Source organism: Lotus japonicus, chromosome 4, assembly GCF_012489685.1.
Source record: "Lotus japonicus ecotype B-129 chromosome 4, LjGifu_v1.2".
NCBI lineage: Eukaryota > Viridiplantae > Streptophyta > Magnoliopsida > Fabales > Fabaceae > Lotus > Lotus japonicus.
Window position 1 is genome coordinate 45,955 of NC_080044.1, and position 71,423 is coordinate 117,377.

The 71,423-nt window shown below is 36.6% G+C and overlaps 3 protein-coding genes, 4 long non-coding RNA genes and 1 pseudogene across 20 annotated transcripts in view; 4 read left to right on the forward strand and 4 right to left on the reverse strand.

Moving 5' to 3' along the window:
* Positions 1-14,599: 14,599 nt before the first annotated feature.
* On the reverse strand, positions 14,600-21,690 carry LOC130716012 (protein FAR1-RELATED SEQUENCE 9). Of its 4 annotated transcripts, none has more exons than XM_057566188.1 (4): positions 21,540-21,690; positions 18,838-19,006; positions 17,225-18,705; positions 14,600-15,031 (listed from the first exon to the last, which is right to left on the reverse strand). In XM_057566188.1, exons 3-4 carry the CDS (start codon positions 18,698-18,700, stop codon positions 14,864-14,866), a joined length of 1,644 nt encoding a protein of 547 aa, XP_057422171.1. In that variant the 5' UTR covers positions 18,701-18,705; positions 18,838-19,006; positions 21,540-21,690; the 3' UTR covers positions 14,600-14,863. The 4 variants fall into 4 exon arrangements, with proteins under 4 accessions (XP_057422171.1, XP_057422168.1, XP_057422170.1 ...); XM_057566185.1 differs by having other exon boundaries at positions 17,225-18,713; XM_057566187.1 differs by having other exon boundaries at positions 17,225-18,713; positions 18,838-19,001; positions 21,540-21,688.
* A 10,283-nt stretch (positions 21,691-31,973) lies between these two features.
* On the forward strand, positions 31,974-34,813 carry LOC130715734 (protein NRT1/ PTR FAMILY 5.10-like; annotated as a pseudogene).
* Positions 34,814-36,086: 1,273 nt separating this feature from the next.
* On the reverse strand, positions 36,087-39,779 carry LOC130715733 (ankyrin repeat protein SKIP35-like). Of its 2 annotated transcripts, none has more exons than XM_057565849.1 (4): positions 39,653-39,779; positions 38,292-39,000; positions 37,560-37,992; positions 36,087-37,104 (listed from the first exon to the last, which is right to left on the reverse strand). In XM_057565849.1, the coding sequence occupies exons 2-4, from the start codon at positions 38,882-38,884 to the stop codon at positions 36,298-36,300; spliced, it is 1,833 nt and encodes a 610-aa protein (XP_057421832.1). In that variant the 5' UTR covers positions 38,885-39,000; positions 39,653-39,779; the 3' UTR covers positions 36,087-36,297. The 2 variants fall into 2 exon arrangements, with proteins under 2 accessions (XP_057421832.1, XP_057421831.1); XM_057565848.1 differs by having other exon boundaries at positions 38,292-39,204; positions 39,653-39,775.
* Positions 39,780-43,001: 3,222 nt separating this feature from the next.
* On the forward strand, positions 43,002-55,801 carry LOC130710042 (uncharacterized). 4 transcript variants are annotated; one of them, XR_009010269.1, is made up of 4 exons: positions 43,002-43,994; positions 49,102-49,178; positions 49,305-50,204; positions 55,530-55,801. It is a non-coding gene; the product is annotated as an uncharacterized LOC130710042 (long non-coding RNA). The 4 variants fall into 4 exon arrangements; XR_009010270.1 differs by having other exon boundaries at positions 43,002-43,795; positions 43,917-43,994; positions 49,102-50,204; XR_009010271.1 differs by having other exon boundaries at positions 43,002-43,579; positions 43,737-43,994; positions 49,102-50,204.
* LOC130710041 (uncharacterized) lies at positions 45,244-47,685 on the reverse strand. Of its 2 annotated transcripts, none has more exons than XR_009010266.1 (5): positions 47,387-47,685; positions 46,762-46,896; positions 46,642-46,671; positions 46,249-46,470; positions 45,244-45,659 (listed from the first exon to the last, which is right to left on the reverse strand). It is a non-coding gene; the product is annotated as an uncharacterized LOC130710041 (long non-coding RNA). The 2 variants fall into 2 exon arrangements; XR_009010267.1 differs by having other exon boundaries at positions 46,249-46,466; positions 47,387-47,684.
* On the reverse strand, positions 51,002-54,854 carry LOC130710040 (uncharacterized). 2 transcript variants are annotated; one of them, XR_009010265.1, is made up of 7 exons: positions 54,793-54,853; positions 54,575-54,672; positions 53,910-53,995; positions 53,526-53,610; positions 52,646-52,838; positions 51,756-52,525; positions 51,002-51,636 (listed from the first exon to the last, which is right to left on the reverse strand). It is a non-coding gene; the product is annotated as an uncharacterized LOC130710040 (long non-coding RNA). The 2 variants fall into 2 exon arrangements; XR_009010264.1 differs by having other exon boundaries at positions 51,002-52,525; positions 54,793-54,854.
* A 249-nt stretch (positions 55,802-56,050) lies between the features above and the next one.
* LOC130710039 (PKS-NRPS hybrid synthetase cheA-like) lies at positions 56,051-58,710 on the forward strand. Its single transcript, XM_057559195.1, has 4 exons — positions 56,051-56,968; positions 57,055-57,362; positions 57,435-58,303; positions 58,398-58,710. Exons 1-4 carry the CDS (start codon positions 56,055-56,057, stop codon positions 58,572-58,574), a joined length of 2,268 nt encoding a protein of 755 aa, XP_057415178.1. The 5' UTR covers positions 56,051-56,054; the 3' UTR covers positions 58,575-58,710.
* Positions 58,711-70,600: 11,890 nt separating this feature from the next.
* LOC130712149 (uncharacterized) overlaps positions 70,601-71,423 on the forward strand; it is a 3,826-nt gene continuing 3,003 nt past the window's right edge. For 2 of the 5 annotated variants that reach the window (XR_009010862.1, XR_009010860.1), the window contains exon 1: positions 70,601-71,235. This is a non-coding gene — a long non-coding RNA (uncharacterized LOC130712149). The remainder of the gene's footprint in view (positions 71,236-71,423) is intronic. The other 3 variants (XR_009010863.1, XR_009010859.1, XR_009010861.1) reach the window with 3 other exon arrangements.

The window sequence follows — 71,423 nt, forward strand, 5'->3', positions numbered from 1 at the left end:
CATTTCAAAGCAAGTAATCCATAAATGACTACCCTGGTTATGCTCCTTTGGAGGATCATCGAAGAAATAATTTCAAGCATTCCCACCAAATTTCACGAGATATGAACGCATAAATCATGAAATTTGCTTGCAAAATACCCCCGAAACTCGGTTTCATGGCAAAAAATGGACCCCATTTCAAAGCAAGTATTCCATAAATGACTACCCCAGTTATGAGCCTTTGGAGGAACATCAAAGACATTATTTCAAGCATTCCCACCAAATTTCACGAGATATGAACCTAGAATTCTTGAAATTTTCTTCCAAAAGAGCCCGAAACTCTATTTCATGGCAAAAATGGGCACCATATCAAAGCAAGTATTCCATAAATGACTACCCCGGTTATGGGCCTTTGGAGGAACATCAAAGACATTATTTCAAGCATTCCCACCAAATTTCACGAGATATGAACCTAGAATTCTTGAAATTTTCTTCCAAAAGAGCCCCGAAACTCTATTTAATGGCAAAAATGGGCACCATATCAAAGCAAGTATTCCATAAATGACTAACTCGGTTATGCGCCTTTGGAGGAACATCAAAGACATTATTTCAAACATTCCCACTAAATTTCACGAGATATGAACGCAGAAATCTTGAAATTTGATTGCAAAACAGCCTCGAAACTCGGATTCTTGCAAAAAATGGGCACCATTTCAAAGCATGTAATCTATAAATGACTACCCCGGTTATGCGCCTTGGAAGAAACATCGAAGACATTATTTCAAGCATTCCCACCAAATTTCATGGGGATATAAACGCATAAATCTAGAAATTAGCTTGCAAAACACCCCCGAAACTCGATTTCATGGCAAAAATGGGCACCATTTCAAAGCAAGTAATCCATAAATGACTACCCCGATTATGGGCCATTGTAGGAACATCAAGGACATTATCTCAAGCATTTCCACCAAATTTCACGAGATATGAACGCAGAAATCTTGAAATTTGTTTGCAAAACACCCTCGAAACTCGGTTTAATGGCAAAAATGGTCACCATTTCAAAGCAAGCATTCCATAAATGACTAGCCCGGTTATGTGCCTTTGGAGGAACATCAAAGACATTATTTCAAGCATTCCCACCAATTTTCACGAGATATGAACGGCGAAATCTTGAAATTTGCTTGCAAAACACCCTCCGAAACTCGGTTTAATAGCAAAAATGGGCACCATTTCAAAGCAAGTATTCCACAAATGACTACCCCGGTTATGCGGCTTTGGAGGAACCTCAAAGACATTATTTCAAGCATTACCACCTAATTTCACGAGACATGAACGCAGAAAACTTGAAATTTGCTTGCAAAACACCCCCGAAACTCGGGTTTATTGCAAAAATGGGCACCATTTCAAAGCAAGTATTCCATAAATGACTACCCTGATTATGCGCCTTTGGAGGAACATCAAAGACATTATTTCAAGCATTCCCAACAAATTTCACGAGATATTAACACAGAAATCTTGAAATTTGCTTTGAAAACACCCCCGAAACTCGGTTTCATGGCAAAAATGGGCACCATTTCAAAGCAAGTAATTCATAATTGACTACCATGAATATGCGCCTTTGGAGAAACATCGAAAACATTATTTCGAGCATACCCACCAAATTTCACGAGATATGAACGCAGAAATCTTGAAATTTACTTGCAAAACAACGCCGAAACTCGGTTTCATGGCAAAAATGGGGATCATTTCAAAGCAAGTAATTTACAAATGACTACCCTGATTATGCGTCTTTGGAGGAACATCAAAAACATTATTTTAAGTATTCCCACCAAATTTCACGAGATATGAACACAAAAATTTTGAAATTAGCTTTTAAAACACCCCCAAAACTCGGTTTCATGGCAAAAATGGGCCCCATTTCAAAGCAAGTAATCCATAAATGACTACCCCAGTTATGAGCCTTTGGAGGAACATCAAAGACATTATTTCAAGCATTTCCACCAAATTTCACGAGATATGAACGCAGAAATCTTGAAATTTGCTTGCAAAACACCCCAGAAACTCGGTTTCATGGCAAAAATGGGCACCATTTCAAAGCAAGTAATCCATAAATTACTACCCCGGTTATGAGCCTTTGGAGGAACATCAAAGACATTATTTCAAGCATTTCCATCAAATTTCACGAGATATGAACGCAGAAATCTTGAAATTTGCTTGCAAAACACCCCAGAAACTCGGTTTCATGGCAAAAATGGGCACCATTTCAAAGCAAGTAATCCATAAATTACTACCCCGGTTATGAGCCTTTGGAGGAAGATCAAAGACATTTTTTCAAGCATTCCCACCAAATTTCACGAGATATGAACGGCGAAATCTTGAAATTTGCTTACAAAACACCCCCGAAACTCGGTTTAATGGCAAAAATGGGCACCATTTCAAAACAATTATTCCACAAATGACTACCCCGGTTATGCGCCTTTTGAGGAACATCAAAGACATTATTTCAAGCATTACCACCAAATTTCACGAGATATGAACGTAGAAATCTTGAAATTTGCTTGCAAAACACCCCCGAAACTCGGTTTCATGGCAAAAATGGACACCATTTCAAAGCAAGTATTCCATAAATGACTACCCCGGTTATAGGCCTTTGGAGGAACGTCGAAGACATTATTTCAAGCATTCCCACCAAATTTCATGAGACATGAACGCAGAAATCTTTAAATTTGCTTTCAAAACAGCCCCGAAACTCGGTTTCATTGCAAAAATGGGCCCCATTTCAAAGCAAGTAATTCATAAATGACTACCTGATAGAGTTACCTTATGAACTAGACAACTTTTGATAGAGAAGCATCGTAGCCAGAGGTTCTGATCCATCTTCATGCTTGACAAAAGTCCATATTCAGATTTTTCAAAATGAAATTAAATCTATCATCTGCTAAGGGTTTTGTAAAGATATCTGCCCATTGATATGCAGAAGTTCCAACGGCCTTTAGGTGGAAACAACATTCTTTGCCTTGAACGAGACTTTTGTAAATTGCCTTTCTGACATGCTTCACAAAGAGCATCTGAAGAGAACTTCAGAGCGGGTAAGCCCCTGACAAGGTTGAGCTTACTCAGCTGGGAGATCTTTCTCATACTGGCATGCCCTAACTGTATATGTCATACTCATTGCTCCTCATTAACAGAAAGAAGGTACTTCACATTCTGAGATTCCAACTCAGATAATCTGATCTTATAAATGTTGATCCTCCTCTTGCTGTTAAACAGAACAGAGTCATCGATCTGACTTACAGTCCTGCAAGACTTTTGATTGAAAATAACATCATAACCCTTGTCAGCTAATTGACTTATAGACAATAAGTTGTGAGTTAAGCCGTCTACCAATAAAACATTATCAATGCATGGACTATTATCAACACAAATAGTACCAGAACCAACGATTTTACCCTTCTCGTTGCCAACAAAGCCAACTTCGCCTCTAGGCTTAAGTTTTAGCTCTTGGAACATACGCCTTTCTCCCGTCATGTGACGCGATTTCATGATTGGTGTTTCAGTGGAACGATCAAGGATATCTGCAACATAGATAATCTTATCCTTAGGTACCCACTTTCTGGGTCCTCTCTTGTTAGTTACCTCAGAGGTTCTGATCACCTTGGGTTTCTCAACATGATAGTGTAAAGAAATTTTAGTATGATATTTAGACATGGAGAAGGTTCCCTTTTTTAGAGGGGGGTCAGCAACTTTAACAGGTAATGGTTCAGGCAATATAGTATCCGAGGGTACAAAATGTTCATACAAGGATTTAGCCTTAGGCATATGCGGCTCATTTCTACTGGGTCTAGAATAGCCAATGTCATACATTCCATTTCTGCTTACGCCATAGATCATTGAAGCCATCAATCTTCTGTCTACGCTTTTAGCTAGGAATCTTTGAAAGGATTTGTCATATTTAGATTCATTCTTACTATCAGAGGCATCACAAGCAACCACTTCTTCTAACTTAGCAATCTGGTTCTTAAGCACAGAGTTGGAGTTTACTAAAGCATGATTATTATCTTTCATTTCAGAAATAGTTTTCTCATGTTCAGCAGAAATCTTAGAAGTAGCAGAGAAATCATTTTTCAACTTTTTATACTTAGTCAATAAGGAGTTATACTTATCCATAATATCAGACAAAGCATGTTTTAGTTCAGATGGTGAGAAAGAAGCGAATACCTCATTTTCATCATCTGATTTAGGATCTTCCTCTGATCCTGAATCAGAGTTAGTTGCATCTTTTGACTCTACTTCTTTGTCTTTGACAATAACCATGAGTCATTGAACTTCACCATCAGAGTCAACATCCTCTGACTCTGATTCATCAAAAGTCATCATCAGACTTTTCTTAGTTTTGAAGTGCTTATTTGGCTTCTTGTCATTTTTCAGCTTTAGACAATCACTCTTGTAGTGTCCTGATTCTTTGCATTCAAAACATGTGACTTCCTTGACAGAGGACTTCTTCTGGCCAGATGAGGATTCAAACTTTCCTTTGGCCTTTCCAGAGCCTCTGTACTTGCTCTGCCTGTGCTTCCAGATGCGGTTTAGCCTTTTGGAGATCAGAGTTAGCTCATCTTCATCAGAATCTTCTGATGTTTCTTCAGATTCTTCTGCTTCAGCTTGGAGAGCTTTAGACTTCTCAGATTTAGACTTCTCAGATTTGGATTTCAAAGCTATAGACTTCTTCCTCAGATCCTGCATTTCTGAGCGCTTCAATTAATGACATTTCAATATGCTGATGAGTTCTTCTAAACTCATACGCTCAACATCTCTTGTGAGCTCTATTGAAGTCACTAAAGGCATCCAGCTTTCAGGAAGACTTCTAATAACCCTTATGACATGATCTTTTGTAGTGTAGCTTTTGTTGAGAGGTCTTATTCCAGCTACAAGCAACTGGAATCTGGAAAACATATCCTCAATGGACTCGTTAGGTTCCATGATGAAGGATTCATACTTCTGGATCAACGACAACGCCTTTGATTCTTTCACCTTCTTGTTTCCTTCATGGGACATTTTCAAGGATTCAAAGATACCCTTGGCAAACTCACGATCTGTAATCTTCTAGTACTCTTCATAGGAAATAGCACTAAGAAGAATAGCTCTAGCTTTGTGGTGCTGTGAGTAAAGCTTCTTTTGTTCAGCAATCATCTCTAATCTGGAGATCTTCTTGCCATCAGTATCAACTGGACGTTCGTAGCCATCCACAATGATATCCCAGAGATCTGCGTCAAAGCCCAGAAAGAAACTTTCGATTCTGTCTTTCCAGTATTCGAACCTTTGACCATCGAACATAGGAGGCTTTGTATTGTAACCATCTTTTTGCGTTTCACTGGTGGTAGTCATTAGTTTTTCACACCGGCCCGGATCACGGAACACTGTTAGGTGTGATAATCAAAACTTGCGCTCTGATACCAATTGAAGGTATGAAAAACGATTGAAAGGGGGGGGGTTTTAATAGCGTTTTCAGAATAAAACTTCCCACTTAAGATTTTAACAAATCTCTCGAAACAAAAGTAAAGTGCTTAAGATAAGAGATGAGAAAAGCACACAAGGATTTTATCCTGATTCACTTGATGAATCACTCAAGCTAGTCCTGTCCACCCGTGAAGGTGATTTCTTCCTTCTTAGAATGAAGGCAATTCACTAATCAGAGATTTGTTACAACTGCACTTGAAACCTACAAGTGACTAACAATACACTGACTTAGCTCACACTAAGATTCACTCTCTTAGTCTTCTCTAGGATCCGATCAACCTTGATCTCCTAAAGGTAAAACAAACAATCAGTTTGAGAATATTTGGTTTACAAATGAATGCTTCTTGAAAAGCTAATGGTAAACATACTTAATTCTATTTGAAGAAAGATTGCTAAGAAGATTTGAATATTACTTGCGCGTGTAAGTTTCTTAGGCGGCATCTTTCAGTCTTCAGCCTCTATATATACTCCAAGGATTAGGGTTTGAACATTGCATGGGAATGCTACCGTTGGAAGGCAGATCTGGGATTTCCAGCTTCTGCTGTTGCTGAAAATGTTAGGTTAGGTCGTCAGGATAGTACACTGCTTTTGTACTTTGGATAGTGACGTGACCTTTAACCTTGTTGACTTCTGATCAGAGGAATGTTTCGTGTTGGAACTTGTGAAGCTTGTTGATCAGAGTCAGAGGGAAGCATGGATCCTCTGACCGTTGTAGCTTCTGATTCTGAGCTTAGAGGAGAAGTACTTGGTCTTCAGAGCCAGCTAGCTTCTGGACTTCAGAGTCTTCACTTTTCAGCTTCTGGATCTTCAGAGCCTCTAAACCATCAGAGCTTCTGATCCTTCAGAGTGTCTGGGTTTTCAGAACGTCTGGATCTTCAGAACTTCAAGTGAGCTGAGTCCACATCAGAGCTTGACTATCTTCAGATCTTCTGAAGCTTTTCTACTGTTCAGTTTGAACATAGAGATTACGAAAGCGTTGCTAGGGTCACTCTTTAAGCAAAGACTTCTGATTTGTGTGAGATTATATCAAGGTCAGTCATGAACACACTCAAAAAACACGTTAGAGTACCATAATTGTTCATACTTAAACGTTAACTTGTAATCATCAAAACATAGAGTTGTACTACACGATCAAAACTTGATCTTACATTTGATGTTATTGAGCAGACTGGAATTTCGCGACTTGTAGCCAGGGCTGTGATCATTTCATTCCAGACTGTGACGAGAATTTGATGTTTTTGAGCAGCAGCATGTCACAACTTCCGGCAATCGCGGGACCTCCTAGAAGTCGAATCTCCATTTAGGTTCTTTTTCAAAGTTGTAGCTCGTTAAATTAGCTCCGCGTGACCTCAATCAGACTGAAATTTCGCGACTTGTATCCTGGGCTGTGATCCTTTCATTCCAGACTGTGTCGAGAATTTGATGTTTTTGAGCAGTAGCATCTCACAGCTTCCGGCAATCGCGGGACCCTCCTAAAAGTCAAATCTCCATTTATGTTCTTTTTCAAAGTTGTAGCTCGTTAAGTTAGCTCTGTGTGGCCTCAATCAGACTGAAATTTCGTGACTTGTAGCCAGGGTTGTGATCCTTTCATTCCGGACTGTGTCGAGAATTTGATGTTTTTGAGGAGCAGCATGTCACAGCTTCCGGCTATCGGGGAACCCTCCTAATGTCGAATCTTGTAAGACCCAGGATTTTAGAATTAAATAAATAAATAAATTCCAGCTCACGCAAAGGATTCGGTGTAAGCGTGAGAGGAACTCGACTTATGTTTAATGTTTGGATTAGCGTTATGAAGAAGAAAGTTCAGAAAATGGTTAAGAATAGTTATATAGTCGCTATAGGTTATAGCACGAGTTTCATTCAATTCTGCCTTTGGGCGAAAACGTTAGTAAACGACTAATTTGCACTTAAAGACACGATGGAAACTAATTCCAAAAATCTTCAGATAAATGTTAGAACTTCTCTTAATCCTTCCATGATAAGAGTTTCGATACGAAACCCTGGAATGTACGAACGTTCGATTCTAATTCTCGGAGGTTTGCCGAAACCAAAACCCTGATAGCTCAAGATACCTAGAATAAACGGTTGATGAAGACTTTTTCTATTTGGAGCTTCAAACGAAGATTCCACACGCGTACACCTATTTCTCTCGATGTTTCTAATCTTTCTTCAGAACGAAGTTTTCTCATCCGACATCAATTGCAAAAAGTAGTTTTTCGGGTAAAATCGATTTACACCGACTTTGGATCGTTTGATTTAATTCCAAGAAACCTGTTTTGAGTTTTGGAATTCTGTCGTCAGAACCTATCTTAGAATTCATGGAGGAATGCGCAGGAAAAATCGGAATCGCGAAATTTTCATTTTTCCGCATTTTCCAAAACCTATAAATAGCAAGAAAATGAGAAAAAAAATATAAAAAAAAACATCACCACACACACACACACGGCCGTGGGGTTGCAAGGAGGAAGGAGGAGATTTGCTTTTCGCCGATTCTTGTTTGATCGTCGCACAGTTCGTTGCTACGCGTAGGCCTCGAGGTACTGATGCTTTTCCTTACCTCTGATCGTAAATTCTGTCGCTTTTCTCTATGTTTTTCTGTGCTCAAAGTTTTGAGCTTTTTGTAAAACTGTCCAAATAACTTGATTTCTCTGTCTAAACTTATTCCCTGCGTGCCCCTGAGCATGTTTAGCGAATTACATTTCGTCGAATCTCGCTGAAATGCCGCCGAACTTCAATTCTGCTCATAATACCCATTTTTAGTTAAAGTTTCGTCCTTTGGGCTTAAAACTCTCGACTGAACTTAGCGTTAGTAAGATTAGTCGTCATAATCGTCGTTGGTGTCGACCCCATCTAATTTGTTTTTCGAAATTCTGATTTTGAGTTTCCGAGCTAAAAATATTAACCAAAATACCCCTGCGACAGTTTTCGACCCGATAATTTTTCTGAGAGTTTCCCTGGCCTAGATATCGCCTAAGAATACCTAAAAATTGATTTAGATCGAAGAAAAAGTTCGAAAATCCTATTTTTGAGAGTGGCTGAAACCTATATGTTAGGGTACCGTGTCCAAAAATAATTTTTGGGTCTCTATGACCTGAGCTATAGTGTAGCTCTTTCCGTTGTCGAAATTTTGGCTCCGATTTCGTGTCATTCCGAGTTCTGTAGCTCGAGTTATGCTCGTTTTAGCGAACGAAGTCTCCGTTGTCAATTTGGGCTTAAATAGGAACTCTGAAGCTTTAAAAGCTTTCTTTACGATTTCGATTAGTATTATTAGATAGTGTTGTTTCTAGTGAGGCTTGTGTTGATGATTGTGTTTCCTTGTTCTAGGTTCACAACTTCCATGCACAACTTCTACTCACGAAGGTAAGGGTAACTCGGTTTTAGAGTGTCTTTAAGTCTTGCATGCTTTTATCGCACTGCATGCGTTTGAGATGAAGATGTTTATGTTGATTGGCATTGGATTATGATTATTGTGCTGAACTGGAAAAATGTTTTCTGGAGGCTTCGACCGAGTGAACTTATTGAGACGTGTGTCATTGAACTGAGTTGGTATGCAATTGAATTGAGTTATATTCGTTGATAATAGGAATAACATGTGGTTACTCCGAATAAATCATTGGTTTGGGCATTGTTGTTGATTGACTTGGCATATAGGGCTTGGTCTTTAAGTGGCGATGAGGTGGGGTGTGGTCCCGCGTGATTGTCTCGTCTTTCGAGACGTTATACAGTGGCGATGAGGTGGGGTGTGGTCCCGCGTGATTGTCCCATCTTGCGATATGTTCTAAAGTGGCGATGAGGTGGGGTGTGGTCCCGCGTGATTGTCCCGTCTTGCGAGACGTTATTGATCGATCCATTTTGGTAGCAGCATATAGTTGCATTATAGGGAACTAACACCTGACCCTATGTTGTTGGATTTTAGTTATTGGTTTATTGATATCTGACTTGATGTTATATTGTTGAGGTTATTATTGTCTGAGTTAATCTATGTTAAGTTGTTGATATATGAGTTTAGTTATATTGCTGATTTTGTTGATATCTGGATTAAATTAAGTTGCTAACTCAGTTACCATGCTAGGTAATTAAATTTGAATAGCATGATTTTTTCTTTTATACATGGTAATTGCATAGAGTTAACCCTTTCTATTTGCTACTTGTTATTTGGGCGCTTAACGTTATTAGGCGATGGAGAGCCTTCCGCTGAAGCTTAGCCATTTGAGTTGAAGATCGTGACCGTGGGCGGTCGAGTAAAGGTGGATAAAGCAGTTGCTTCTCTTTTCTTTTTGGAGGACTATGTCTGAGTTTCTTTCTCCATCTGAAAACTCTGTTGTTTAAACCTTATATTCGTCACTTGTCTAAGTGAGCGTACTTAATTTGGAAACTTGCTTATGATATTGTAAGACCCTATTATTATATGTCGGGAACGGGTTGTTTAATTAAGACTATGTTATATATTAAACTGTGTTTAATTGTTTTGAAAAGGAAAAAAAATATATCGTGTTTTCTTAAGATTACGAAATAGTCCTTAGACTTTGTTAGGTTACTAATGTGACTCCTCAGTTGAGAAATTGGGGCGTTACAAATCTCCATGTAGGTTCTTTTTCAAACTTGTAGCTCGTTAAGTTAGCTTCGTCTAGCCTCAATCAGACTGAAATTTCGCGACTTGTAGCCAGGGCGGTGATCCTTTCATTCCAGACTGTGTCGAGAATTTGATGTTTTTGAGCAGCAGCATGTCACAGCTTCCGGCAATCGCGAGACCCTCTAAAAGTCGAATCTCCATTTAGGTTCTTTTTCAAAGTTGTAGCTCGTTAAGTTAGCTCCGCGTGGCCTCAATCAGACTGAAATTTCGCGACTTGTAGCCAGGGCTGTGATCCTTTCATTCCAGACTATGTCGAGAATTTGATGTTTTTGAGCAGCAGCATGTCACAGCTTCCGGCAATCGCGGGACCCTCCTAAAAGTCGAATCTCCATTTAGGTTCTTTTTCAAAGTTGTAGCTCGTTAAGTTAGCTCCGCGTGGCCTCAATCAGACTGAAATTTCGCGACTTGTAGCCAGGGCTGTGATCCTTTCATTCCAGATTGTGTCGAGAATTTGATGTTTTTGAGCAGCAGCATGTCACAGCTTCCTGCAATCGCGGGACCCTCCTAAAAGTCGAATCTCCATTTAGGTTCTTTTTCAAAGTTGTAGCTCGTTAAGTTAGCTCCGCGTGGCCTCAATCAGACTGAAATTTCGCGACTTGTAGTCAGGGCTGTGATCCTTTCATTCCAGACTGTGTCGAGAAATTGATGTTTTTGAGCAGCAACATCTCACAGCTTCCGGCAATCGCGAGTCCCTCCTAAAAGTCGAATCTCCATTTAGGTTCTTTTTTAAAGTTGTAGCTCGTTCAGTTAGGTCTGTGTGGCCTCAATCAAACTGAAATTTCGCGACTTGTAGCCAGGGATGTGATCATTTCATTCCAGACTGTGTCGAGAATTTGATGTTTTTGAGCAGCAGCATCTCACAGCTTCCCGCAATCGCGGGACCCTCCTAAAAGTCAAATCTCCATTTAGGTTCTTTTTCAAACTTGTAGCTCGTTAAGTTAGCTCCGTCTGGCCTCAATCAGACTGAAATTCGCGACTTGTAGCCAGGGCTGTGATCCTTTCATTCCAGACTGTGTCGAGAATTTGATGTTTTTGAGCAGCAGCATGTCTCAGCTTCCGGCAATCGCGGGACCCTCCTAAAAGTCGAATCTCCATTTAGGTTCTTTTTCAAAGTTATAGCTCGTTAAGTTAGCTCCGTGTGGCCTCAATCAGACTGAAATTTCGCGACTTGTAGCCAGGGCTTTGATCCTTTCATTCCAGACTGTGTCGAGAATTTGATGTTTTTGAGCAGCAGCATGTCACAGCTTCCTGCAATCGCGGGACCCTCCTAAAAGTCGAATCTCCATTTAGGTTCTTTTTCAAAGTTATAGCTCGTTAAGTTAGCTCCGTGTGGCCTCAATCAGACTGAAATTTCACGACTTGTAGCCAGGGCTTTGATCCTTTCATTCCAGACTGTGTCGAGAATTTGATGTTTTTGAGCAGCAGCATGTCACAGCTTCCTGCAATCGCGGGACCCTCCTAAAAGTCGAATCTCCATTTAGGTGTTTTTTCAAAGTTGTAGCTCGTTAAGTTAGCTCCGCGTGGCCTCAATCAGACTGAAATTTCGCGACTTGTAGCCAGGGCTGTGATCCTTTCATTCCAGACTGTGACGAGAATTTGATATTTTTGAGCAGCAGCATGTCACAGCTTCCGGCCATCGCGGGACTCTCCTAAAAGTCGAATCTCCACTTAGGTTCTTTTTTAAAGTTGTAGCTCGTTCAGTTAGGTCTGTGTGGCCTCAATCAGACTGAAATTTCGCGACTTGTAGCCAGGGATGTGATCATTTCATTCCAGACTGTGTCGAGAATTTGATGTTTTTTAGCAGCAGCATCTCACAGCTTCCTGCAATCGCGGGACCCTCCTAAAAGTCAAATCTCCATTTAGGTTCTTTTTCAAACTTGTAGCTCGTTAAGTTAGCTCCGTCTGGCCTCAATCAGACTGAAATTTCGCGACTTGTAGGCAGGGCTGTGATCCTTTCATTCCAGACTGTGTCGAGAATTTGATGTTTTTGAGCAGCAGCATGTCACAGCTTCCTGCAATCGCGGGACCCTCCTAAAAGTCGAATCTCCATTTAGGTTTTTTTTCAAAGTTGTAGCTCGTTAAGTTAGCTCCGCGTGGCCTCAATCAGACTGAAATTTCGCGACTTGTAGCCAGGGCTGTGATCCTTTCATTCCAGACTGTGACGAGAATTTGATATTTTTGAGCAGCAGCATGTCACAGCTTCCGGCCATCGCGGGACTCTCCTAAAAGTCGAATCTCCACTTAGGTTCTTTTTTAAAGTTGTAGCTCGTTCAGTTAGGTCTGTGTGGCCTCAATCATACTGAAATTTCGCGACTTGTAGCCAGGGATGTGATCATTTCATTCCAGACTGTGTCGAGAATTTGATGTTTTTTAGCAGCAGCATCTCACAGCTTCCCGCAATCGCGGGACCCTCCTAAAAGTCAAATCTCCATTTAGGTTCTTTTTCAAACTTGTAGCTCGTTAAGTTAGCTCCGTCTGGCCTCAATCAGACTGAAATTTCGCGACTTGTAGGCAGGGCTGTGATCATTTCATTCCAGACTGTGTCGAGAATTTGATGTTTTTTAGCAGCAGCATCTCACAGCTTCCCGCAATCGCGGGACCCTCCTAAAAGTCGAATCTCCATTTAGGTTCTTTTTCAAAGTTGTAGCTCGTTAAGTTAGCTCCGTGTGGCCTCAATCAGACTGAAATTTCGCGACTTGTAGCCAGGGCTGTGATCCTTTCATTCCAGACTGTGTCGAGAATTTGATGTTTTTGAGCAGCAGCATGTCACAGCTTCCTGCAATCGCGGGACCCTCCTAAAAGTCGAATCTCCATTTAGGTTCTTTTTTAAAGTCGTAGCTCGTTAAGTTAGCTCCGCGTGGCCTCAATCAGACTGAAATTTCGCGACTTGTAGTCAGGGCTGTGATCTTTTCATTCCAGACTGTGTCGAGAATTTGATGTTTTTGACCAGCAACATCTCACAGCTTCCGGCAATCGCGAGACCCTCCTAAAAGTCGAATCTCCATTTAGGTTCTTTTTTAAAGTCGTAGCTCGTTAAGTTAGCTCCGCGTGGCCTCAATCAGACTGAAATTTCGCGACTTGTAGTCAGGGCTGTGATCCTTTCATTCCAGACTGTGTCGAGAATTTGATGTTTTTGACCAGCAACATCTCACAGCTTCCGGCAATCGCGAGACCCTCCTAAAAGTCGAATCTCCATTTAGGTTCTTTTTCAAAGTTGTAGCTCGTTAAGTTAGCTCCGCGTGGCCTCAATCAGACTGAAATTTCGCGACTTGTAGTCAGGGCTGTGATCCTTTCATTCCAGACTGTGTCGAGAATTTGATGTTTTTTAGCAACAGCATCTCACAGCTTCCGGCAATCGCGGGACCCTCCTAAAAGTCGAATCTCCATTTAGGTTCTTTTTCAAAGTTGTAGCTCGTTAAGTTAGCTCCGTGTGGCCTCAATCAGACTGAAATTTCGCGACTTGTTGCCAGGCTGTGATCCTTTCATTCCAGACTGTGTCGAGAATTTGATGTTTTTGAGCAGCAGCATGTCACAGCTTCTGGCAATCGCGGGACCCTCCTAAAAGTCAAATCTCCAAGATAGTACATTTTTCCAGAAAAAAAAATCCCTACAAAAAAATTTCATAAAGAAACGATTTTATTTTAAAAAAAATTAAAAACCGGCAAACCCCACCATTGGAAGTCAAAAGGGGGTGGTGTACAGTAGCCGGACCCCATTTGGTGGCATACATGTCACAGTTAAATGCAGGTTTGTCAAACTCGATTTTCTAACTATCAGTCTGACAGAAAGAACAGGTAGCACATGAGAACTGCAGATGCACACCGTAATAAATATTTTTGATATGAAGAATTTCCTATATCAGAAACCGAGTCAATTTTAGTAACTGAAAATGTATAGACAGTACAGAAAGAAAAAGCGGTCAGCTTCCCGGCTGTAGTCTGTAGAGGATCTCTCCTAGCCCAAGCACTAAAGCTTCAAAAAAACAAAACCTAGTGAGTCTCCCATGTAAACCCCCTTCTCTTTTTACATCAGAATTTCCCTCTTCTCTTGTGTCAAAAATCAAATCCTCAAATGAGAATTAGAAAAACTGAATCAAGAAGAGAGGTTGGAGAATAGTTAGGGAGAGATATTTCACCTTTGATCAAGAGAGAAGGGCAGAAGGTCTGATGGAGAAAAAGCCCCAGAGAGAAGAGATCAAGAAATCAGAGAGAGAGAGAGAGAGAGAGAGAGAGAGAACACGTGTTAGAGAAAAGACCTAGAAAAAAATCAACCAGCCGTATACATGGTAATGATGGTGAATGTTATAACTTACTAACAATGCATTACTTCACTAAACAAAATAGCAGTATATAGTATATACACATCCTAAATCAATAAAGATCATGTAAAACCCATACAAAAGGATACAATAAAATATTTGTAACTTACTATGAAAAAGAGAAGAAAATTAACACATTTAAAAGCATGTAAGGATTGTAGCATATAAAGATCCTTAAATTTTACTTCCATTCGCTGTTAGCATGCCAAACAAATCAATTATACAATTTCTTATAGATAATAACTTATCACGAAGACAAGAAACTGAAATATTCAGTCAGATTATAGCTTCAGAAAAGAGATAATCACGATTATTAAATATAAACTCTAACCATGACAGGAAACGCAAAGGTTATTAATATAAGCTAATTGGAACCAAAATGGACAGTCAGCACACCTTAAACGGAACAATCAAAGCAGTCACTCTTTCAAACTAAGTCTTGCATTTTGGACCTTCACTGATAGCTTTAACTTCTGTTCTTCCATATCCCTCAGCACAGCCAGCAAGTTTGCCCTATAGACTTCACATCGCTGATTTGTAATCTCTAACTCCCCAGTCAACTCTTGGATTTTCTTTTGCTTATCTGCCTGTGAAAAGGATCCAAAGGGAAACTTTTGACTTATAATGTGTATATTGTGTATTATCAAACATAAAGCCACATACAAAATGAGGTTCTTAGTTCTTACAGTACCGTGCACAAAGGGACATACACGTAATTTTGGTTCCACAATTCTATTAAATTATTGGTAAAAGTGAAACTATATATTTATAGCACAAGCATAATGTGAAAAGGCTCAACAACATAAGCACAAATATGAGGTCACATTAACTAGGATGTCTTTTATTTAAGTATGATATATTTTATTAATTGTAAATAGGTAGCATAATCATTGTAAATAGGGTAGCAATGATATTGTACATTTATTGCTCCTATTATATATAATGAACTCCGTTGTGTAGTTGAAACACACAAATTCACCAAATATCTATTGTCTCTTCTCATTTAACATGGTATCAGAGTCTAACCTGGATCCGTTAGGGGAGACCCCCCGTATATGTGGTACCCTTAGATATTCATTCCTTTGCATATCCCACGCTCCAGATGTCCGGCCTTAGGCGTGAGAGGGTGTGTTGAGTAGTCTTGTATTGACTAGAGATGGCCATGATAGCCCTTATATATGGGAAGGCAATCCTCAACTCTTGAGCTAGTCTTTTGGTACAGTTGGGTCTCCCAAAAAGTTTGCACCAATAGACAGTGGGTCTATCAGGAAAGCACGGATTATGATTACGGTTTCCTCTTATTAGACTCTTGATACAGAGTGAGGCTGATCACTCAATTTTTTATAGAAACTCAGGTGCTGCGTGTATTTACTTGATTGTGTATGTGGATGACATTATCATTACAAACATTGATCATCATGGAATCACACAAGTAAAACAACACCTTTGTCATCACTTCTAGATAAAAGACATTGGTAGACTTCATTATTTCTTGCGCATAAAGGAGGCACAATCCAAACAAGGGATTGTGATTTCACAGAGAAAGCATGCTAAGGATATTTTGGAAGAGACAGGATTGTTAAAAGCCAACCTAGTTGACACTCCTATGGATCCCAATGCCAAACTTGTGCCAGCTCAAGGGAAGCTGCTCTCAGATCCAGAGAAATATAAGAGATTAGTTGGAAAATTGAATTACCTCACTGTTACTCGCCCAGATATTTCATTCTCTGTTAGTGTGGTGAGTCAATTTCTTAATTCTCCTATTAACTGTTTAACTTGATTAACTGACAGCACAATTGATATGTACCAGCAAGTGAATGAGAAAAAAAATATATTATAATTCAAGAATAGAAATTGTTAGGATCCGAAAATCCTAACGTGGTGAAACGGAAGAGAAAAATATGATAAAGGATAATATTTTTGTATTTTCTGAATAAGAGTCTAATATTATTGAAATAATAAGGATAAATAAAAGACACAACAGGCTGGCTCCTCCAAAAGGGTTGGTTCCCTTACAAAATCAAATACTTAATCCATGTTTCTAACCTAAGGAGGGTACTCTTATTTATAATAAACTAATCCTAATAAGATAACTTAACCTCTAAGAAATAAAGAATATATCTTAAGTCTTAACCAAAATAAAAGATAACATCCTAAAATACAATATTAGTTCCTAAAACAAAAGATAGAATCCTAAATTAAAATAAATTAAATCCTAATATAATTAATCCTAACAGAAATGAACTAAAGTTACTGGTTATTCGAGAGAACCAGACACCAGTACTCCCCCTAGAATTCCCTGATTACAATCTAGATACCCTCCTATTCCCCACTCCCTATTTTTCTTAGTCTCTCATATCTAACTAACTCCCTAACTAATTAACTCTGAAACAATCATTAACAGCTACCTATCACCAATGATCATTCTATCCTATTAATTGTCGGGCCCAAAAGACTTTGACATTTTAGGCCCTTTTCTTCTAGTTTACACTTTCCATTCAACCTTTGTATTAGTCCCTTCACTGTAAAAGAACAAAATGAATGATCTCGGGGTGCCCAGCTTATCTATTTTAGAAGGGGAGAAAACTCCTTTCTTACAACTTTTTTGCCTTGACACGCAAACACTAGAATACACTAATAGTATAGTTCCTTGAATGCAGGTCATTGTTGACTTCATCAAGCAAAGACTCTGTTTCATGATTTCTCTGGTGAGAGTCCAACTTACCATTATGTTTACGAATTACGATCTAAGAAAAGATCACAAGTTCAAAGAAACTAACCACAGATTGATAGCTAGGAAAAACTTCATCTCCTGCAAGCAACTCGCCCCTTTCTCCATTGGCTATTGTAGCCCCTTCTATTGCTCCAGTACTCTGAATTCTTAAGGCAGAAACCTTCTTAGCAGCTTCTTGCAAAGATCTCATTGCAACATGATAGGTTTGGATCGATTTTGCACCTTCTTCCACATATTTAATTGCTTCTTGACGCAGATTGTTGTAGCGAACTGTTACAGACTCTCGAGTACTACTAGGCAATTCAGATGCATGTCCATCTAACAACACACCAGTTTTTGCATTCCTTGTCCATCGTTTCAACACATACTGAGATGGAAGCGTAAGCACATTTTTAGCCCTGAAGACTGCTAATACATGCCTACAAATGATTCCTGAATATTCAAACATCTGGCAGCTGCAACTAGCTTTCATCTCAAAAGAATTGAATGTGACAACATGAGATTTTCTGTTTTCCCCAAATTTGGCAACTCGATAAGTAGTGGTAGTTCCCGAATCATCAATTTTTGTAGCAGGATTTGCAAGTGTCTCTACTAACTCCTCTTGGAATTTCATGAATATCCTTCTAGTATAAAGACTTGCAGCTTGTTTTTCCATTGGAGATGGTGTTTTTAAAACTGGGCTGCTATTGGTAGTTTCATAATCTGCTTTTAATTCTCTTTCATGCCAAGTTGATACTGCTTTCTCATATTGTCTAACCAATACCTGTGAAGTGGTAGATGCATTTACATATCCATCAAAGAAAAGGTTCAAACACTTATTTCCCTCCTTTAAAGATACCTCCCCGAAGAAAGTGTCCTGCAGGTAGACAGGGACCCAATGTTGTCGTGCATTGTACATTGACTGAAGCCACTCATTATCCATGACATGGTATCTTTCCAAGAGTGAGTACCAACAAGACTCAAACTCATCAATGGTCTCACTCTCAAGAAGACATTCCCGGAACTCAGTTTCAAAAGCAGGATGTGACTGACATAGATGAGCCAGTTTGCCTCGGGTTTCTCGGAATATGCCCCATTTACAGAACCGAAGGCGAGTTGGAGGGAAAACTAGGCCAACAGCAACTTGTATGAATGGGTCCAAATCTGTTGTAATGGAAACAGGGTGGCGTCCAGACATGGCATGGAGCCAAGTCCTGAATAACCATACAAATGAGGACTCAGATTCATTCGCAATCAATGCACAACCAAATAACACAGGTTGCCCATGATGATTAACCCCAGTGAAAGAGGCAAATGGAACTCGATACTGGTTAGTCCTATAGGTTGTGTCAAATATAACGGCATCCCCAAAATAAGAGTAGTTCATCCTAGATGTTGCATCAGCCCAAAATATATTCCCACCCGAGTGATCACTGTCACCCTGGACTGCATAAAAGAAAACAGGATTCTCTGCCTGCATGCGCTTCAGATAGTCCAAAACATGACCCCCGCTTTTAAGGGCACGCTGTCTAGTGCTATTCATATGTGCTGTAGATCTAAAAATAAATTGACATCAGGATTAAACAAAAAATTGGTGGATTGAAAGGTTACTGAGACAACCTACGTATATTTTAAAATAAAATCCATAAACTTATGCTGACAAGGTTTAGAATTTCAAACCCAAAATTAAATGGCAAAGATTCTTCGACCCAGCTTTGTTTAATCCTGGTTAGTGGTGGCCGTGCTTTGTCCTACCATTAGCATTGATGTGGTGATGAATTATTCTTGATGCAGTTTAAGTTCAGTCTCATGCAACAAGCCTTGAGAAATTTGAAGGTCCGAGCCTTTCCTTCAAAATGAATTATTAGTCTAGAATCAGCAGAGCATGCAACATTAATGACTCAATTGATGACAATAACCATGGAAAAAACAATATAAAATACTTAATGGAATTTGGGTACAGGGTGAGAATAGATAATGTATATAAAATTGGCATACTCTCAATTTTCGAGGTACAACACATATTTAAGGAATATGACAAAACTTGTCTAAAATGACAGAGAGAGAGAAAACCAAAAGTTAACAGCAATTGTTTGGGGATGCAAACTTGAACTAGCACTGCATGTATTTTAATAATATAGTTATATGCACTGGTGTAACTGATCATGCAGTTGGAAATCTCATGATAAAGAAAATCATTCATACAATTAAAATAGTTCATACAGCTGACATTTGATGATGGTAAAACTGGGGCTGGTTCTGGTTTTATTGCTGGATGAGCTGGTCATATGAACCCATACCAGAAACACAATTTGGAAAACTAAGAGGCCTTAATCCAATAGCTATGAGACAATTTAATACTCATGTGAATCAATCACCCCTTTAGGGAAAACACAATGATATTGGGAAAAAACTAAAATGCACATATGAATTGCCCATCCAGGATTTCTATTCACATTTCATACAGTTTGGGCCTTGGGGATTTTACCTTTTGTGTGCAAGAAACTGTTTAATGTTTGAACCAGCTAGCTGTTTAACGACTATAGCATATTCTTGTGTACTGTTCTTATGTTGCCAACTTGTTTGAGTTGTTTCTAGAGGCTAAGGTTATATATGTATAGAGTACTTACTGTTGTAATGTAACAGAAACATGTAATTGGAGCCAGGTCTGTGAGTCCTCAACAGAACTTTTAAGGATCTGATTGTTTTAAAGTTTAGTAGAATCAAGTTTAGTAAACTTCAGTTTATGATAATTAAATTTGGTAGAATGAAGTTTGAGAGAATGAACTTGTGTTTGGAAATGATATTGTAAAAGTTAGTTTAAAAATTTTATTTTTGTTCTGATAGTAAGATAGAATTGCTTTTGATGTGAAAATATAGATATATTTTGTGGGTCTCACACGAATGAAGTCTTCTAAGCAGGAAGTACAAAATTATAATGTCTATTAAACGTAAATTAAGTCATATTTGTAATTGTACTTTAATCTAACAGAAAAAGCAACCCAAACACAATTCCCGTCAAACCAAATTAGTTTTAACACCCAAACGGTTAACTATTTTCAACTAAAACTACAAAACAAAAAAATGCCTTGATTTGTTGGGAGTTGGTTAAAACTCCAGTTATACACCTGTAATCTGTTACAGTTGTTATTGAATGTAATAGAACTGTTATCTTACTCTAGAAGCTTGTATACTTTATATAGACTGATGCAATACAGAGATCTGCATGTAATATCATTTCAATCAGAAGTTTCTCTGATTTTCTCTGGTCTCAATCTCTTACTCTACTTTTCTCTCACCTTCTCAAAAATTCTCAAACCCTAATAGAAGTGCTCTTATGATTCATGTTCACCTTCTCATGTTCACCTTCTCATTAAACCTAAACTGATTAATGTGTGATCTGATGTTCTTTTTTATCAACATTTGTCCAGGACTAAAAAAAGAGGATTTTATTTTTCAGGGACTATTTTAGATTCTGGTGTATAAGTCAAGGACCCAAAACATATTTAACCCAAAAATGTAAGAATAAGTTTGTACTTAGCAACCAATATTTAGTATAGGCTGTCTTCTGTTTTTATGTGCCCTGCCAAAGTCAACTTTGTTTCTGCACCACAGTACCTACTTATCTTTATAAAATATAAATTTTAATAAGTTTCAATCAGCGTAAACTGATTAATGTTATCTGATGTTCTTTTTTATCAACATTTGCCATCAATAATGTGATGCCATTTTATCACAAGTTCAGAAAATGGCACTTGGATACCTATTCTAGAAATAAAACCTCCAGGTTAATCATGGCACCAAAAGCTGCATCAATCTGATAAGAAAATTATCTAACTCATTAAAAAAAAATATGTGCAGCAAGGGAGAGGCCATTACGTACATACCAGGCATGACATTTCAACTAACCAGGCATCTAAACTTAAGTTCACTCTTCTATGACCCTAAAAAAATTAACAACAGTAATACTAACAAACAAATATCAGAATTTCAACTTACAGTACTAGAAACGCGGCAGGCAACAGAGCACCATTCAGAGGGAATTTTTCAATTATCTACGGGGTATACTATGCAAATTGAATGATTGAAGAGTAAACCACTGACCTGGGGGTCTTAGCCCCAAATTCCCAAGGATCCAACACCACATGCAAACTAAGCCAAACAGGAAAAGGGAGAAAAACCGAAAATCTAACCAAGATTAAAAACAACAGCGACAAAAAAAAAAGACAAAGCTTCAATCTTTGAGGTTTTTAGGCCAGGAGAGCACCCAAAACCTCAAGTCCCAATTCCCAAAGCAAAAACATACAAAGAATTGCATATAAGGAAGTAACTACTAACTAGCTAATTAAAGCCCTAATTGCTAGAACAACTCCCCCTTCTACCTCAGTGTAGATCGCGCGGCGCCTCAAGGAAGGGATAAGGTCTTCCTCTCCATCTAGCTCTTCTTTCACTACAAGAACAAAACAACCAAATCAGCAAGGAGGTTGAGCACAAAATTTGAAGAACAATGACGAAGAGAGAGAAAACTAAAATCATTTCAATATTTAAATCTTTCAAAAAACTTATAATATAATAATTCATAAATTAAAAACAATTTCAAAAAAAAAATTAAAAACATTAATTTTATTATTTATCAAGCTTTTTTATTGTACGAATCACTTCATATAAATTTAAGAATTTACACAAATATCCATTTGTTTTCCTCCAAATCATAAAAAAAAATATTATTTTAATTAAATAAAAAGAAAGAGTAAAATACACTCACCCCCCTCAAGGTTTGCAAGAATGACACTCCACCCCATTATTTTTTAAAATCTACACTCCACCCCATTTTTTATAAAGGCAAAATTTAGTGACGAAAACAAATTCGTCACTAATAAAAAAAATTACTAATTAGTTAAAATTTAAATAAATTAAATGCATATACACTATCATACATCAATTTATGAAAATAATTTTACTGAATTAAATTTAAAAAATACCATCCACTCTGTCTGTTAAGTCCACGTCTCATCTATCTCCAAATCATATTTCTCATCACAAACGGTCACCACCAAACATTTGCTTCCTTTAACACGACGACAACCATCCCAGAATGTGAAACCCCATGGCACCACCATGCCTCAAAGTTTTGTTGCGACCTGAACCCCAGAACGTGAATCGCACATCCTCAAAGCTACTTGTTCAACTACTTGTTGTGAACTTCACCCCTTTAAGTTGTGAGCGAACGCTTTGTTGGATAAGATGTTGTTGGATTTTGTTAAAAACGGTGCTCCACCGCGTCGTTGGGTTCTAATAACCTCTGATCCACTTCATATTTCTTAATTTTGTTTCTCTATTTTCTTCACTCATTTGTGTTACTTTTTAGGTCTACAATCCAATTTTAAAAATTGGAGGTATAAATAGATTATTTTGATTAAAATTGAATTATTACCAAATATGAAAACACAAGCATGTTTCACTATGTTCGAGATATGGTTTGTCAACCGGTCATGTGTGCTATTGCAGAATTTGCATTGTGAATTTACGGATGAAGAACGCGATTGAGAGAATGAGGAGGACTGTGATGTTTTTATTTTTATATTTATTGGATTATATTGAAAATATTTTTTGAAATTATTGATTAACAATTTAAATAATAACTAATTAGTAATGAAGAATATTTTTCGTCACTAAATTTGCCTCTATATAAAATGGGGTGGGGTGTAGATTTTAGATAAGAATGGAGTGGAGTGTTATTCTAACAAAACTTGAGGGGGTGAGTGTACTTTACTCAAAAAGAAATGAAGTGTTTGTCTTATGTGGCATAGCATAAGTTGACCTCAATGTAAAACAATTTTACACTAATTGTGTATTAAAATTAGGGTCCCGCTATGGTGGAGCCCTATTTTTCGGACTCCAATTTTGGAGCTCGTTTTTTACCTGCTATCACCCTTCGCTTTTTTTTAAAATAAAAAATAATTATAAAATTGTAATAAACGGTTTAAGTTAATAAAAATTTAATCTTCTTCATCTTCTTCCCTAACAACTCAAATTCAGAAATTCATTCATTCATTCTCATGATTCACCTTATCATCTTCTTAATCAGTTTCAAACATAGATCTTCTTCTTTATCAGATTCAAACACAGATTTTGGCCTTAGAAGAAGAAAGGTTCAACCTTTTGAGGCTTGAGATCCAAAATGCAGCGGCGGCGTGCGATTTGAAACAAGGGAGAGTGTGGTGGTGGCCCGGGTGGAGAGCGAGCGGCCGGAGGGGATGGTGGGGAGGAAAGAGAGGGCGGTAGCGGCGGAGGAAAGAGAGGGTAGGAGTGGTGGTTTAAGTGGAGAGGGAGCGATCTCCATGTTTTTCTTCTCCCTCTTCTTGTAATCAACAGAATAAGCAAGTCTGATGCTTGGCTTTTAATATCTCTTGTTGGGTTTGCTCATAATCAAAATGCCACTTATTGGTTAACAATGATTTGGCTTTTGATGATTTATGAGCGGCGGAGGTTGAACAAAAAGGGATCCAACCTTCCAGAAGAATGGCTTTTGATGGGTATTCTACGATTTGAAAAAAGAAGAAATTTCATGGTTGAGTCATGAGTGAGATAAATTGAGTTGTGAATGAGGATGAACAAAGTAAAATGAAAAAGTAGATCTGGAGATGGACTCTTGAATGGGTAGTTTATGGGCAGTTGAATGAGGTTGGTGAGATCCAGATTTGTATGTTTTTTTAACCCAGATTTATTTTCCTAAATGAAAGAAAGTAGAAAGGTTTTTTTCTGTTATTGGTCGGAGCACCGGAGCCGCCGCGACGGAGGTAAGGCGGTGGATGTGCGATGATGAAATGAGCTTCAGCAACTGATTAATTAAATTAAATTGAGATCTATTCATTAATTAAGTTTTAATGTAAATTAATAATTTTTAGAAAAAAAAATTAAAAAATGAAATTAAGGTTGATCACCGATCAAACACAGCCTCTAATTTTGGAGCCTGAAATCCGAACCCTTAAAATTATTCTCTAAATCTTCCTCTAGTTACAAAAAAAAAGTTGATTATTGACTGTCAAAAGTCATCAATAATGTCTAACTATTGACAGCCGATAATGTTTAATAACTAACAGCCAAAAAACCGTAGGCATTAATCTCGTTGATAATTTCTTCGGCGACTTTTCAAAAATAATCAGTAATTACTAGCATCCCTAGCCAAACAAAAGTGAAAATCTTCTCCAAAAAATTGGCCAGATTTACAAAAAAAGTCAGGCCAACATGAACTTTATTATGTAATGAAGGACTTCATTTTCTTTTTAACATGAAAGACTTCATTTTTTTTTAACTAGACTTCATTTTGATAAATCTTGAATAGTTACGGGAATGATGATAACAATTAACAAGTATATTTTTTTTTCGTAGATAATTAACAAGTATATTCAAAGAATAAATGAGATAGTCAAGTAAAAGTTGTTAGAGAGTCCATAAATATGATTGCTTAACACTATTTTTGTGAGCCCTAAATTGCAAATAAGATTTAAGCAAATTATTCATATTTTACTTAAATGTGGTTTTTTTTATAAGCAGCCCATAGATTTTTTTTTATACCTAATGCTTTAGTTAGAATGAATTGTTAATGAAGGAGAGAAAAAAGTTGTTTTTAATCATAAATCATATGCAATTACACTAAGCAACCAAAGATTTCACCTAAGTATGCTTCAATGGAAAGAAAAAATTAGCAATGTTGCTTAAGGGTGTTTGGAATGTTGTATAATATTAGGCCTAATAATATTAAGTCTGATTGTATTAGGCCTGATAAAATTTTAATACTATACAGCGTTTGGTGACACACTGTATAATTTTTCATTTCGTTTAAATTAATATAAACTTATGTTTTGTGAAATATTGAATAATGATATATATTATAAAAATGAAAATGGTGTTAATGGGTGGTAAAGATGGCTGTGGCGGTCAAGGTGGCTGCGATAATAGCTATGGAGGGTGGTGGTTGTAGAGGTGGCAGTGGTGATGCCAACTTCGCAATCAAACTAAACATCTTCATCTCAATCACAAGCAGTTCAATTAAAAGCATGCAAGACTCAATGACGCTTCTATACTGAGTTACCCTTAACTTCGTGAGTAGTAGTAGTTCAGAGAAGTTGCGAATCTCGTGAACTTTGAGATCTTAGAAAATTATTCGCTTTCGTAAATGCTAATGCTCCAAGATCCTAGCTTCCGCTCTCTAAGACTCAAGAATTTTCACCAAAAACTAACTCACTCACAACTAGTGTTATTTGTTAGTAATGTATAAAAACAAAACTTTGTGTGTGTGTGTGTGTAAATCAATTGCTTCCATGTGTTTCCCCACACAATGCTTAAGAGTGAGGTAACAATGCAATAACTAGAGGTAGACATGCAGAAGCTGGACGTGGAGCTAGATGTACACATGCAAGAAGCAAGAGCTGTAAAGTGATGATTCATGATAGGGTGTGTGTCATCTAAATAGGCAAAAGGATTCAGCATTAAAATTGAAGTGTCATGCTTCAATAGACTTATGACTCACCATGGGAATTGAAGTTTCATGCTTAATGACACTCTGTGACCGTGGTTCTCTGCCACACAAGGGAAAAATTGAAGAAAAAATAATATACTAGTGATGAAGGTGAATATATATGTAATGAGATGATTTTGGTAGTGAATGAATTGTATTCTGTGAATATTATTGATGGGTAAACATCATATTTATACAATTACATGGTTGACTAATAATAAAAGCTAAACAAATCTAATCCTGATTACATGCGAAATTACATCGGTAATTAAATAGAGAATATTCTAATCTAATATTCTATTATATTCTAACACATCCCCGCAGTCGAAGCGGGAGGTTCATTGATGCACTGGAACGAAAATCACCAAAAATGACTCGAGGTAGGCCTGTCGTGAAAATAAACTACTCTTCAAGCGTGAGAGCGGCCGGAGAAAACTTTCAGTGACTTGAAGAGGAGGAACCATCATGGGCGTAAGGAACAACCGTTGGCGTCGGAGAGCCGGGATCAGAGTGCAATCTGCCATAGGATGTAGTAGGGAAAAAATAAAAATAAAAATAAAGTTGGGTTTTTTTTTGCTGATGTCTGGGTGAACCGGATTGGTTCACTGGTATGGGCGAACCAGTTTGGTGAATCCGAGTGACACTGGGCCGCTGGAATCGGTCTGGTTCGCGGGCAAGAGAGAGAAAGGGAGACCTAGGTTTTCCGGGTCGGGTCTTCTTCGCAATCTGGATCTGCTGCACCTGTGGTGTGCGACACGGATCAGAGAGGATTGCAGGTGATGCGGCGGCGCATGCGAAAGAAAAAAAAATAATTTAAAAAACATAAAAATAAAAACTAGGTCATAGGATCGGAACTAGCTTCTGATACCATATTAGGATGTTTAACTCAACTCAAAAACTAGCTCAAGAGTTGAGGTTTGCACAACCATATATAAGCACTTGATTGACCACATCTCTAGCCAATGTGAGACTCTAACACACCCTCTCACGCCCAGGGTTGGCCTTCTGGAGCGTGGAATGAAACGGGTGACCCAAATATGGGAGGTCTCCACAACAAATGGATCTAGGATAAGCTCTGATACCATATTAGGAGGCATGACTCAACCCAAAAGCTAGCTCAAGAGTTGAGGTTTGCACAACCATATATAAGCACTTGATTGGTCATATCTCTAGCCAATGTGGGACTCTAACACACTCTCTCACGCCCAGAGTTGGTCTTCTAGAGCGTGGAATGAAACGGGTGGCCTAAATATGGGAGGTCTACACAACAAATGGATTTAGGATAAGCTCTCATACCATGAAAGAATTGTATTTCGTTAATATTATTGATGGGTAAACACCCTATTTATACAATTGCATGGTTGACTAATAATAAAAGCTAAACAAATTTAAATTTGATTACATGCGTAATTACATTGGTAAATAAATAAAGAATATTCTAATCTAATATTCTATTAGATTCTAACAGGTAGTGTAGGATTTCGCTCATAAAGCTATAGAAAAAATATTAGGAAGATGAATCATCATCTTAAAAATTTTGAGGAACTATATGATATAATTTAAGATCACTTTGAGCAAGTTGAAGTGATCAAGAAACGTTAACAAGTTATATATACATATATAAATCACGTAACTCAAGTTGTTACTTTCTTCTCTTTTTTTTTTCATTTTCTATTCTTCTCACACAAACAGAATTGGTCCCTTATTTTTTTCTTTTTCTTTAAGAAAAATGGATAATAATAATAAGGCTTAATTGCACTTTTGCTCCCTAATCTTTCATTTTTGTGCGATTTACCTCCCTCATCTTTAAAATGAGCGAATTCCCTCCCTCTTCTATTAATATGTGTGATTTAGGCCCTTCCGTTAGTTAGCCGTCCAATTGCTAACGGTGGTTGCTATTTTCACCCCCCTTTTACTAACCACACCCCCTTATCAGAAATAAAAATAAAAAAATAAAAAATAAACGAAATAAATCAAATAAAATTAATAGAAAATAAAAAAAAATTATAAATTAAAAAAAATGAAAAAATATTTTTATAAAAATCAAAGAAAAAATAATAAAATAAATGAAATAAGTTAAATACAATTAATAGAAAATGAAAAAATATTTTTATAAAATCAAAGAAAAAACTGAATTTTTTTTATAAAAATCAAAGAAAAAAATGTTTTTATAAAATCAAAGAAAATAACATATTTTTTTTAATTGAAGATAGAAATTTAAAAATAAAATAAAAGAAGAATTTGTTTCTATTTGCACCACCTACACTAAATTAAAAATAATTATTCTTTTATTTTATTTTTAAATTTCTATCTTCAATTAAAAAAAATATTTTATTTTCTTTGATTTTATAAAAACATTTTTTTCTTTGATTTTTATAAAAATATTTTTTTCAGTTTTTTTTTTTATTTTATAAAAATGTTTTTTCATTTTCTATTATTTGTATTTAACTTATTTCATTTATTTTATTATTTTTTCTTTGATTTTTATAAAAATATTTTTTTTGTTTTTTTTATTTTCTATTAATTGTATTTAATTTATTTCATTTATTTCATTTATTTTTTGGCTTAATTGCACTTTTGCCCCCTGATCTTTCACCTTTGTGCGATTTACCTCCATTTTATTATTATTTTTTTATTTTATTTCTGATATGGGGGTGTGGTTAGTAAAAGGGAGGGTGAAAATAGCAACCGCCGTTAGTAATTGGACGGCTAACTAACGGAAGGGCCTAAATCGCACATATTAATAGAAGAGGGAGGGAATTCGCTCATTTTAAAGATGAGGGAGGTAAATCGCACAAAGGTGAAAGATCAGGGAGCAAAAGTGCAATTATACGATCATAATAATATAACACACAAGGCACAATAGACACATCAACTTAAGCTTAATAGTGTTTATCGCTCTTAAATCAATAAATAACTAGTTAACTAATCGCATAAACTATCCAGATCTTACAGTGGCGGGGGCGGTTGCGGTGGTGGTGGCGGCGTAGGTGGTGGAAGGTAATGGTCAGTGGCGGAGCCCCCGCCCGGCGACCCTGGGCCTTGCCCGGGCTCCCTGGCTTGACTCCTTCTTCAGATGGGGCAGTGCCACAAGTTTGCAGGGGAAAATTTTAGGGCTGCAAGGGCATTTTGTGGCGTCGTTGCAAAGAAGGAGAGGGCAGATCCACCGTGGGGGCTCACGGTGGCCATGATTCTGGCAGCCCCAAGGACGCATGTAGAGGCCATAAGAAAGGTCTGCAAAAGTTGCATGTAGCAAGCCAATTGAAAAGAAAAAGGTTAAAGATAGACATGTCTTGATGATGATGTGCGGCGTTTCAAAACATGATGACATTTAGTAATTTAGGTCATGAAATGTCTAATGGGCCAGCCGTTCAAATGTCTTTTTTGCATTCTTTTTTTCTGCACAAATTAATAGTGTTTGGGCCACTATGTGTCTTGTTGACCTAGTTTTTTTACCCCTTTGGTGTTGCTGTTTATATGGGCTAGGCTCATTCTCTAATGAATCAATCATTGACCAAAAGTAGAAAAAAAAAACCTATATAAGAAAATGATTTAACGGAATGAAATTATTTATGACAAATCAATAATAAAATAAATATTATGAGTATTCTAGTATAATTATTTATGAAAATGATATAATGGATATTTATGACTATATAAGTATTCTAGTATATCGATTCTATCTTAACTTAATTTTTTTTATAAAAAGTTTGTTTTCTTTCCTTCTATCTCATACTCACTTTCTCTCAATTCAAACAACTTTATAAAATCACCTTATTTTCATTATATATTCTTTCATCTTATATTTCTTCAATTAATCTTTCATCTCATTTTCACTCCAATAAAGCTTAATGAAGAGAGGATTAGAAAAATAGTGTTGTTAACATAGTTGTCATTATAACAAACTATTTACGCCGCAACACTGCAGCACCCACAACTGCAATTTAAAACCATGAGTCAGACGTTAGCTGTAGGTAGTAATCTTAGACTTAACTTTGTCCAGGCTCTCAAAAATCCCTGGCTCCGCTACTGGTAACGGTGATGATGGTGGTGGCACTGGTGGGTGGTGATGACAGCGGCAATAGTGATGATGACGACAGTGGTGCCAGTGGTGGTGGCGGGGGCAGCGGTGGTGGTGGAGGGCGGTGGTGGAAAGTGGTGGTAGAAATGATGGAGGGTGGTGTGGTGGAGGGTTGTGGTTGTGGCTTATACATCACACTCTTATCATGCCTTATTCATCATTTTAGTGTATACGAGGGGATTGATGTATGAGCTTATACAATACAATGTTAGCACCAAACAATGGATAAGTCCATAATGTATTGTATAAACTTATATTATCATATCTAATACGCGGTGTGTCAAACGAGCCCTTAAGGTTAAGAACTAGTGTAATTATGAAACCACAAATGTGGATGCTCTTAGCACTCCTCATATTACTTTACAGGCTTAAATATATTTTAATCTCTAACTTTCAAAAGGAATTAAATTGAGTCCCTATAAAAAATTATTTGCAATAAATCCATAAAAAAAAATCAATAAATCTTATTTATGTGTTATCAATTTAGCATAATCATCTCTTCCATGCCTTATGTGTTATCAATTTATACATGTATTTTATTTTAAATATCACATGTTTTTCCTTTTCGCTGTTGTTTTCCTTGAGCCATTTGCATAGCTTCTTGGGAGTAGTTGTAGCGCAAAATACACACATGCATAAATTAGAGTAAGTGCATTATAACAGTTAAGTAATACATGATTGTTAGTTTTAGTATGGAACTAAGGGATCAGTAAGGCTGACCCAACACTAAATATGACCTAAAGCAAATTCTAATGTGGAGCGTTTTTACTTAAAAAATATTTTTTTTATTAAAACTTTTTACGTCAAAATAATTTTTTATTAAAAAAAATTTGAGTTTTTAGAGATGTAAAATAATTAATTAAATTATCATAATCAATTTGATAATAAAGCTTTATTGTTGAGACGTGATTAATCTATTGGACTTGATTTTTTGAATTGGGACCTTAATTTTTATTTGATGTCTTCTTTACAAAAAGACTATTGGACTTATCACATAAATGAGAGAACTTATCACATAAATGAGAGACATATTTTACTTAGTAATTTTTTTTTACCTAAAACTCTTACTTGGGCCACATGGGCCTTGGGCTGTCCCGGAAGACCGGGTGGACAAACTAATTCTATGTGTGATTTCAGACTCTAGAAAAGCCAATAGTTGAAAAAGTTGTCGAAAGTGTAAGCATGCCAAGTAATAAATAGAAACAAGTAAGTTTTTTTACATACAATCTCATTGAATTTCGCTAAATTAGAAAATATATTTTTATTTTAATTAAAATTTAAAGCAATGTACGAGGTTCTCTTATGTTTCATACTGTGATTGGTTGTCAGTGTAAAACTACTTTACCATTAAGCTCTATTAAATATTAGATTTTTTTACATTTGGAAAAATATTGTCTTCTTTTTCTTTTTCAGTATTACCCTTTGATTCTCATAAAATGATAACTCAAGTGGTAAGAATTAGGATGACATATGGGTTGGAGTAGAAATGTTCAGAGATCAATTCCTGAAAAGTGCAATTTATCTTTCTGATGTAAAAAAAAATTACCCTATAATATTATATATTTATTTTAAAAAATATTATATAATTTATAAGGGTCACAATCCAATTATATAAAGAATAATGTTCTCTTCACACGCCCTTTGAGGTGGAGAGAGGTGTAAGGAGGAGAGAGATAGAAAGAAAAAAAAAATAAGAGAGAGAAAATATGAGATGAGATACACCCTCCGGTGACATATATAAGCAAAAAAAATATTTTGAGTTCATTCATTTAATGAATGTATCTAAATATTATTAATGACTAGATACAATTATTAAATGAATGAATCTAAAATGTCTTTTTTTTACTTATATATGTGACCAGATGATGTAGATGATAAGATGAGAGATATAAAAATAAAAATAGGTAAAAATGATGTGTATAAAAAATGAGTTGTGAACATATTATTATTAGGGAATAAGTGAATCTTGAAGTAGTGACCTCACGGGTGTAATGATGAATCCTGTTGGCTTTGTGATTCAGAATAGGAATGCAAATGGTTTTGCTCTCACAACTTCCGTACTACACACTCGGGTTATTATTATAAGCAAAAGTTTGCTTTTAGATATATTTTATAAATGATTGATGTCACCATTTTAATCACCACATACATTATTTATTGAATGAATCTAAAAAGTTAATTTTTGTTTATAATAGTGACATGAGGTTAGGAAATTTTATCCTCAATTGATATAGATGGCCATCTCCGACCTTTCCGGCGATTATGAAACTGAAACTCCGCTGCTGTTGGAGACCGTTGACGGCGTGGTCGACTTCAAGGGCCGTCCTGTCCTACGGTCTAGCTCTGGTAGCTGGAAAGCTGCCGGCTTCATTATAAGTAATAATCCATACTTGTAATATCCATGGTTTGGTTTCTATTTTCACTTATGATGATGATGATGATGATTTTATTTTGTTCATTCACTCTTCTCTCTAGCTGTGGTAGTGGCAGAGAGATTTGCATACTACGGAATCACCTCGAACCTGATAAATTATTTTACCGGGCCACTTGGTCAATCGACGGTAACGGCAGCGGAGAACGTGAACATCTGGTCTGGGACAGCTTCGTTGCTACCCCTGCTGGGTGCTTTTCTTGCTGATTCTTTTCTCGGCCGTTACCGCACCATCATCATTGCGTCGCTTATTTATATTCTGGTATTCTAAACTTGTCTCAACTCAACTTTGATTGGAAAATCGAAACTCATCTCATCTGGCTGACATTAAGATTGGGATGAAATGCAGGCACTCAGCCTGTTGACGTTGTCGGCTACACTTCCTGTTGGCAATTCTGAGCCCCAATTAGTGTTGTTCCCTTGTTCTTCTTTTCTCTATATCTTGTTGCACTTGCACAAGGTGGACACAAGCCTTGTGTTCAGGCTTTTGGAGCTGACCAGTTTGACACCAACCACCCACAGGAACGCAAGGCCAGAAGCTCCTTTTTCAATTGGTGGTATTTTACCTTTAGTGCAGGTCTCTTTGTCACTGTTTCCATCTTGAATTATGTTCAGGATAATGTTGGTTGGGTTCTTGGGTTTGGAATCCCTTGCATTGCAATGCTCATTGCATTGATAGTTTTCTCACTCGGTACTTGGAACTACCGATTTAGCATCCGCGGGGATCAACAGGGCCCTTTTAGGAGGATTGGTAGGGTTTTTATTGTTGCCGCAAACAATTGGCGAACTACCCCTTCACCAACCTCTATTGAAGAGGAAGCTCATCATGCCACTCTGCCTTACCAAGGTTCTGAACAATTTAGGTAACAATCAATTTAACTCTTTTTTCTTTTTCCATTTTTTTGTGTTCAATTCTTGAAAATAAGAAACATTTGGGACTCTTCTAAATCTATCATATGGAATTTAACTTAGCAGCATCATTGTATTAACAAGTAAGAACACCTATTTTCTCTCTATATTTCATTTGATTCTCTTAATTGTCCAGGCAACTTCGAAATGAAGTTATTTATATCTTCAATGCTGTCATCAATTTTACTAACAGCTTTTGTCATTGCCAAATAACAAGCTTAGTACAATAATGCTTATCAGCAGTTAATACCTTATAATCTCTCGTTTATTTTAGTGGTACATACAACTTAAGTCTCTATCTTTATTGGTGTGTGATCGTCTAGCGCATAAAAAAGTTTATACTAACGGTATATAAATCAAAAGAATTCTCTAACATGCATCATCATCTTCGTATGGCTTTCTGTTTACAGATGAAAAATTTCCTCAATATGTCACTAGAAGTACTGAAGTAGCCTGTGATATATTTTGTTATCATTAAATTTTGGGACCATACCACTTTCTCATGGAGAAAACTTTCTACCATAGTGTTAATATGAGATTATCATAATGTGGATATATTGTCCGTCAAAAAAAATATTGTGGATATATTGCTAGATTTTGTGATGTGAAATAATTTTGGCTTGCACGTTACTCTTAAATATGGCAGTTTCCTGAACAAAGCATTAATTGCTTCAGAAGGATCAAAGGAAGAGGGGAAAGTTTGTACTGTTGCAGAGGTTGAAGATGCAAAAGCAGTTCTCAGGCTTATCCCAATATGGGCTACGAGTTTGATTTTTGCTATTGTGTTTGCTCAGTCTTCTACCTTCTTTACCAAACAAGGTGTTACGATGGACAGGAAAATTTTGCCTGGATTTTATGTACCAGCTGCTACTCTTCAATCCTTTATCAGCCTCTCCGTTGTTGTTTTCATTCCTGTCTATGATCGTATTATTGTTCCCTTAGCAAGAGTTTTTACTGGTAAACCCTCTGGCATCACTATGCTCCAGAGAATTGGAACTGGGATGTTTCTTTCTATAATTTCTATGGCAATTGCAGCTTTTGTGGAGATGAAAAGACTCAAAATGGCTCGTGACCATGGGCTAATTGATATGCAAGATGTGACAATTCCTATGACCATTTGGTGGTTAATTCCTCAATATGTCTTGTTTGGAGTGGCTGATGTCTTTACAATGGTAGGTCTGCAAGAGTTTTTCTATGATCAAGTCCCAGATGAATTGCGAAGTGTGGGTCTTGCCTTTTATCTAAGTATTTTTGGGGTTGGGAGCTTTCTGAGTAGCTTTCTAATCTCTGCCATCCAAAAGGGAACTAGTAAAGATGGCCATGATAGCTGGTTTGCTAGTAATCTTAATCGTGCGCATCTTGATTATTTCTATGCTCTTCTTGCTGTTCTTAGTGCTGTGGAGTTGACTGTCTTCTGGTTCTTTTCAAAATCTTATGTTTACAAGGGAGCAAGCAGGTAGAGGAAACTGAAAATAGAGATGGTTTCGTTTAAGGATTTCAATTTCCTTCGGTGGATCGTTCTATATGTGTAGTTCACTGATGAGACATGTACCACCAGTTCATACATTTTTAAAAGATATATGATGCATGAGTGCATGACTAGTAATAGCCACCTCTCGTAAATGAAATAATCAACCAAGTTTTATATGATTTTGCATGATAATGTTATGTGAGCTAGACTCATATTTTACACAGATATTCTATTTTGTAGTCATTTCATGTTTTTCCATACTAGTAAACGAAGAAAAAGAACAAGACAAGCCCGCGAATGATCATGGTTAATTAGTTATTTTCACAAAAGATGATAACTTAGATTTACTTTATTTTTTATTTGGGTGGTTATCGGATGTGTTTTAAAATTAATCATGTTAATAACGTATATTCTAACTAATAATAAAAATCTAGATGAAATCATGATAAAATAACTAATTATAAGTACATAAATTACAAACAAATTATGCTGTCAAAAAAAAAAATACAAACAAATTAGAAGGTGAGGAAAAAATCTAGTGCAGCTTAGTATTTTTCCTAAGGAAGGAGAACTAAGATCATCCAAGGCAAATGAAGCGGGAAGCCAGAAGCAAAAAAATATGCTAAACTTTGAAGTTTATCCCCTAAAGTGACTAACTGCAGGGTGGGAATTCGCTGGGCTTAGGTAGGCTTTGCGTAAATAGGTCTAGCCTGTTTAAAAATATTAAGGCTTGAGTCTGGCCTGTGACCTATCAAAGACTTTTTTTCGAGTCTGACCTGACTTAGTAGCCTATTTAAAGGTCTGTTTCACAACAAGAGTTAGGTAGAGATGAAACTAAACGAGAGATTATGTTGATTTCTTAGAGTCTGAGAGTCAGTACAAAAACACACTTCATATTTAAGGTATTTAGATACGTTATATATCTATTTCTAAATAGACTTATAACTTTGAGTCATTAAATAAGTCAATTTGCTTAAATATATAAAAAATGTCAATAAGTAATAATATCAAGATATTATGATAAATTTCTAATATATAGACATCATCAATGGCAAAATATATTTATACTAATCATATTTACAATGTACCATAAAAATACTAATCATTTTTACTTAAATAAGCTAGCCTATAAGGCTTAAAAGGCTTTTTGAATAGCCTGAGCCTAACCTTTTTAACTAAATAGGCTTTTCATAAGCCTTGCCTATTTACCAATTTGGCCTATGCCTGTGGTAGGCTAGACCATAGGCACCTACGAACGGCCTGGCCTATTCCCACCCCTAACTGCAATGATGTTTGAAGATTAGAAATGGACAAACATTCACATGCATGAAAAAATGTTGTCTTTTCGTTGTCATTTCTCAATCCATGAATTGTAATCAATTTTCTGTTTTGAATGCTTAAATATAATGGAATAAGACTTGATGATCTTAACAATAGGTTAAATTGTGTTGGAATGAAAAACATCGACAAAAGTGTTAGAGAACTTTAACAAAAAAAAAAGTGTTAGAGAACAAAATACCCCTAAAATGCTTGTTTACTGTTGTTCACCCTGACTCAAGATTCGTTTGAAATGACATTCTGTTTTCATGTTTAAATGTAAGATGATTTATAAAATACAGAGCAGAACAAGTGCAACTTACCCAAATAATTAATAGGTTTAAATCCTGCAAAGTGCCTCCTGACCCCCCCCCCCCGCCTTGACACATAAAAATGGTAACTGAATCTAGCTAAGCAGTGCGAGGGGGATGGAGCAAAAAGTTAGGAAGATGATTCTCCAGAAACACCACTAGTTCTCTACCATGGGTCACTTCATCAAAGACTCTATCCCCAAGCCTTCTTGCGGCTTCAACCAGTTGTCCCCTAAGCCTTTGTGAAAACAAGCAACCCCCCGCCTTGACACACTCCCTATAAAGTGGGAGGTAAGCAATTGCCACTGTCAGTGGCGCCGGAAGATCTCTTAAGCAAATAGGAGACTCGCCCCATTTAATGATCCTCACAAGATTCATGTAATGTTCTTGTCCTAACCTTAGCCCCTCCATATAAGCTCCTTCTGACCAGTGATCCCTTAGAAAAGTTTTCAGCTCTGGAGCAACAGCCTCGTCCTCGGATTTAGCAATAATATCTGCAACAGCATAAGTAGCTGCAGGATCACCTAAGAAGTCAGATTGGAGGAGAAATGCGACACCATCAAGAGAGCCACCACTGCGTTCACCAGCAGCCTTGAGAATTTCAACACTAAGCGCTCCAAGGACCTGCTGAGGTACATGTGGAAGAAGATAAGCAGCAATGTGAACTTGGCAGCTAGAAGTGGCTGCTGTAAGGGCAAGACAGAGCTCCATGTCTCGGCAACCCCTCTGCACAAACCACTCAACAACTTGCATGCAGCCCCTCTCGGCAGCTCTCATTAAAGGGCCCAAAAAAGCTATGGCATTTCCCTCTTCCACCAAGCACTCCATAGTGCCTATCTTGCAATAATGGGAGGCAAAGCCCAACGCCAAGTCAACATCAACATCCAAGCTATTTCTTTGTGCTATCTGCATTAATTAGATTCCCAACATGCCACACAAACATAAGTCAAAAAGTTTCAGCAGACTTTGCATTAGAAAACACTTAAAATTAGTAATTCACTACATCACTTCACATGAATATATAAAGATAGTGATAATGCCAAAACCTCTCACCTCCAAATCCTTCCAATATATGCAATAGGAAGGTTACCTACTTATAAAATAACATCAAGTCATCAACATTAAAAAAATAACATATCTCTACGATCCTTTGATATGATACCAAATAATAGTCAGACTGCTACTAAATGGTAAATGCACCAGCATTTTAATTAAAATGACTCCAGCCATCATGGAAAAGAGCTGCTTTAAACAAATCATAACAAAAGAAGTTGGCTAATGCCATTAAAAGGACTGGAGAAACATTAACTGATGGATTGAGAAAGAAAAGAATGAAAAGTAAAAGATCAAAGCCAGATTACCTGTAATAGTATGCGTACAAGTTCTGTACTGCCAAAACGTGAAGCCTCCAAGAAACACTGATTGACATTGTCTGCACCCCCCTCTACTAACATGCCTAGCAACCCTTGGATTACAGTAGCTGACACCCCAAATGCCCAACCTGGATCAAATGAGCTTGAGAAAAGAGTAAGTGGAAAGCAAGCAGCATCAAAGGCCTCACTGAAGTCCTTCCCTGTAAGACAGTTGCCAGCAAGATCAAGGAATGTCTTAAACGCAGATAACCGGAGCTGAGTCTCAACAGCTGAGTTGTGTATCACATTATCCCTTTCATTCTGAAGTCGTGAATGGATGCCTATACATTTTAAAGCCCATTCAGTAAACTTTTGAACTTTAGCCCCAGCTTCTGCCTTCAAGACTTCATCTCCATTGCATTCCTGGAGACGCTCATGCAACCTAGCAAAAAGCGGAGAAGCAGTTACCCAGTCACAATATATGCAGAAATTCTAGCGGAATTGCGGAAACAGTACAGTTTCAACATAATCCAAACCCCTCTACCATGTAACATAAAAAACACATTCCTATATCACATCTTATAGAATCATAGACAAGCTAATAGCTTAGAACTAGAAGAAATTTTTTGAATTCAGCCTTGCTTGAATAATCAAGATTAAAATATAAATCGTACAGCAGTTGAAGTGCTTATTCCCAAACATTGTTTACAAAAAAATATGACAGATATGGACAACTCGTACCTTTGAGCCATTACAGCAACCGTATCAGCAAGACTCATTGTTCTGCTTTGGCAAGCAGAGACACATGAAGCAAGGAATGAAGTCCTCAGGGCAGCTCTTGTGAAGTCATAAGCACCATTTGCAATGATCTTCCTGATAAATCCTGTTATCCCAGTGAGCTCTAGCTCTGTGGTCAAGAACCAGATGGAATCCAGCGTTATACACAAGGCATCATTAAGGGTTTGTGGATCAGCAACCAAAATCAAACTTTCAGCAAGTTCCCAGTTATGGGAACTCACTGCATCCTGAAACAACCGACCCAACTCAATTCTGTCTTGCCTACATAGTTTCTTCTCCACCACTGTTTTCTCATTATTTCCAAACTCACAATCTATTGAAACGGCCCTGGATTTGAGCTTCTTGGCATTGCAACAGTAAGGAGTGGACATTCTTGATTCTTTCCCCATAAGTGGTGCTTCTCTAGAGAAAACTACACCGCTGCCTTCTCCTTTCTCTGGTGCAAAACTTTGATTTTCAACTCTTTGGAATTCTATTTTGTCATCTTCAGATTTAATATCCAGAAATAAGGGATTTTGCAGTTCTGTTTCATCCATTTCAAAGAAATCATTACTTCCCTAGAAAGAAGCCATATCCTCTTGTATCTTCTCGCCTCCTCTGCCCTCTTTATCTTTATCAAGTCTGATGAAGCTGACAGCCATTCTTCAAAGCACTAGAGAGATAAACCATACTGAATAGAAGAACTCTAGGCTCTGATTTCAAATTCATGAAAAGCAAATACTAGGTAGAAAATCAGAATTAATAGATCGCTTGTTTTCAGATATAATGTTGGATTTCTTCAAAAAAATGCTCCCAACAGCTCTCAATCCTCAACGAAAACAATTAAAGAAATGGCCTTCTAGCTCCGTAATTCCATCTGAAAACTCACATACGAAATCACAAGCCCTAAACACCGGTAGCAAATATTGAATGCTGAAAATAAATTTTGGCTCGCACGATTCCATTTTACTGAGAATCGAGATAGACATGTATATGCTAAATAGGAACAAAATATAAAGCATTACAGGGATCCAGATTTTCCGATCAAAACGAGTGCAAAATTTAACCGATTAACGCCAAACCCAAAACCAACGACACACATAAACCCTATAAGAAATCCCAATGGAACACAGTTATACGAGGAGAATCAGAAAAACAGTCTCAAGATACTATACATATTTAACAGAATTGCGCATCGCGTATAATCTTTTTAAAATATAAATTGACAGCGAATTTGAATCGGTTTGGAAAGGAGAATAAGAAGAAACAGTTGGAAAGTAAATCCTAACAAGGAAGAAAGAGATAGACATAGATAGGTAGAAAACCTGATTGATCGAGAGAGAAATGAAAGGGAGAATGAAAACCCACTGCCTGCCCTGTTATGCTTCCTCGAGACTTTCATTTCACACGCTAAATAAATAATTAAATATAGATGTATCATATCCTATTTTAAACTTCTGTTTATTGTTCTCGTCAGTTTTGTGTTTTTCGTATCCAGAAAAAAAAAAAAAAAAAGAGATAGTTCTCTATGATACTCAATTTTTGGAAAATAAATAATGTTTAATTGCACTTTTGGTCCTCAACTACTGCCTTCCTGTGAAAATCATCCCTAAACTTTAAAATTAGCAAAAAATGTCCTCCAACTATACATGTCGTTGCACTTTTGGTCTGTCGTTTGCCTTCCGTGAGAAGCTGATGTGGCTCCTATTTTAAACTTTTGTTTATTGTTCTCGTCAGTTTTGAGTTTTTCGTATCCAGAGAAAAAAAAAAGATAGTTCTCTATGATACTCAATTTTTGGAAAATAAATAAGGTTTAATTGCACTTTTGGTCCTCAACTACTGCCTTCCTGTGAAAATCGTCCCCAAACTTTAAAATTAGCAAAAAATGTCCTCCAACTATACATGTCGTTGCACTTTTGGTCCGTCGTTTGCCTTCCGTGAGAAGCTGATGTGGCTTCCTCACGCGTGTCTCACGTGACTTTCTTCAGAGTGCTTGATGACTGGACAAGTCACATGCTTCTCACGTGACTCTAAAATGGTTTCATGGTGAAGAAGACGGTGGAGGAGGAAGATGACTGTTGGAGCCTTTCAGAGTCACGTGAGAAGCATGTGACTTGTCCAGTCATCAAGTTCTCTGAAGAAAGTCACGTGAGACACGTATGAGGGAGCCACATCAGCTTCTCACGTTAGTTTTCTCACGGAAGGCAACGACAGACCCAAAGTGCAACGACATGTATAGTTGGAGGACGTTTTTTTGCTAATTTTGAAGTTTGGGGACGATTTTTGCAAGAAGGCAATAGTTGAGGGACCAAAAGTGCAATTAAGCCAATAAATAATTACTAGCGTTTTTCCCATACGCTGCACAGCGAAAATTGATATTATAATTTAGACATCAATTAATATTTTGATTATGAAAAAGTTGAGATATTAAGAATAAAAACAATCATAATTAAGAATGAAGAAATTTTAAAAATATAAATTGTGAAACTCAAGTATAGTGTTTTGTACAAATATAAAGATTTCAAAAAAAATAAATGAATCAATTGGTAAAAACTTCATTTACACACATGTGAGGTACAAAAAAATTCTACTTCCTAATATGAAAACCACCATTGTTGCACGCGAAGTTTACTACAGTGTTAATATATCAGTCAATTCATTACTTATAAACTAAACAAAAAAGTTTAAAAAAAATTCAATAATAATAAGGATGAAGACTTTAAAAAACTTAGATTTACACCATTGAAGAAAAATATTTCAACTTGTTGTTGTAGGTGAGTTCTACAATTGTATTTGAGAATTGCAATAGATTACTAATAGAGATTTGTAATTGAGAACCATAGATAGATTATTAAAAAAGAGATGAAAACATGTAGCAAAGACCCATAGATATATTTCAACTTGTTGTTGCACGGCTAATTTCATTGAAAGAGATTCATGTATACACGACACGAATTACATTGGTTATTTTTTATACATCGAAAAATAATTACATTGATTGGTTCTTAAAGAAATAACTAAATTTAAATTATCTCAGATTTTCAATGTCAAAAAAAGAAAGAAAAAAAATCAACAATGGGTGATCTACCTCCTGCCATTAAATAACTACTCTAAACCGAATATTAATTTCAAATACTTAAAGTTTTTCCAACATTTTCCATGAAAGTCCATCGTCTTGAAGTCATTCTCTGGTTCATCAAGGCACTGTTTAAGCATTCATTATTCCAGCAAACCTAAAAAAAAACAATGAAAAGAAGCATGGATATAAAGTTTACAGATACCGAATTGGAATACTCAATACATCACATCACAATCTTGATTGTGGGAAGGTGAGATTGATGTCATTTAGCTGTTTTCACATAGATATACAACTTGAAAAATTTGTGAGGAAAATAAAACATTAATATACAACTTATGGAAATACTCAACCCACTTCCTAATTATTATTTTGATGTTTCGGCTGCATAAAAAATAAGTGAGAACATTGAATATAATAGATTATTTTAAAGAAGGGTTATTAGAATTTATAAAGTATAAAACCCCCAAATGTTTTCAAGTTTGCATTTTGCCCACGAATAATAGACAAAGAAAACGTTCCATATTGGATGAGAATTATTTGGATGAGAAAAAGATCAATATATACAGTTTTACAACTTAATTTATGGTTCATGATCTTACACCAAAACACCAATTCAATTAAACATCCACAAAATAAGAAAGACATGTATTTCTTGTATTGGTTCCAGGAAGAATACAACATGATACATTGAAAATCATCCTCATCTTGCTCATCGGGTTCTGATACATCACCAAAACCATGCACATTCAAAGACTTAAAACGCATCATGTCAGGTTCCATTTCAATATACTCATCTTCAGAATAAACACCATGAACTCCAAATTCTGAAAATTTACTATCACATGAAGATTGCTTTTCATCCATATCATCTGGTCTTTCCTCTCTCATAATAAGCTTCAGAATCTCAGGAACAAATCCTTCACCGAAAATTTTGCCACCCGGGAATTGATATGAAATTGAATCATCAATTTTGTCACTGTTGCCCTAGATTAGACACTTTTCATCAAATGATTCTGACTCTGAATCAGAATATTGGTGGAGGGGGGGGGGGGGGGGGGTGAAAAGTGCTCTTGAACAAATTTCTCTTCTTCTTCTTGAGCTGCTACACTGTCTTTCTCTAAATCAAGCTCTGAAATGAGAAAAAAAAAACAGTTCACCAATCTGTGAGAATAAAGATTACTTCACCAGTTCCCTATAATTCTTCCAAATATTTCTTCCATTTTACATAAACATATGGGAGAAGATAAGTCAGGTCTCCTTCTCATATAATGAAATGAGTAAGACAAACAATAAAGAAGAAAACACATACTTAATAAGAGTATCACAGGTACTATAAAATATCTCTAACCATGGATATAAGAATTAATTTTTATATCAATTTTAAATTTTAGCATCTATACTATATATAAAAGCAAAGTTTTTGCAATCTGGAGGCTAATTTTGTCATTCAATATCCATTGCACTGCAATATGATTTTCAGCATGGGTATTTTAGTAAAAAATATATATTATTGTTCAAAGATTCAATATCAGCCGTTTATTCTGCCTTTTATCCTCCCAAATCAGTTTCAATCTCACTGTCATTTTATCTCCCAAATCACAAATTTCCGTTATTCTTTCCCAGTCCAAATTTTACTCCCTCACATTCACCGTTCACTTTCAGAGTTTCAAGTTGTTCTCTGCTACGCTCCTTCTCGACAGGATCTTCCATCATCTGAGAACAACTTATTCTTCTCCATCATTCATTCTCCGCGATTCAGGTAAGAATGTTTCTTTTTGTTCATTCTTTCTTCTTCTGAATTGGCCTCAACTCTACTCTGTTGTCGTGCGTCACGGGCTGTGGTGCAGCCCCGCCAGTCCGCCATTCTCTAGCGCGCGCCTTTGTCAGATTTCTGGGGTTTCCAGTTTTCACTAATACGGCCATGTAAAGTTTAATCTCATATTCAGTCTCAAAATTACTTTACTTTTAATTTCACTCAGAAATTCTATAGCATTTTCTCTCATCCATTATATCATCTATTTGTTTGCTTGAATCACTGAATTGTGCCAGGTTAAGGAACCGAATCGATGTCCACATTGTAGCCTCTTTTCTCAAACTCCGGCGGCTACATGCTTCAATCGCTAGAGTTTTTGTTCACAAGATGAATCCCAAATTTCTATCAAACCCGTTTTATGTATGTGAACCTAAATTTTTGAGTGTTCTACGTTTGTTTTTCTTTTTTAAAAATAATTATAATTCTCTTTGTTTTGGGTAGTTTTGTTTTACCTAATGTTTGGCTACATTCTTCTTCACGTTTGCTTAATCTTCACCCCTTTGCATTCTGCAACAAGATTTCTGTCTATTTTATATCCATGTAGAGTCAGAACAGGTTGAAGATGCAGCACAACAGGTATGTAATTTACTTGCACCTCAATTTCAATTTAATTAAGGTGTGCAAATAGTTAAATCAATTTCACTTAATAGTTGGTTTTTTATTCACATTGTCATGTATTCTCTAATAAAATCTTTAGGCTCATTTGAGAGCCAGCCGCAAGGAGTGCCCTTTCAAATCCCTCTTGCATTCTTCTCCTTCATCATCGTCCACACCGGTAAGCACCTCTGTTCTTACGCCTTCTTTTTGCAATTTGTGTTCTCTTTTGCAACAAACCCTCTTAATTTATTTGTCCCTAATTTCATTACTCCCTCTTGCATTTTGGTATTGATTGGCCAATATTTTGAATGTATGATATCTCGAAATAAGGTTTCCTATTATTGTGAATTCTTGAAGTTGTCAATTATAAAAAAAAACCTTGACCCATATAGGTTTCAGTTTGATATCTATGCTTTTTGGAGATAATTACGAATTATTAAGTTTATTTGAATACCCATGGTAGACACTTTGAATCAGCTTTGTCTTCAAACCCTCATCTTCCCTTTCTCTTCTTTTGAGTCTCCCTCCCCGTGCCTCTGATCCTGGCTTCAATCACATTTTTATTTTTTTACTTTCATTTGTATTGCTTATTTCTTTACATTGTTTTTTCTGACTTTAAGGAGAATGGTGAAAGATTTGTTTTCCCTTTCTCCGGTGCGAAAGATTTTTTTACTTATACGTCTTTCCTTCAAAATTACAAAGATCCACAATTTTTTCAACATCCTGCTATTTTACCTCCTACTAATGAGATTGTTGATAATTTGAATGAATTCATGATGTCATTGTTTCCTGGAGGACAAAAAACTTATTCGGGTGCTGATAGCATATGTTCATCAGCCAACAATTATGACAACCCAAATGATATCCACAAACAAGTTTTTAAACAAAATAAATTCTTCATGTTTTCCTAATCATCAATTAAGGCTTAAAATTGCTACTCCAGTAATGCTTCTAAATCAAGTGGGGTTATATTTTCCAAAACAAATATTTTCACATAGCTAATTATATATAACATTTTATAGAGTCACGCACCGTAAATGATTTAAAATCCTCATTTGCGATAGTGAAACAATTCTCATAGTACTTTAAATGCAGTTTACAAAGAAGTCTTTCACAATGTCATATGAAGATATTTTTACTGAAAATTTGCAACAATACACTCTTGATTTTATTCTCAATGTAATTATTTCAATTTCAATAAAAAGAATATTCAGTGGCTTTTTTAGCACATACATGTTACTTCAACTCCCTGTAATAAACTATTCAATAGATATATAAAAAACCATAAGTCGAGCATTTAGGAAATGAAGTGCAAAAGAGAAAAACAAAATAGCAACACACAAAAAAACATACAAATTTATGTTCTTTTAATCCATAAAATATCTTTTAAAAACACAAATTAAAATAAAAACACAGAAAAAAAAAAATGAATATCCCCCGTGCATCGCACGGGTAAAAGTACTAGTTAATTTAAAAAAGAGATTAACATGAAATTATTAACATTTACAATCCCTGTGGGATTTTTACCTTATAATTTGACAAAAAATAAATGTACATAGCATAACCAAGAACTAAATCTAACAATTTCAAATCTAAGCATGTTTATCCTCATATGGATGCACTTATTTCAAAATAGGGGTGCAAAGTAAAATGCAATTCCATGGTTATATGATCCACAAAGAACCACTAAGCTTCTTCACATCTCCAGAGCCACAGACCACTGGACCACAGGAATAGGGAAAGGAGCCACAGACCATTTGTTCAGCCCCAGCACATCATCTTTCTTGAAATATTAGGAAAAACTATCTGCTGCATTAACTCATTGTTTATTCCATTCTAGGACCTGGTTAAAAATATTAGGAAAAACATTATTAAAATTCAAAAGCTGGTATCATTAATCATTAACCAAAAGCAAACACAAAATTTGGGAAGAGAATGCATTTGGGGTTGACATATCAACTAATTGGGGCTTTTTTGAGAAGACATACAAAAATTGCGGAATTTACAACATTCAAAATTAAAATATTAAGATCCATTATATTAGATAGAAGATCATAACAGCAATTCAAAAAGTCACACTATAAGAACACCGAATTCAAGAATAGAAATGTCACATTGTAGAAGCATTCTTGAAGCTTTATCAAAATCTCAAATGTTTTCTTAAATATAATGTGAAACTTAACATTTAATATCAAATCGCTCACATCAAATCAAAAAATAACATTAAAGAACCAATTAGGTGAATTTTACTTATGAAACAGCAGATAAAAACCCATCTATATATAAACTATTTTTACAGTAACATTAAATGCCTCACCATTGTAGCCATATAAAATTTCCACCATGTTTAACTTGCAATCTATAAAATATAAATCTTTTAATAGAAAAAAAAAAAAAGAGATAATATTTCATAAAAAAGGTAAACAACTTACTTTAGCATCAACCACAGTCAAATTGCTCATTATCAATGTTATCCCAAAACTGTTTGATCCTGGTAGTTTACCGAAATGATAACATTCTAAGACAACTGAAAACATGAAACCTTAATTTTCAAGATTTGATCCTTTCATTTCTCCTCAAATCAATGGTTCAAGATCCGCTTACACTCTCCATACTTTTGTGCCCTTTCATACATACAAAATCTTTGAACCTATCTACAACAAAACAAAGCCAATTACTATACATCACGAAATCTTTGACACACTATTAATTCTAAGACTTAAAGATGAGGAAATTTTCTTATATCCCTCAACCCAGAAATATCAATAACAGGCAACTCAAGTCAATAAGAGAAATAGTTTAGAGAAAGTAGTTGAACGTATTACCGTCTGTTATTACAATTGATAAATTTAGCCCTGCATGAGAAACATAGAACACATAAAACAAATAAAAATTTAAAATTCACATAAAATTTATCAAAGCAGATTCATAGAAAGGAGACTAACAGGAATATGTCTAGCTTTAAGAGTCAAATCTCTTCAAAAATCCATCAATACAACTCATCATGGACATGATTTCACTTAGAAAAAAACTGTTTGTATCAGAATCAGATGTTCAAATAGCAGTAGCTTTATTAGGGCCTGAAATATTGATCAAATTAAAGTTTCAACACACAAATTATTGACCAAATATATAATAGAAACAAAAAACTAACAGAAAAAGAACCATAGTTTGTATAGTCGCGTTCAAATAGTAGAACCATAATTCATCATTGAACCATTTTCTTATCAGGTATTCAACACCAGATAAAAACCAATAATGAAAATCATGGGTAGAGTCCTATTTGAAAGCAAATAATGTGTAGAAAAAGAACCATCTGAAGACTAAGAATAAATCTAAAATATTATTTGAAACAAATCAGGCATAAGACGACAAAGGGCGATATAATAGAAATAGAATGTCAGGTAATGTATTAGATGGAGGATGGCAGGAAATAGGAAGCCAAGGTTGATGGTTTGAACAACAGAGTGGGTCCTTAAATAGGGCAAGTAGAGGGAGGATGGCACCACAAACAAATTCGAATTAGGGTTCAACAAAATCAATTAGGGATTTAGAGTTCCAAAAGCTCACATCGGGTAAGGGTGAGGGACGACTCCAATCAAATAAATGGCGACCTCGGGTAAGGGTGAGGGGCGCTGCAATCGAATAAAACCAAATATTTGGATCGCCAGTTCTGGGGAGATGGTGGAGAAGAATCACGCTTGATTGATTTAGGTTAGGGAAAATTGAATTGGGGAAAGGGCTGATGATGGGAATCGAGATACGTTTAATGCTGCGTGAGTGTATTACTGTAAGCGTTGGAGAGAGAAACCAAATGAATGGGGGAGTGATTTATTTATCACGTGAAAAAATAAAAGAACACAGAAAGGTTTGGAGAGAAGGAGAGATTAACTTATTGATTTATTTTTTTAAATAAAAGGAATTGAAAAAGTATTTGTTTATTTGAAGTTCAATTACTAAGTCAAAGTTTTCCAAGGAAGATATAACAAACTACTCCCTCCGGTCCTATTTATAAGCAACAAAAAAAAAATTCACATAGTTTAAGAAATATAGCTAAACTAGATAAAATGCATTAAATTTGTCTTATATTAAAATAAACTTCCAAAATTACCCTTTGTTATTAGTGTTGGAAAGTGAGAAAGAGAAAGAATAATTAATGAGACATATTTTACAAGTTAGAATTAATAAGTAAGGGCATCATTGGAAAAAAATAATTAATATTGCTCTAACTTTCATTTGGTTCTTATAAAAAGGACCAAGATTTTTCTTCTCTTTCATGCTTATAAATTGGACCGGAGGTAGTATTTTTCAAAAAAAAAAAAAAAATACTTCGTATAGGGTAAGGGAAAAATATGAAATCTGAAGTAAATTTGTTTTTAAAAGATTTTTTTTTAATTTAAATTGAAGAGGGATCATATATTTTAAGAGGATCAAATAAATTTGAGAAGGAAATTTGTTACATTGAAAAACTTTAAAAAAATGATTACTAATATTTCATTAATTATTATTCAAATAAAAATTAGTATTAAATTATATTTAATATTTTTATATTAATTATATTTCAGATTAACAAATATTTAAACTACTAGTACGATAACCCGTGCGCTGCACGAAATTTTATGTTGGAATTTTGTAATAAATAAATTAGTTTTCATATATATGTAACTTTTAAATTATAAATAAGTCAATCGTGTATAAGTCAACCGTGTAATAATATATGAAGAAAAAATATAATAAATAAATGAAATTATGTTGTACACATCAAACATTTCCAAAATCTTTCTTAAACACTACATTTACATTACTGGTCTGTTGTTTGTTCGACTCATCGAGTATACAAAGTTTAAGACCCTTTCTTGTGTGTGCTCTAGAGAGAGATACATATAACTGATAATGAGTGAAGACGGGCGTCGAAAAGAAGAGCCCAACTTGAGATAGAGTTTGTCCTTGACTTTTGTTTATGGTTATCGCAAAGCATAATGCAATTAGAAATTGTCTTCTTCTGAAATTAATTGGAAATTTGGAATCTGAAGGAACTAAGTCCATTCTTGAAATGTGCTCTTTGTCATTAGCAATTGTTGCTGTGATAACAGTTGCACCAATAAAACGTTCATCGAGTTCATCCACAATTAACTTAGTTCCATTGCATAAACCTAATGCTTGGTATATATTTCTCAAAAGCATCATTGGAGTATCATGTTTCAATAATAGTTTGTGGTTAGGGATTCTTGAACTTTTATTGTCGTTCAAAAATTCGGTGGTAAACCACTCACCCCGGATTTCAGAATCCTCATCAGATTGCAAGACAGAGTCAAAGGTCAGATATTCACGTTCTGGTGCAGCTATCATGCCAAACATATATGTAAGTGTTTATCATTTCAACAGCTTCTAGTGTAGGGGTCAATATTGCTCTATCTTAAAAAAATTGTGGGTCTTTCATTTTGTGCGGAAGGTCAAAATATGTATATTTAATCAATTCCATTAATAGGTCAGGACTAATTGGGATGAACAAATCTGACGGGATTTGAACATCATACTTTCTTGCTCCAGAATCAGGATGATGTCATTTCCAATTTTAAGAATCCAATCTGCAAGCTCTTTAATTTATTTTGCTTCATCAGCCATCTCGGCTTCGGTTAGCTGCATGTTCTTAGACAATTTCATAACTTTGCAATGCTTGCACAATGATGAAGAGTTTACAGTAGCTTCCACAACTTCATGTTTGCTTCCTTTAGTTATTACAGGTAGTATTTGCCTAAAACCACCTCCAAGTATTACTACTTTTCCCCCAAAAGGTTTATGTACGTTGTCTTTATTTTTCAACCTCCTTAAATCTCGGAGTGTAATGTTTGGAGGTTCGAAACAAAACTTTTTTAACACTGAAGCTTCATCCCATATAATAAGGCTTGTCTCAAGCAGAAGCTTTGCTCGTATACCTCCCTGCTTTATATTACATGCTGAGGTCTCCGTAGCGTCTAACGGAATGCTAAATTTAGAATGAGTTGTTCTCCCTCCAGGCAAGAGTAATGATAATATGCCACTAGAAGCAATATTAAGCACAATTAGTCATCTGGATCTAAGTGACGTCCAAACAAAAATCTTTCCGGTTCAACCATAGCCATATAAAAAGTAGAAGCCTCCTGAGTTTGAAAACATAGATGTGACAACCCTCTCATATACATACTTTTGCTCAGGTGTAACCATACTAAGCAACTCTTCATATTGTACCTTTAATGCATCTTTGTTACTTTTAATTTTTTTTTTGGTCTTGACCAAGGTATCCCCACAACCGACAGCCGTGATACAAATCTCTCGCCCCACGGTCAGCGCGCTAAACAGTAGGGGCTGACCAAAGATTTTTTCTATTCGCAAGAGTTCAGATTAAATGGTAATATAATTTTGTTTTTAAAAATTTAATTCTATTCAAATTCAATTGTAGTGATTTTTTCAATTGTTTATTGTCCAACTACATCTGTTTTTTAATGAAAACCCACTTCTAAGTATTTTGTGGGAATTTTAGTGCTAACCTTATATTAAAGTGCACATTGCCACTATATTGTTAAGATTTTGTTTTCTCTATCTCCTTTGTTAATATTTGTTTCATTTCTATTTGAGAAGTTTGTGATACTCAACAAAATACATAAAAAATACATAATGCATGTAGATAGTATTTAGGTTACTATTCATTCATAGAAGAGAACACAATATGGGTTCACCCTATTATTCTTTTAGTTATGCATAAAACCTTATGAATATATATATATATACATATATATATATATATATTAGAGATTAAAGCTTTTAAAAGAATAAAGAAGAATATATTAATTGATACTGCTAAAATATAATATAAGAACTGAAAGAAATAAGTCAACTTTATGCTTATTGTATAAGAGAATTTCAAGAAGCTCTATCAACAAAGCTAATGGAAGAGGAACACAATGAGCAAAAAGTAAAAGGAAAAATCTTCATCTTTCTTTCAAATGTACTATAAGGAATGAAGCATAGTTTGATAAAAATAAACATAAATTGTTACTTAATTAAACCTCATCTATCAATAATTCAACCTGACTCAATCCAAAGTGATATTAAAGTCCAATAAATCCTTATCAATAATTCAACTTGACTTCTCTCATTTTATAGACTTTTTAAAGCACAAATATTGAATTGATAGACAAAGAAAGCTTATGAACACACTCTCTCAATGAGCATCAATTAATCAAGTTCCAACAACAATGCTATGAAGTACATAGAGACCTCAATTACAATGTATGAAAAAAAAAGAAACACCCCCAATGTAGTACATCATCACGTGGCAGCCCCACCACCAATAAAAAATAAATCACGTCCCAGTGCTATCTCAAATCAAGGCATAAATGAAAAAATAAAGAGAAGAATAGAAATGTGGAGTCTATCTGCGAGAGATAAGACCAAGAGGGACGAGTACCTGCTTTATTACAGATCACTCAAAACTCTTCAGAATCAACAAAAGCAGATACAAAAGCTACCCTAGAATCACATGGGTGATTTTACACTCCATAATTTCTTTAGTCCATGCATAATCTTAAGAAGACACCCATCCAGCTCTATAAAGTAGAAGATAACACAAAAAAGGAAACTCAGAACTATCAATGAGTATTAAAACAGGGACCAAATTTGATTTTCCTTGTTGCACCCAGACTCTCAAATTTGACCGCCCTCTCATTTTCCTTTTCCCAGACTTTCAGTAACTCTCAAATTTGATTTGTCAAAGGGAAGTCAAAGAAATCATTTTCCATTTCCTTGCTCCAATGATAATGTCAAGTAGATTCGAACATTCACTAATCAGAAGAAAAAAAAAAAAGAGAGAAAAAGAATCACAACAACACTGTTAGAAACCTCAAAAACAGAGAATAAAATTGTCAAAACACTCATTAAACTCTCAAACAAATAGACTTACCGTTCTACTTAGTACCTTCCAAGACAACATTTTTCTCATTTCATTTTTCTTTTCAAACTTTTCCACTAATTAGCAGATCTAGCATACCAATAATACCATTTCGATGTCTGAAAATTGATCAATACATTGCTCAAATTACAAAAGTTAATAAATAGAAAAGCTAAGCTGGCTAAAGAAAGTCTGAGGGCCAATTTTCATTCTGATAATTTGATGGTCCTCCACAACTCGGAATTGCTCCCTCCAACACTTTGGTGGGATGATCCCGGGTTCTTCAATATCACTAACCTATGCAGCTTCTACAACTTCCATGCATAAGGATAAACATAAAGCAGCAACCTAGATGTGCCTACATCATTTCCAAGATAAAGGCAACCATATTCTCTAGAAGGCTTCTATACTTCTGTCACATCTTCTCTTAAGTTTATTTCAAGTGACTCTTCCATAAAAGAAAATAATCTGAATAATTAATTATTAAAGACATACTAAAGAAGTTAGGTTTGCTTTAATGGAGCTAAAGTGACACCAAAAGCAAAAACCTTTCGAATATCTTCGCCAACATGATAAAGTGTCCACTGCTCCAGCTACCTCTACTCCTCTAGCCTTAGTCACAGTCACAACTTTTATAACAGCTCTTCCTATCTCCTTGGCAGCTCAATTTATAGCAACTTGTTCCAGAAATGGGTGGAATCAAATAGTTAAGTTCTGAAAAATCAATTCAACTTGGAAACGAAGTTAAAAAGTCTTTGTTTAGCAACTTCGAAAGCAAGCTCCTGCAAGAAATTTTGAGCAAAATGAATACTCAAAGTGCAGAACAAACAGAGAAGAAATGTATATACTAAACTTAGCGAAACACCATAATCACAGCACAAAAATAGAAATCCAATGCTCACCATATCATTATCAGTTTGAGCAGGTTGTCCCATACTTGCTGCCAAAGTTGCAGGTAGTTCTTCAGCCTCTCTAAACATCTATCAGCATACATCTACCCTTCCCAATTCGTTTCATTCCTTCAAGTTACACCTTATTAGCATTCATTAGGCGAGATTGAAACTGAGCTCATTCACTTTTTCTTATGCTTCAGAGCTGAGTTGTCACCAGAAAAGCATAAATGAATAAATGCTATTATAGTGGGAGAAAACAAATGCCAGAGATAAACTGAATAAATGAATAAATTCACTAATTTGAAGCTTGTTGGGCGGAGTAATTTACAGTAGGAAAACATACATTTGACATTTAACTTTCGTATGGTTATTTCAATTATACCTCTTTGAAGCACAAGCCAGAGCTCCTTTTTCTTTCATTCAGACAAAAATTGAAAATTGAATAAAGCTCAAAACTTTATTAGGCATGATTGACCTAAGTATCATATGAAGGATAGTTATGGCTAAGTCAAAGAGTTCCATGCTTAGTTCACAATAAAAAGAAATAAATCATACTCCAAATTATGAAACAATACAGAAGAACTGGGTTTCAAGAAGCACTTAAAAATTTACCAATAAAGCCAACTGTCAAAGATTGACTTAAGCTATGTGTCAGGTAATTGTCAGAAAGGTAATGTTATGAGTTAGGAAAATGAACAGATTTATCTCCTCATTCAATTCCGCACTATAAAAGTTCAAACAAACACATTAACATCTCACATATTTGTATTCTAGAAAGAAAAATATTTAAGTATGAACAAATACGCACCATTAGAACACTTACCAAAGAATTACCATAACAACATGCAAACATTACCAATGTTTTTCTTGTCACATTAAAAAGGTTTACCTTAAAATTTAGATCCTTCTTCTCTTACTTGGCTTTAATGTTCATAATTTCTTTCAGCTTTCTAACCTGAAGAGGCAGCCCGACCCTGTACATGTGTAACAGAAATAATCTAACATTTTAGGATCATCTAATAGACATGCATCAAGTGAACATATACGACCATTGCACTTGGTTTATATTTTTTTTCGAACAATTGGAGTGAAAACCAGAGCCAGGAAAGGGAAAGAGTCAAACACTATACATTATTGATATGTGTTGTACATTGTATCAGTTCAAGTAAATAAAAAGCATGTGAGTTTCAAGAGGTGTGCATCTGAATTCTTCAGACAACTTCGAAGAGAGACGATGACAATCTGAAAAAAGAGAAGTAGTATTATGACTTACCGTGAGCATGCTTAACCTGCAGATGAAGCGAATAGAAAAGAGAGAAGAAGCATTTTTCAGAAACTTTGAGGAGAGACGATGACAATCTGGGAAGTGAGAAGTACTTATTAATAAAATTTGAAAGTTAAAATCAATTATTACTAACTGATATCGATAATTAAGTTTCTTTAATTTATATTTCAATTTTCAATTTCCCACAAAGGAAACAAACTTATCAGTCAAGTAATTACCTTCTTATTTCCCACAAAGGATATGAGGTTGTTACTATATTGGTGGTTTCTAAATAATAAATTCACTAACCTAAGGCTTGATAAAGGGAGTAATTTAAGGTTAAGCACAAATTTGAATTCGAAAACATTTGAAACTTGATGGGGGAGCAATTAAAGGTTAATAATTTCCCATTTCAAATAAAAATTTCCTATTTCATTTTTTTTTCAAATTTCATTAATAATTATCAAAAGATCAGACTGGATTGGCGGTCCAAAATTAAGGTTTTCAGAAGCTCAACCTATGACCATGGCAGAGGTGCGGCAGGATTAAGAAACTAAAGGTGAATAATTTCACATGAGACAACGAATCCAATAATCAATTCAGCAGCTAATCAGGCAAGTAATCAATCACCTAAAAAATATGAAAAAAAAAATGAAAATACTGCTTAAAGATACCTTGGATGGCGATAGCGATGAGGGCATCCAGGTGAAAATAAGGGGAGACCTAGCCGCTTGTGAAGATGAAAATTAGGGAAGAAACGTCGTGGAGATACCTGAGTCATCACCGTCGAACATATAAAAAATGAATAAATTAAACATACTGCTTGAAGACAGAAACCCTAAATAAATTCATGAAGATTTTGGAAAAAATGAATGAGAAATTTAAAAGATACCTGAGTCATCATCGAGGAGAGGAGGAGAGGCTGCGATGATCAGAGTGGCCATGGGTACTATGATCAGATGCGATGATCATATGTTGGGAGTTGGGTTTGGGGCCTCCCTATGGGGCTGCGCGCCCCACCCTTTTTTTTTAAACCCAAAAGTGCCCTACGGAAAGGTACTTTCCGTATTCAATTTAACTTAATACGGAAAGGTACTTTCCGTATTATATTTTGATGACTACGGAAATGTATTTTCCGTATTTAACTCTGACAGGATTCCCCTTTTTTCCACCATTACTCCTCCCTCACCAACCCCTTCACCAACCCCTCACCAGCCCCCCTCAACCTCCTCAATGCCTCCAGACCACCCTCTCTCTCACCCTCTCCTACCTCACTTTCATTCCCAAGCTCTCCACCACCATCCACTCCTTCATTTCCCAAGCTCTCCACCACTATCAACAAGTGTTGTAGTAGAGGTAAGTCTATGTGTTTATTTGTTGTTATTTTGTAGGATTAAGTAGTGGAAGTAGTTAGATTAAGTAGTTTAAGTAGTTAGATTAAGTAGTTTAAGTAGTTAGAATGATGGTTTTTTGAATTCTGAGTCGTGATATAATACGGATTGTTATCTTCCGTATTGAATATGGAAAGGTAATTTCCGTATTCAGTATGGAAAGTAACAATCCGTATTCAGTATGGAAAGTAGCTTTCCGTATTGAGTATGGAATGTAACTTTCCGTATTCTCTTCCAGGGATGACAGATTCATTTTTCTTTGGTGAGTCACAATTGATTGAAGCTGGATTTCACAATGGTCAACCTGAAGAGGCCACTACAGAGGTGCCACCACCAGCATTTGTGCCCCCGTGTATAAGTATAGATGTCTCGCATTTATTTGCAATTGATCAGGTATTCTTTGAACATATTTTTGCATTGTTTTGAGAGTGTAATATATCAATTCTTATTATGTCTTGATCACCCTTGTAATCAATTCTTATTATTATAACAGATTTTCCCTACCCGTGATGATCTTATCAATTGGGTTCATGGAATTGCGATTGAAAATGGATATGTTACGTTGATCACAAAGTCAGATTATGGTGGGAATGGAAGCAGAAAAGCTTATGTCATGTTGGGGTGCGAGAAGCATGGTAAATATGTTCCTTATAGAGACCCTGACCTTGTTGAAGGGACGAGATCACAAAAGACAGGTTGTCCTTTTAGACTAAAAGGACGACCTAGGAAAAATGACATAGATAGAGATTGGCGGCTAAAGGTGATGGAAGGTATACACAACCATGAACCAGCTAGGTCACTACTTGGGCACAATTTTGTTGGTCGTCTAAAACCCGGAGAGAAGGAGCAAGTGGAAAAAATGACAAGGAGTTGGGTTCCACCGAGAAAGATGTTGTTGACTTTGAAGGAAAACAATCCTACAAACTTGACTACCATATCTCAGATTTATGGTGTTTGCGAGAGGTTAAGAAAATCCCTCCGCGGGGGATTGACAGAAATGCAACACTTGTTGAAGAAGTTGGACGGTGACAAGTATGTCCACTTTGAAAGACATGAGCCTGGATCGGAAGTCATTAGAGATGTATTTTGGGCTCATCCAAATGCTATCAAACTGTTCAACACATTCCCGTATGTAGTGATTATGGATTGCACATACAAGACAAACAAATATGCAATTCCCTTGCTTGAGATTGTTGGACTGACTTCCACAGATAAGACATACTCCATAGCCTTTTGCTACATTGTTAATGAGGGCACAGATGACTACGTTTGGGCACTGGAGTGTATGAAGTCTCTATTAGCTGATCAAGCCATGTTGCCTAAGGTGATTGTTACTGACAGGGATCTTGCCTTATTGAGTGCTGCTAAGCAAAGCCTTCCTAACACTACACATTTATTATGCTTGTGGCACATCAACAAGTGTGTTTTGGCAAAGTGCAAACTCTATGTTGGCACAGATGATTTTGCTGAGTTGGTTATGATGAAGTGGGCAGAGGTGGTGGATGCTGCAACAGTTGAAGAATTTGAAGTGAAATGGATGCAATTGTTTAATATGTGCAAGGCAAAATACAACAACTTTACCTCTTATTGTTCTACTACATGGTTGGTTCACAAGGAGAAATTCGCCAAGGCATGGACAAATCATGTGATGCACTTTGGAACAACAACAAGTAACAGGTAAAAAAATTACATGAGCTTAATTTATGCGTTGTTTGTTCATTTGATAGATTGTTGTTAATAAGATATCTATTTGTTGTTTGCAGGGCTGAGGGTGCACATGCCAGTTTGAAGAAGATGTTACGGGATTGCAAGGGTGACCTGGCCACTTCATGGGATGCGTCGCATAGTTTGACATGTAATCGACATACTGAAATATTAGCATCGTTTGAGCGCAGTATTCACAGAATTGATCACATTTTCATGTTCCCATTTTACACAAATATTAGAGGATTTGTGTCAAACAAATGCCTGCAGCTCATCGACGCTGAACATATAAGAATGAAGTCCTACGGCGGATGCGATTGCTTGTTGAGAGAGACTCATGGACTACCTCGCGGTTGTGAACTTGCAGGTCACCGGTCAACCACTCTCTTGTCAATTAATTCTATTTGTTATTGAAAGTGACACTTTTGTGAACTTGCAGGTTATGAAAGAATTCCATATGAGTCAATTCATCCATTCTGGAAGAGGCTGAGTTGGGAGCATGTACCTGAACCTGTTGCAGATACTACCAGCAACCATATTTGCGGCATGAACCATGGAGATATGCAACCAGAAGTTGAGGCATTGACACATTATTTCAGTTCTTTGGATATTGGAGGGCAGAGTATGGTAAGGAGGAAGCTTCAAGCGATCTATTGTCCTGAAAGCAGTTCACTTTGTACTCCTGCGGTTAAGATAAGGTCCAAGCGCACTCTTAAGGCGAATGAGAAAATACCACCCAAGAATAAAGCAATAGGATCCTTGACTCGTGATCTTTCAGGTTTTGAACATGTTGATAGGGAGATCAGAGAGGCAAAGAAGGTTTCACAACCACCAAAGAAGAAGAAGCGTGTGAAGAAGTCTGATACAAGCTATTTCATGGGTCATTTTCCAGCCTTTTTCCACCCATATATACAAACAGTTCAGAATGTTGAGGATGATGGTAACTGTGGCTATAGAGCCGTTGCTGCATTACTCGGACTACCATCAGGTGAGGAAAGTTGGTCATGGGTTAGGGCAACGTTGATAGAAGAACTTGAACGACACAGAGGGTTGTATGATGAAATGTGGTCCAGACATGTGGTTAATGCCTTACATTCCCGACTCACTCTTCCTCCTGGTGATCCGGCTACCGAGGATAAATGGATGCAACTGCCAGAGATGAGATACCTTGTAGCAACCAGGTTCCAAGTGGTTTTCATATCCATCTCCTCTACGGGTTGTTGGTCATACCTTTCACTAAGAGGAGAAGGTCCACCGGATGTACATCATGTTATAGCTGTTGGTCATGTGATAAATCACTTTGTACAGGTATTTTTTGATTGAGTACACTAATATCCAATTGGTGAATTGATTTGTTGTATTTGCAAGTTATCTAATTTTATTGTTATTCTCTATAATGTAGCTCCATCTAATTCCTGGACATTCTATGCCGCCAATTGCTCTCCAGTGGGAACGGTATGTTGATCCTACATCAGTAAGCTGGTGCGCCCCATATGGTACACGTTTAGGCAGATTCACATCAGAATTCGAAGTTGGCTTGTTACTTTTGGTGTTCCTCTTAGTCACCAAAGCTATGTAGACATCACCTCAGATTGACACCACACTTTTGTGTGATATTCATTTGTAAACGCTCTGTAATATTAATCTGATGGGCCTTGCCTTTATGATGTTCATTTGTTGCTTTTAATAATATTAATTTGATGGTCATTGTTATATTGATGGGCCTTATTATTTTGAATCAGCATCAAGGATAATTAACATAGACAACCACTCTGTCATCAGAGTCCTGTCATTTCCAACCACCCCATCATCAGAGTCCTGTCATTTCCAACCACCCCATCATCAGAGTCTTGTCATTTTCATCCACTAAATGAAGAACTTGAAACCTGACATTACTATCTACCACCAACCAACCCCAACCACACTTGTATTATCCACCAAACACCATAAATCTTTTGACCATTCTGCTATAAATCTCTCTGGGTTCTTTATTCTTCTTCATCCTTTTCTTCATGTCTTGCTTTCGAAGATAAAAAAAATACAATGGAACAAGACTGGGATGCATTAGTCCGCCGTTGCAAACGTCAAGGCAGCACTTCTAGCAGCTCTCGTCCTCTCATTTCTGGGCCAGCTGGCGCCGTCCAGGCTGCCATGTATGGGCGTAGATCCAACCCTAACACACTACTCATTCCGACCCAAGAATTTGTGAGGCGTGCGCTCGAAGACAGATCAACCGAAACCGATCCTGATTTCAATTCAAATGCTTGGCTTACAGCCCTGCAATTGGTGGAATCTGCCACTCCGCTGGGCACAATCACAACGAATGTTGAGAGAGTAGAGAGTGTTGTTGCTGTTATTAAATCATGCACTCCCAATGGTTTCGGAGATGCCAAAGTTACCCTCAAGGTATTTGCTCGCTTTTGTCCAGCTTCTTTAACCGTAAATTTTTTGTCACATTTTCTCTCACGATTGCATTGATTTAGGACCATACAGGCACCGTTGACGCTAGCGTCCATCGCAAGGCCTTCACTGACGGGGAATTTAGGAATGTCATAACTGTTGGATCTGTTCTTGTTCTCCAAAAGGTCTATTACCTTAAACATTAATCTTGCTTCCTTTGAACAAGTACGCATTAATCTTTTAAATTTGCAATTTACTTGCAGGTTGCTGTGTTTGCACCGAGTAAATCTGTTCGTTATCTGAATATAACGTTGCCCAACATAGTCAAAGTATTTCCACAGGATAGCGGACCCCACGACTTCATCGATATCACTGAGGATTAATTTTGTTTTCGTGTTGCTTCTGAATAATTTCGTGTACCCTTTAAACTGTTTGCCATGAAATATTTATGTTACTTATCCTGCCTTTGATTATTTACGGTGTAGTTATACGGGTTTTTTTTCAATACAAGAGTCGGCATATAATGAGTGAAAATAGAAAGCATGATTAATATAAAGAGAGTCCTAATACAAAGAGTCACATGTCATAATATAAAAATACAAAAAAAATATACAAATATACAGTCAATCACTCGCCCCGACCCCTACCGGCCCCCCTACGACCTCTAGGTCCACGGGCTCTGCCTCCACGGCCTTTGCCTCCACGCGCACCCTCTGCAGGAGCACCCTCTCCACGGGCTCTGCCTCCACGGCCTCTGCCTCCACGCGCTCTGTCTCCACGACCTCTGCCTCCTGCAGCTCTAGCTCCTCGGATAGCAGCAAAGGCTACCCCCTGGGTACCAATGAAGGCATTGGATCTAATAAGATCCAGCGCCCTCTCAGTGAGGGATCGGGAATGCGTGCCCTCTGCAAGAGCATCTGGCACCTCGAGTGACTGCTCCACGGCCCGACGCATAACAGTCTGCAAAAATAATGTAGATACATTAGATACAAATAAAATATCATGAACAAAAAATCACAATTGAATGGAAAATAAAATTCAAACTTACCACCGCACTGAACTCCTCCCTCCTATCATCAGGGATGATGAACCGATGGGACACAGCGCTGTACCACCTCAGCAAAGGCAGCATCTGCGGTCTCAGCAAGGGACCCATACGTCTGGATCTCAGAGGGGTGTCGAGGGACATCCTGTATGAAGCCAAACTGGCGCAGAACCCTCTCTGGTAGATGCCGTCGAACAACACGGCCAAATGGCGACCGGATGTAGCCAGAATACATGGCCCTCGGATCCCGTGGTCGATGAGCCCGATGGTCCTCAAATGGGGTCCATATAATGTCATCCACCGTCAGCTCATCGAGCATGACTCGCCTCTCATCAAGGCCTGCATGCCCGACCCGGGACATAGCCCACCGCCGCGCCCTAGGCTGGTCCTGCGAGTACTCCGGATCCGCCCTACGGATAATGACGCGGTCAGAAAGGTACTCGTAGACCCATCCTAGCAGGAGCGAGCTAAAACCTCCCATCTGGGCCGTCCCCCTCCTGGACGCTCGACTAAGCTGGTCGTATAGCGTAGCGAGCGCAATCGCGCCCCACGCGTACTCGCACACTCGACCAAGATCCTCCAACATCCCTATCCAGTAGACGGTCGTATGGTAGCCTCCGCTCTTGCTAGCAAAGAGCGTGGCGCCTAGCTGGTTCACCAGCCAAATCCGCGCAGCGTCCTCATATCGGTGCTCTACAATGAAGTGAATTAAGTTAATAGTTTATAACAATACAATAATAATAGATACAAAGACAATACAATAATAATTAAGACATACCCGCCAACGCAGCCTCATACCGGGTCTGCAAGACCCCAAAGCGAATAGTCTGGGACCTATTCGTATCAAACTCAGCCTCATAAATACCAACAGATCCTCCCATCAACTGAGCACAGAGCGCTGCACACTCGTCCCTCTCCCCCCTCCCAGGCGTATAGAACCTCGACCCCATGGGGAGATGGAGAAGAGCCGACACGTCGTCCAAGGTGATAGTCATCTCCCCGAACGGCATGTGGAAGCTACTAGTCTCCTCATGCCATCGCTCCACAAGGGCCAAAATAAGGCCTGCATCTGTCACCGGGTAGCTGTAATAGGGTAGCTGATGAAGACCCGTTTGCTCAATCAACTCTCGAACCCGCCTGTGACTGTCTGAATCACCATCACAAGCAAGGTTCCAAACCTTCCCCCCAGCTGTGGCCACCTTCAACTGTCGACGGTCCACATACCGCTCGTCTGTGCGTAGGAGTGCATGCCACGCCCAGGGAGCCTTGTGATCAGCATAATGGGTGAGGAGCGACAGCTCAACAGGCCCCCCCGGAAACGGCGGCAACCTCTGGATCAGGTCCTCCTCGCCACCCTGTGCCCCCCTACTCCCCCTGCTCTGGCGGCAGGACATCAGCATCAACAGTAGGCGGAGGAATACTATCCTCGTCAGATCCTCCCATGCCGGATGAGGCCTCGCCTGATGACTCCTCGCCGGAAGACTCCTCGCCTGAGGACTCCTCGCCTGAGGACTCCTCGCCTGATGACTCAACCGTGGGAGAGGGCGGAGAATCAACTGTAGGTATCTCAACCGTGGGAGACGGCGGATAATCAACCAGAGGAACCTCAATCATGGGAGACAGCGGAGAAACAACTGGAGCTGAAGCCTCCACCGCCTGAGAGGTTGCAGCATGATCGCCGCGCCGGCTAGAAGCATGTAACCGCCGGTGTCTATCCTCAGTAGCCCCGACATCCTCACTAGAAGCATGAGACCTCTTTCTGTTCTTCATTCTCACTATATATTCAGAGCAAACATTCACTATATATACCATTTCAGCCATAGACAGAAACATGATGCAAGCAAATGGAAAATTCCTAGAATTTTATAAGTACATAGATGATAATCGGATCTTCTGTGGATTATGCATGCTTGGATCAACTTTTATTTTCCTAATAATCAATTATGGCATCTAGAAACTACTCACAAATGCTTTGGAAACCTTCTATAATTGATTCCGAACCCAGAATCAATTATAAGGGTTGGGTTTGGTTCTGAGATGAATACGGAAAACGTTTTTCCGTATTCAATACGGAAAACCATGTTCCATACTGAATACGGAATACCATTTTCCATATTCAATACGGAAACCAGTGATCCGTATTTACCTAGAAACGCCATTAACGACAATGAGCTATCGGCCCTAAACCCAAACCACATTCAAGACATTTCAGCCAACAATACCTCTACACAAGCAACAATCGACTACCCTAGGGTTCAATGATTAACATAATTTCAAGTTAAATGGGGAAAATCCAAAAATCCTTACCTCTAAGTTTCAATTCTGAGAATGGGGTTGTGAAGAGCTTTGATGGAGATGATGGAACCTTTCAAGTACACGGTTCAAGCAAGGGGAGCGACAGAGATCGAAGGTTGAAGAGGGGAGAAGAGCTTGGCAAAATACGGAAATGGGTTTGAAATGGGTTTGAATAAACCCTTGCCGGTTTACATACTAATATAATACGGATATAAGACTTTCGTATTGAATACGGAAATGTTTCTTCCGTATTCTATTAAAGGGGGGCGTTCCAGTAATTTCCCCACTTTAAGTGGGGCGGGGAGCCCCATAGGGGGGCCCCAAACCCAACTCCCTCATATGTTGCTGCTAAATTTCTTTAATTATGTTTTCCTTTGCTTTCTTTTCCTTTTCCCGTTCTATTTCTTTGTTGCTCTATGGCCTCAGGCCTGTCTATCATCCTTGTATTGTAACTTACTTTGGACTTTACCTTTATTGTATTTATTGATTTATTAATTTATGGACTCATTAATTTTAACCAATGAAAATTAAATAATTTGGACCAATAAGAATAAGCCATGTGGAAATTCAATAGAAACAACCAATAGAATGCAAACATTTGGAAATTATGTAGCAATATGACCCACTTTGGTGGATTAACTTTATATATTATTAAGATTAAAAATGAAAAGAAGGAAAATGTGACGTTTTTTTTTTAACTGAATTGAAGTAATCAATCAATCAATATATATTAGAAAAGAAGAACTTCCATAGTGACGTGTCAGCACCAGATTAATTCTTAGTGACGTGTCAGCACCAGATTAATTCTCATAAAAATTATTCCACGTGTCAATTTGTTAGAGGGTATAATTTTCAATTGATATATGTTTTAATTTTATATATTCTAAACTAATTGATTGATATTATTTTAGAAGATATAATTTTCAATTGATATATGTTTTAATTTTATATATTCTAAAATAATTGATTGATATTATTTTAAAAGATAAGATTTGGTCTTTTAATCTATTTTAAATTTATTTTGAGAATATATTAATTATTTTTTATTGAATTTTCAAATTTTTTATTAATTCGGGATTTTATGAGTTTTTATTGTGATTTGCTATATTTTGATATAGGGTATAATTTTCATTTGATATATGTTTTAATTTTATATATATTCTAAACTAATTGATTGATACTAGTGTTTTTTACCCGCGCGTTGCACGGGGAATACATCTATTATATTTGATAGGTCAATTAATACCTTGATCATTAAAAATATAATAAACAACTGATGAAATAGAAGAGTATGAAATGATGAGCAAAGTGGACAAAAAGTCTTAAATTAAAACCCTTGTTGCATAGATTGAACTTCGTACAATTGAATAACTAATAAAAAAATTGGTTAACCAAATCTCAAATTATGCAAAACATATTAGGGGATGTGGTTTAATGATGGCTAATAAACAATAGCTGATTTAATCTACAATGAAAAAAAGAGAAAAGATTCTTTATGTACGTGATTATGCGAGTTCATTTTTTACACAATAAAATAAACTAAGTTTGACCCATATCAACATGAAGTCGTTTCACATTCTTCATGAGCCTAAAGAAAATAACACAAATTATAGATATGAAGAATCACCAATAAAGCATTCAGAACACATTTTAATCTTAGAAAAAAAAGAATGTACCGCGAAATTTATTATTGTATTTGATACATTAATTAATACTTAATGAAGGTACTTTCTTGTTAAAATATATTTCTTCCCGTAGGAGAATTTAACTCCTATAATAATTTGTACAAAAAAATTAAAGTGGACTATATTATTATGTAGTAAAAAATTAACATCAAACTATATTATATTATGTTTTTCTTGTAACAAAAAAAAATTCCGATGAAATCTTATTAACATTTATTTTTGTGTAGAAGTATTTTCATGTAAAATATTCTTCCTATATATAAAAGCTTTTAGGCTCTTTCTAATACATTTAGATCCAGCTTCTCCTTACTCTCAGGATGCCTGAAAGTCTTTTCTCAAGTCTATTTGGTGGGTAATATCGATGAAGATGATGACACCCACCATACCTTGCTTGCTTCAAGATCGATCTCTTGTATCCTCCTCCTGCCGAAGACTTTAAGAGTAAATCTTGCCATTCCAACTTTCATCGATCGAGTTTCAGTTGCTTTTTCTGTTGATCCAGGTGAGAAAGCTTACTAAGGCAACCTCTGCTTTTGTCTATCTCCCAATATAAGAAGCATGTTGCTTTGCTCTTATAGTAGTACTAATGGGCGTACTTTAGAACAAATTTCTAGCGAAGGTCTTGACAGTTTGGAACTGAAAGGTTTGGTTCATTAATAATATCTAGTAGTTTCATCATGCTATTCTGCTTTTGAGCTTGTTGTAATATTATTTTAGAAGATATAATTTTCAATTGATATATGTTTTAATTTTATATATTCTAAAATAATTGATTGATATTATTTTAAAAGATAAGATTTGGTCTTTTAATCTATTTTAAATTTATTTTTAGAATATATTAATTAATTTTTATTGAATTTTCGAATTTTTTATTAATTCGGGATTTTATGAGTTTTTATTGTGATTTGCTAGATTTTGTTAGATTTTGTTAGAGGGTATAATTTTCAATTGATATATGTTTTAATTTTATATATTCTAAACTAATTGATTGATATTATTTTAGAAGATATAATTTTCAATTGATATATGTTTTAATTTTATATATTCTAAAATAATTGATTGATATTATTTTAAAAGATAAGATTTGGTCTTTTAATCTATTTTAAATTTATTTTTAGAATATATTAATTAATTTTTATTGAATTTTCAAATTTTTTATTAATTCGGGATTTTATGAGTTTTTATTGTGATTTGCTAGATTTTGTTATAGGGTATAATTTTCAATTGATATATGTTTTAATTTTCAATTGATCATGACAGAGGTATGCCATAAGATGATGTTACGTGAAGTAGAGTTGATCATGTTGTGATTGATGGTTTGTGCCATTTCAGTTTATCCTTTGTTCGTAATTTAATCATTGATTCTTAAATTTCACATATTTTGTGTGTTTCGATCCAAAAGTTTACAAATTTTTGCATATGCAAGGGACCCTTTAACGAATTATTATTGAAGACGTAATGTTTTGATTCTGATGTAATGTTTTTTCTATTGTTCTCCTTCTCCTTCCGCTTTCGTATTTTTTTAAACCAGATTTTGGTATAGTTTGTAGAAATCAATGCGTGTGAAGTCATTCTAAACCAGATTTTGGTATAATTAATAGAAATTCACGAAACTTAGGATAGCCTGAATTTATATTCATTTCTCAAATTTTTCTCTTTTTAATTCATCATGTTTGAGCTGTGTGTATAAGCATACTATTTGCACTGTATGTGAATGATGCACAACTTACTAATTTTATTTTTTTTATGATGCACAGGTCAGTCAAATTGATGAAAGCATATGAAGAGCTCATATTTAATCTTCATGAGTATGTTTAGCCCATTCTTAAGGTTGGTTCATGTTTTCCTCAAACTCATCAGTTTTGCATATAATCATGTTTTAGTATGCCAATTGGGTGACTTATCTTACTTTGCTCTATATATTTCCTTAAGTTCAATTTAAATTGATTGTTAGTATAAGTTCATTGGTGAAGTAACCATAATTATTTTGGGTGGGAGAATTATTTTGTTTTTTTCTCACATATATTGATAATTTGTTGGGGTGTGCACATGTGGGGCATTACACCATTTTTTGTTTCTCTTGACTGAAATGTGTCTTTGATTTTTTGTTTTACAAGGGTTCCACCCCAAGATTCACAAATACACTAGATACAATTCATTCACCACAGTCCTTTCAAATTGGTGAATGAGGGTTTTTTGTTCTTCAAGGCTTCATTTTGAGTTTCTGTTTCAATCTTCTTCATGAATTGATTTTGTTCTTCAACAAATTGTAAGACGTCATATGCTTCAAGGATTCCTGCTTTTCTCTTCTTAATCAAAAGCAAAAGGATTGAGGAAAAGAAAATCTTCTGGGGTGCAAAATATTCACTTATTGGATCTGTTTTCAATTTTTTGAGGATTATTTATTTGGACCATGATATCAGGTCGATGTGCAGCTTGCAAGAACCAGAGAAGGAAGTGCCTTTAAGATTGCATTTCTCTCCTTACTTCACTCCCAATGATCCTCAAAGATATTTGACAGTTCACAGAATCTATGGTGGCAGTAACGTTGGAAGAATGCTTCAGGTAATCAATTCATAAAATTCTATGTAAGCATACATATAATCACCATATGATTTCATTTGTTATAAATAAATTTTGTGTCCTTCTAACAAACCCCTTGACGACATATAGTAGTGTTACAACCAAAGATTTTTGATGTAACACTACTATATTACGGTGATTTTGGTGCATTTCCTCTTCTATCTCATTCTTATGTCTTTTTCTGTTTCATGTGGATTAATCTCTGTATTAAGGTTCTTTTACAATGTTAATTAATCAAGTCAGATTATTTAAGCATAAGTAGAACTGTTTGAAATGTTTTTATTGTACTTTTTCCCTTTACAAGGTCCATCTTTTTTTAAAACAAAATTGGTGTTGTGGATTGAAGTGAAAGATTCATGTTTTGATTGTTGGGGTTACTTTTGATTTCAGAGACATGGTGAGCATCTTTAAGGTATCCCAATGGTATGTTTTGTTTCAGAATCCTTCTCCCCACCATCAACCTCTTCGTCCCGCAACATAATAAATTCAAACGAACACGCATAATCACATTCATGATTAATTGATGTATCAAATACAATAGACATATTCCCCGTGCAACGCACGGGAAAAAAACACTAGTGTTTGTTGATAATATTATGAGGTTGCAGGGGTAGTTTGGAACATATGAAAAAGAGTCAAAAGGAGAATTAATTGATAGTATTAATTGCATAGTGAACCGAGAAAGTAATAATTTCAGAGCATAATTCCCATGTTGAGTTCGAAGGATATAGTAAGCCTCATTAAAGATTTTAATTGAAATCAGGATAAATTTGAAATCATGGGTTAATGAAAAGAGAGAAAAGCATGACTCTGAGTTGAAGGAGTGCTCGAGCGGATTTAATGAAATGAGATAATGGGGGAGAGAAAAAAAAAGAGGAAGTTAATGGGAGAGAGAAGAGTGATTGAATAAAATATTCAGAAATAATTGCTCAGGGACACGTGGAAAGCTGTGGTTCAAAGTTAGGGAAATAAAATATTGTAAAATATTATGGAACTGAGGTTTTTTATAATGACATCTTGGAAAGTTACTACTTTAATATATATAGATTTTAAAACAGTAAATATTGTCCAAAATTAGTAATGAGGCGGGAAGGAGGAGGTGAGGGGTGGCTCGAATGGTGGAGACCAGAGAGAGTGAGAGTGGTTCATGGAGGTGGGAAAAGAGGAGGGGGACTGAATTTGATGAAATAAATTTTTGAGAGATTAAAACTGATAGAATAGAATATTCTTGTATTTATTCTTATGTAATTATGCTTATAATTAGGATTTAGTTTTTATTAATAGTCAATAATGTCATTGTATAAATATGGTGTTTACCCATCAATAATATTCACGGAATTGATTTCCTTCATGGTATTATTGAGCAGGTTCAGATCCCCTTTTCAAATCTGACCTAATTATTTTATTTTATTTTTTAAATAAAATCTCTTCCCACCACCACACAGCCGTTATTCCCAGCCGATCCACCACCGCCGCGCTCGTCCTTCGCCAACGCCGTCGCCGCGCTCGTCCTTCTACAGCCGCCGCCAGCCACGGGTCTCTCGCACCCTTGCGAGCCCACATGTGCCTCCGTCCACCGTGAGACCTCCCCTTCCACGCTACACAGATCTCCCTTGTGCCCACGTGTTTGCAGCAGCACATACGTGCTCTTGGACCTCTGATCGACCTCCCTATACCTCCGCTCAGCCTCCTCTCTGCCTCGCGGCCGCCGTCGACAAAGCCCGGCTCCCCTTCAAAGCTTCATTCACGAGTTGACAAGGATCTGACCCGACCCGTGCTTCTGCCCGTTTGATCCCTGGTTTGGTCCACCTACACCGGTTCAACCAACCCATATCAGTCGGTTCATCCAGACCGGTTGACCAAACCGCCGCCCGGTTCAACTAGCAGCTACTTTAAAAAATATATATATTTTATTTCTTTATTTTTAATTGCTTGTTTCAATGGCAGATTCAGACTCTACCAACAGCGCCCCAACCAGTGACACCGCCACTACTCTGGTCACTCCACCTATCCCGCCGGCTAAGCCTGAGTTTCATCCAGCCCTTGCTGTCACTAACATAAAAAACAACTTCCCTTTCAAACTCGAGCTAGACAAGGATCACTATACTTTGTGGGCTGAATTATTTGAAACTCATGCTCATGCCACTCAAGTGCTTCACCACATCATTCCTCAAGCTGGCATGAAGCCTCCTGCGCGCACCGATGCTTCCTATGCCAAGTGGTCCACTCTTGACTCTATTGTCAAACAGTAGATTTATTCCACCATTTCATTTGATCTTCTTAGCACTGTTATGGAGAAAGGTTCTACTGCTATGACTACTTAGAATTGTCTTTGTAGAGGTAAAAAAATTGTCACATAAGTTTTAGGATGGGATAGAAACTTTTTTTGAAAAGAAAGAAATTCTCCGGAATCAAAAACTACATAATTTTTTTACAATGGTCATTTTAAATTATGGTGAATAAGTTAGAGATTAAAACATGTTTAGTCCATTAATTGTTCATCACTTTACACTAGCATAATTCAATGTAATTGGTTTTATTGTGATTTTGTGGAAGTTGTCTCCTCAACTTATATAAAAGACCTAGGGTAGACTATTGAAAACTTTCACAAAACTATAATCGACTAGAGGGAAATTATTAAATTGTTTCTTTATATATTTTTATAGACCTTTAAATTGGATATGAGTGGACAACGACGTCGTTTGGTTGGAGCCACCGACCACATATAAATGAGCCACGAATTTAATCTTCCAGACTTCCACAATATGATTTGTGAAAAGGTGAAAGTTTATATTGATGATGTGGTTATCAAGTCAACAATGATACAAGATCATATTGCCGACTTACAGCAAACTTTCACTAAAATAAGTCAGCCTTTACTAAAATAAGCCAACATGGTCTCAAAATGAACCCAGCTAAGTGCGCATTTGGAGTATCATTAGAGAATTTCTAAGGATTCCTTGTATATAATTACGACATAGAGGTAGATAAGAACAAAATCAAAGTCCTATTTGCAACAAGACCTCAAACCAACAAGAAGTGGTTGCTTAACTTAATAAAAAAAGATTAAGTTCCTAAGGAATTTTTTTGTTTACTTGGGGAAAAATAGGAGGAAGCCTTTAAACAAAGAAAGCTTTGTCTATACCACATGTTTTGATACCACCACAACCACGTTTGCTACTCAGGCTGTAGCTCATGATTTTGAAGATAGAACTGAGTAGGATATTTATCAATTAAGTAGCTGCATTATGTTGAGCTTATATATACTCCCATAAATAAGTTATGACCATCTTTGTATTATACGTGTAAAAAAATTGAATATTATTTGTTGCTTAGAAGTGAATGACATTTGCAGAATTGAAATCATTAAGAGTTAATGGAATCGTCCAATACTAAGAGGAAGGTTCATGAAATTGGCAACTAAATTGACTGTCTTTTCATTAAAATACACCCATGTAAGAGCGGTCACTACAACATTTTGGTCCTAAGGCAACACCTCGCCCTGCTACGGACGGAAATGCGTTGCCGTAGATGACATTTGTACACAGTTTTCATATATGTTCTGTTTGTGCGTAAAAAAATTTCCAGTTCACATTGAGAACGTTTTTTTTCACATTTGTTTTATGAAAACACTCCGAATGCCGTTGCTAAAGATCATTACTAAATAAATAACTAAATAAAAATGAAAAACTTCGATCATCTCGTGTTGAAGGCGAACCAAAAGAAATGGGTAGGTTCAACATCATCTCGTGTTCATGGCTGTGTCGTTCCCATCGTCGAAGCCCATCCCCGCCGCGCATCGGTCATCTATCTTCAACGCCGTTTCTGAGCCACCGCGACACCACCAACCCTCGCCGGTGTTGAAAGCGAACCCAAACTCCGACTGGCAACGGTGAGAGCGACTGGAGACGGTGGCCACAAAATCGACGCTGGTCATGACCTAATCGATGCACTCACGCATCAAATCTCGAAGCTCCATTCTTCTTCTCGAAGCTCCATAATCGCTGCCTCTGCGATGATGAAATCGGAAGGATTCGGTTTCAAAGAACTTTGGTTTTCGGAAGAAGAGTGATTGATTCGTTTTGTGTCGACTTAATTTTGATTTTGTTCATTTTCAGGTTGTTCTGTATGGAGATCTCTCTCGCGCCCTTGTGATCCTCCTTCCTCTGCTCTTCATCTATGGCGGTGTCTGCTTCTACCTCCCTGGCTTAGTGCCGCAAGATTTCCAAAAGGTACATTTTCATTTCCATTTCGATTTTCTAGGTTTTCTATTCTTTGAAGTTGATTCTACCAGCTGTTTGATGAAATGCCAAGCATTTATGCAGCATTTAGTTGGTTGTTCTTTCCTTCACATTTATCTTAGTTGAAAAAATACCATAAAACTACATGCTAACCAAAACTGGACTTGGATTAGATTAGA

What these genes read in the sequence shown, in the direction of transcription:
- LOC130716012 (XM_057566188.1), bottom strand. Translation starts at nt 18,700, where the DNA reads ATGAATAGCACTAGACAGCGTGCCCTTAAAAGCGGGGGTCATGTTTTG. An exon ending in TTCCTAGCTATCAATCTGTG is followed by an intron (nt 15,032 to 17,224) that starts GTTAGTTTCTTT and finishes TCCTTTTCACAG; the next exon opens with GCAGATAAGCAAAAGAAAAT.
- LOC130715733 (XM_057565849.1), bottom strand. Translation starts at nt 38,884, where the DNA reads ATGGATGAAACAGAACTGCAAAATCCCTTATTTCTGGATATTAAATCT. An exon ending in GTTGCTGTAATGGCTCAAAG is followed by an intron (nt 37,993 to 38,291) that starts GTACGAGTTGTC and finishes GCTTTTTGCTAG; the next exon opens with GTTGCATGAGCGTCTCCAGG. An exon ending in TTGTACGCATACTATTACAG is followed by an intron (nt 37,105 to 37,559) that starts GTAATCTGGCTT and finishes TAATTAATGCAG; the next exon opens with ATAGCACAAAGAAATAGCTT.
- LOC130710039 (XM_057559195.1), top strand. Translation starts at nt 56,055, where the DNA reads ATGGAAGGTATACACAACCATGAACCAGCTAGGTCACTACTTGGGCAC. An exon ending in TCGCGGTTGTGAACTTGCAG is followed by an intron (nt 57,363 to 57,434) that starts GTCACCGGTCAA and finishes GTGAACTTGCAG; the next exon opens with GTTATGAAAGAATTCCATAT. An exon ending in TGATAAATCACTTTGTACAG is followed by an intron (nt 58,304 to 58,397) that starts GTATTTTTTGAT and finishes TCTATAATGTAG; the next exon opens with CTCCATCTAATTCCTGGACA.